General features: G+C 43.3%; 2 protein-coding genes across 4 annotated transcripts; one reads left to right on the top strand and one right to left on the bottom strand.

Moving 5' to 3' along the window:
- The first annotated feature begins 16,858 nt into the window (after window positions 1-16,858).
- ASB2 (ankyrin repeat and SOCS box containing 2) lies at window positions 16,859-49,736 on the top strand. The gene is made up of 10 exons (XM_048485673.1): window positions 16,859-17,056; window positions 22,307-22,590; window positions 26,380-26,484; window positions 28,524-28,690; window positions 30,091-30,246; window positions 32,003-32,248; window positions 35,787-35,958; window positions 39,405-39,966; window positions 41,902-42,055; window positions 45,263-49,736. The coding sequence occupies exons 2-10, from the start codon at window positions 22,361-22,363 to the stop codon at window positions 45,397-45,399; spliced, it is 1,929 nt and encodes a 642-aa protein (XP_048341630.1). The 5' UTR covers window positions 16,859-17,056; window positions 22,307-22,360; the 3' UTR covers window positions 45,400-49,736.
- A 1,678-nt stretch (window positions 49,737-51,414) lies between these two features.
- On the bottom strand, window positions 51,415-54,041 carry FAM181A (family with sequence similarity 181 member A). Of its 3 annotated transcripts, none has more exons than XM_048485572.1 (2): window positions 53,946-54,041; window positions 51,415-52,634 (listed from the first exon to the last, which is right to left on the bottom strand). In XM_048485572.1, the coding sequence occupies exon 2, from the start codon at window positions 52,557-52,559 to the stop codon at window positions 51,720-51,722; it is 840 nt and encodes a 279-aa protein (XP_048341529.1). In that variant the 5' UTR covers window positions 52,560-52,634; window positions 53,946-54,041; the 3' UTR covers window positions 51,415-51,719. The 3 variants fall into 3 exon arrangements, with proteins under 3 accessions (XP_048341529.1, XP_048341531.1, XP_048341530.1); XM_048485574.1 differs by having other exon boundaries at window positions 53,910-53,958; XM_048485573.1 differs by lacking the exon at window positions 53,946-54,041 and adding an exon at window positions 53,280-53,889.
- Window positions 54,042-63,106: the final 9,065 nt, after the last annotated feature.

The following is a 63,106-nucleotide window of genomic DNA, read 5'->3' as shown; positions in this document are numbered from 1 at the left end:
CCCCTTTCAAAAAATAAAACAAAAAGTTGTGGTGTGGACTGCCTCATTATTCTTGATTAGAAACACTGTGTTGTAAGTTTGCTTTTAAAAAAACATTTAAGCAGTTTAAGTATATTTGGGTGCTGTGTGGTTTCCGGGCTGTATGGCCATGTTCTAGCAGCATTCTCTCCTGACGTTTCGCCTGCATCTGTGGCTGGCATCTTCAGAGGCATTCTTCATTCCTCTGAGAAGATGCCAATACAATCTGTAACGTGAGAAAAAATACTAGAATGTTTCCTTCAACCAGCCAACACTAAATCCGACGTGAAAGCCAGTCGACAATACAGTTTAAGTATATTTTGGGGAAGTTATGTCACTTTTTTGTTTTTTTGTTTTTCAACATCGCTTCATAAAACCATTATGAGAGCCACTGTGATATACTAGTCATATTGTCATATAGGATCTGAGGAGCCCAGGCTCCTATGGAAATTTCTTGAGTAAATTTAGGATTGTAACATACTCTCAGCCTAGGATTACTAGACTAAGTGGGTCAAATGGTGGGAAGCCAGAGGGGATCATGGTGTGTGTGTGTGTGTGGGGGGGGTGTTGCCACCCACTCAATGATGTCCCTGTGTAGTGGTTAAGAATAGCGGACTCTAATCTGGTTTGATTTCCCACTCCTCCATATGAGTGGTGGACTAATCTGGAGAAGCAGATTTGTTTCTCCACTCCTACACATGAAGCCTGCTAGGTGATCTTGGGCTAGTCACAGTTCTCTCAAAACTCTCTCAGCCCTACCTACCTCACAAGGTGTCTGAGTGGAAGGGAGGGAGTTTGTAAGCCTCTTTGAGACTCCTATGAGAAAAGCAGGATATAAATCCAAACTACAATGGATTCCCGGGGGGGGGGGGGGATAATAAATAATAAAACATTTCAAGGAGGATATTACCTTGTTCCTGATCATTTATGTTTATTCCTTGACATAGGGTTGTCATAACTGAAGACTGAGAGTTGCCCCTGCATAAAGTATGCCATTTTCTCCTGAACAATTATTTTTATTCATTCCAAAAAAACGATGTATGCTCAATCAGTGAAAAACTCTTATGAGAATTCTTTAATTATTTGACAGTCCTACTGAAGAGGTCCTTGTGTGCTCTCTAGAGTGAATCCATGAGATATACCACACAATCCCTGACATCTGCAACAAGGCAAACATATTAAAGTAGCCAACCTATTGGCCCAATCAGACTTTGGGTAGGGTCAGAATTGCTATAGTGGTGAAATATTTGCAGAATAATCACATAAACACTGACACAACCTACTTTAAACACAACCCCTTCCTCCTGTTGTTTGCTGCTGTAACATCATGTGGCCCCTACTGCCCTTCTTTTCTGATGTATGTCTGAGAGGGAATTGATAGCAGGCACCATCTTGAGCTAACATTAATATTAATTTTATAAGCTGCATTTTAATGGGGTAGGGTTTATTTTTATTAGAGCCATTTTAATTCATATTTATTGTATTTTAAATTGATGGTGCTCTATCTGTATTGTACACCGCCCTGAGCCCTCCGGGGGAGGGCGGTCTATAAACCCAATAAATAATAATAATAATAATAATAATAATAATAATAATAATAATAATAATAATAATAATAATAATAATAATAATAATAATAATAATAATAATGCCATCCCAGCAACAGTCTGTGGTGACGTATGCCTTGGGCAGTTAAGAGACCCAGGAAAAGCAGCTGTAGCTGAATCCATACTGGAGGCTTCTGTGTGGTTGTTTATAGTTCTCACTGGTCTTATTGGTAGCTGTAAATAAACCTAATTTAAACCCACAAGGACCGTCCTGTCGTCCATCACAACATGGTGTCAGAAGTCTGAACGTCAGCCATCTCCACACAGCTGTTTGCAAAGGTCTGCAGTTTTTTTTTCTCTTTGAGGTTTGAGAGAGAGAGAGAGCGGGGAACTGACACAGCAGACAACAGGAAAGTTTTCCTCACCAGAAGCCTTTGACTTCAATCAGACTACTGGACAGTCTGCCTGGAAACATCACTTCTCCAGGTACAGAACTGTCACTCAACAACAACAATGACCTGTATTGGCATAGAGTATAAGAATGTGGTTAAACACTGTTGTTAAATTTGAAAAAAGATCATACATGCCATCTATGGGTTTTACATTCCAACGTGATAGTTCGTTTGTAAAAAATATAAAACAGATGAATAGGCTTTAACCGTTCAGTTATAAGATATTTTTATAAAACAACTATGATACAACCATGTTTAGAATCCAAAATCGGCTTATATCTAACTCTTCCCTGTTCGCTGCTGTTTAGTAAAAGATATACCCATTCCCCATGGTCTACAGAATGGTATTTACTAATAAAACTACAGGATAATTGAATTTCCATCATATTAGAATAGATAACAATAAGCATCTTACATACACATTTTATAATAAACACATTTTATAATAAACCAGGAGTGCCAATGATGAAAAATCTTACACCTTTGAATATAGTTCATATTGGCATATTAGCCCCCACGTTATTAGCATATTAACATATTATTAGCATATTAACATATGCACATTAGCATATATTAGCATAATAACTGGTTTCATTCAAATTTGCATTCAGTATCTTTTGGCAGGAATAGATTATAACATTATTTAATTTCAGCACAAAAAGTTTCATCAATAATGTTAGAGAACTGTCACTCAACTTCATGAGAAGGCAGGTGAAATCCAGGTGTGGCAGAGCAGGCCTGGTTTGACCTGCAGACCCTATTCCACCCAGCCCTTTCCCAGGGGTTCCCAACTTTCTCTCTCTCTAGCGTAACTGCTGCCACAACATGACCTTTGTAGGAATTTCCCACTGGGGAGGGTCAGGGCCCCCAGCTTCTTTTCCAACTCTGAGACCTAGCCTCTCGGTTTCCTGCTTCCCTTCTCCTGGGTACCACAGGGATTGGTGCACCCTTGGATAAGGTGACCAGATGGTCACCTTTCTAAACCAGGACGGGGGTAGGTGGCTGCACGCATGCAGCCGCAGGAGCGCACTGCCTTCTGGGGTGCTGCTGTTTCCTGCCCTGTGACAGGGCGGAAAACGGCAACCCCAGAAGGCTGTGCTCCTGCAGCCTCGCGCACGGGAGGCTGCCGCACTGCCTTGCGCCCCAGAAGGCAGTGTGGCAGCCTCCCAAAAATCGGGACAATTTCAATAACCTGCGGGACGCGGGACAAATTGTTAGAAGGCAGGACTGTCCCGCCAAAAGCGGGACACCTGGTCAGCCTGCCCTTGGAGGAATAGCTGCTTGCCAAATGCCAGCCTTCTCCCTGCGCCCTCTTTAAACTATGGCCCAAGACAGTGGAGGTCTATGTGGAACAGAGAACGTCTACCAGCAATCTCAGCTGAGCCTAACTCTAGGCCTGGGCCCTTTACCAGGCACATTCCACATTCTACTCAACTGGTAGGCCTTGTGCTAAAATGAGATTGCAAATTTTCCACCCCACCCCACACACAAACTATACACACTGCAGCTCACACTATGCCTGGAGATCCCCCAGCTTTTGGTATGTGGGAGTGTTGTCTGGCAAAACAAATGTATTTTGCAGGAGGAGACGGGAAAGATCCATTTTGTGACAGGAACACTGCTCATGATTCTTCAGATCCATCCCTTAAACTTTTTGCTTATATAATAATCAAATCAGGGCTTTATGGCAGCTTTTACAACAGTATGAGTTAGTTAAATTTTCTTTAACCAATTTTCTTTTTACTATTTTAACTGGTGCCCCTCTTTTCCCCTACTTCAACTAATACCAGCTTTGGCAGGTCTGTGTGATTTCTGTCAAGGAAACCGTTGCATGGGGAGGTTAGCATCCAAAGCATTATAGACTTGGTAGAAAGTGGTACCTTTCAATGGAAAACACACAGAGATTCAGTCACAGCCCTACAACATTTAAGCTTCTACTATAGCAATATGTGTGGTGATCTTTCGATCCTGTACTTGTTTACAATTATATACATTTATGTATTGCTACAATTATAAATAATTCTTAAAGAATAAAAAAGTGGCCAATAAAGAGGACTTTCCCTCCACTGATTCTGCCCTTCTCCACTTATATTTCTGTTATTTCTGTACAGTGTATTTATCCTGCTGATAGACAAAATCCAGGAACCTGCCACGTTTGTTAAGTAAATGGCTATTTTTAACTGAGTTAAATGCTACACGCTTCTGGGGCATGTTGTGCAAGAGATATCCTCTAGTGTCATCTGACATTTTGTCCAGACACTTGTGCTAAATTTAACTTCTCAAGTGAGAGATAGGGCAAATGACTCAATGTCAGTTTTTCAGAAAAGCTTACGGCAGGAACGTGCAACAAGAACTTTTAAAAAACTAGTCGTTCTTACAAAGCTGTCTTCTATCAAATCAGACTGCTCAGCTACATAGGTCTAAATTGTTTTGTGGTTCTCCAGAGGTCCAGGCAGAAAGGGCCATTTCCATCTGCTACTTGAGGTCCTATAACTGGAGAGGCCAGGGACTGAACTCACCAGGACATTCCAGGACCTGGGAACAAAAATTCATTTACCCCAGAAGCACTATCCCAACCTGCAGCTGAGGAGCTGCAACAGAGCCCTGGCTCCCACGTTCCCATTCATTCCACTCCCCAAAATGCTTCTCCTAGAGGATGGGAAACCCCTAGGAAGACCATTTCAGGGGCATCTTGGGTTGCAGATGAGGAGGAAGTGAAAATGCTCTGCCATGAAAAGTCCTTTCATCCATGAAAATGCTCTAAAATGGATCCAGAACCTAGGCTCATTCTGCACATGCAGAATAATGCACTTTCAAACTGCTTTCAGTGCTCTTTGAAGCTGTGCGGAATAGCAAAATCCACTTGCAAACAGTTGTGAAAGTGGTTTGACAACACATTATTTTGCGTGTGCGGAAGGGGCCCTAGTTCTGAAAGTGAGTTCAGTGGTGACGTTTTTGGATTCTCTTGGTTCTCTTCTGCACATGGTGGGACAGTTATATTTTTTATGCCTTTCCCCCTCTATCAGTCGTGCAAGCCTACAGTTAAGTAGAGGTGTGTTCACCATGTTTCTTAAATTCAAGAAGAAAATTTTCCATACAGTGAAACATGGTGTTTGCAAAGCAAAAAATAACTAGGGGATAGTTTTTGCTCGTCAAAGGAGTGTGTGTTTGTTTATATTCATTGTTTTAATTGAGGGTTCTTTATTAATTTCTCCCTGGCCGCTTTGTCTCCTCCTTCATTTTGAAATTGTGTACATGACCTTCTCGTGATATTTACATAGTGTGAGGCTGAGACTGTAATAACAGTGAGTTCCCTTAAGGTTTGACTCACCAGCCTGAGTCAGCAAGCGACTAAAATGGTGCTGAGAAGCTCAGATAACTTGGTTGTTTTGCTAGGGTTGGGGTGGGGTAGGGGGCAGATCTCTGACAATCATGCTGATTGCTCAAGCAAGAAATATTTTCAGACAGAAAATTTCCACTGATTGAAAGGCAGGGATTGCTAGTGATTTCTCCCTCCTGCTGCAGATCTCTGACTCCTCCCGTGCTGTTATCGGGGATCCCGAGAGAGGCATTTGGGGCTGCTGCAAGAAGAGGGAAGCAAGGAAGACCCACTCTGCTGACAGAGATTTCTTCCATCAGTGGTGATTTATCATAAGAAAGAGCCAGCTGGATCAGACCAGAGTCCATCTAGTCCAGCACTCTGCTACTCGCAGTGGCCCACCAGATGCCTTTGGGAGCTCACATGCAGAAGGTGAAAGCAATGGCCTTCTGCTGCTGCTGCTGCTCCCGAGCACCTGGTCTGCTAAGGCATTTGCAATCTCAGATCAAGGAGGATCAAGATGGGTCGCCATAGATTGACTTCTCCTCCATAAATCTGTCCAAGCCCTTTTTAAAACTATCCAGGTTAGTGGCCATCACCACCTCCTGTGGCAGCATATTCCAACCACCAATCATGCGTTGCGTGAAGAAATGTTTTCTTTTATTAGTCCTAATTCTTCCCCCCAGCATTTTCAATGGATGCCCCATGGTTTTAGTATTGTGAGAAAGAGAGAAAAGAGAGAAAATCATGGTATCCAAACTAGTAGCTCTGTGCAGAGTGGAAAAAAGGACAAATAGCAGACACTGATTTGTGAAGCGGTCTGTGTTTAAGTTGCCTTGTGTGATCTCCCCAAGAAGGAGATCTCAGAAGAACAAAAAGTGGTCCGGCTGCAGTGCATATAGCAAAAGAGTTTACCATCACTTAATTAAATTTAAATGACCCTTTTACATGATCTAACTACCCTGGCTGAAATTGAGTGATGGTATTTTTTTTTTATCCTGTTGACGCAGCAATTGCATAGTAATTATTTCTCTTCCTTTCATACTTAGTAGGGTTGCCAACCCCTTCTGCACATGCAGAATAATGCACTTTCAATCCACTTTCAATGCACTTTGCAGCTGAATTTCTTTGTGTGGAATAGCAAAATCCACTTTCAAACAGTTATGAAAGTGGGTGGAAAGTGCATTATTCTGCATGTGCGGAAGGTTCCCTAGTTGGAAGATTTCTGAGATTTAAGGGTGAAGCTTAGGGATGTTTTTGGAGAGGGGAGGAACCTCAGTTAGGTATAATGCCACAGGTTCCACCCTCCAAAGTAGCCATTTTCTCCAGGGAAATCGATCTCTGTAGTGTGGAGATCAGCTCTGGGAGATCTTCAGACACCAATGGAAGGTTGGCCGTTCTAACCAGAAGCGTACCAGGGGTAAATGGCACCCGGAGACAAATTGCCTCCAGGACGCCCCCCCAGGCTCTGCCGCTCGCCTCTGCCCCCACCACCCTAGCTCCGCCCCGATGCCCCAGGCTCCACCCCCACTGTCCTAGAACCCGCCCATGTCACCGGGGACCTGGGCAAGGGCTAGGTTGCCCACCTCCCCCCCCAACAGACTCCCTCTGCCAGCTGGGAGCCCAGCTGGTGGGGGGGAAGGGAGGGGGGAGTCTAGGGTGGGGTTGAGGGTGCCTGGAGGCAGCAGGAAGTCCTGCTGCCTCGTCATTTTTGCGTGCCTCAGATGGGGTCGAGGCACGCGAAAACGATGAGACAGCAGGACTTCCGATTTTGCGCCCCCCACGTGACAAGAACAGTGGCGCCCGGGGACAATATAGCAATGTGTGTGAGAGAAAAAAGGTTTTCTTCAGGGCAGTAATGGACTGTATAGATGCTGAAAAAGAATAGAGGAACATGATCCCCCTCCCCAGAAAAGCTCTCCTGGTTTAGGTTGTAATTTGTTACATTTCTTCTTCTTCTTCTTCTAAGGAGCTCCATGTGCATGGTCCTCCCACCTGCCATTTTATCTTTATGACATCTGTGAGGTACACTGAGAGAGAATAACTGGCTTACCCAATGAGTTTCATTTGAGCAGGGATTTGAGCCCGAGTCTCCTTAGCCTTTGTTCACCTGTGGGGCCAGGACCGCGTCTCTGGTCCTACACGAAGATAAGTTTACTGGACAGCATAAGTATCTGACCAGGGTGTCCCCTTATGTAAGAGGCACCCCTGCTTCATACAAAGGGACCAATTTTTATAGACACAGAATTTAGAAAGTTACAGAAGGTTAACCCTTCCGGGTGGCTCTCGAAAGAGACACGCCCAGCATAGGAAGAACCTTAGTTTTTATAGATACAAGAATACAGACGTCATACAGTTCATACCCTTAAGTTTCACGTACATAATCCATACCTCTTTCACGTGCTATAAGCATGAATCTTAAAATCCCATTGGATAGTTCTGTCTCCTTGTCACATGAAGACAGTTTCTATTCTACACATTCACATTCCTTCTGTTATTCAAATGCTGCATGCTGTTAGCTCATGTACCTCTACCCATATGCAAAGGGCTGCAATAAAACTAACTTCTGCCTTCAAGAATAACTTGTTTCCAAGAAAAACCTGTTTTCTAAGTTTGCTTCTGAAGAGAGAGATATTCCCTTAGGGTATGGGTTTGACATTCCGTTAAATCATAAAAGTTCCCTTCAATTCCATTTTAAAATGATTTTACCTTTTAAAAGATTATACAAACCATTCTAACACAATAGAATTATAGTGAAATACTAATACATGTGAATCTCTCATTATCATTTCTGTGTTCATTTAACTATATAGAAAAACACTTTTTAATTTAACTAATCACATTCATGTAGCTATTCTAACCCAAAGTTATAAAATGCATATGTCTGCTGTCACGTTGGCCTTTAGTGACAAGATCTTAAAGATGTTATCTTTGCTTGCCTGCATAATCACTGACAAACTTCTAACATTCCTTTTTGACCTGTTAAATATGCAGGCTTGCTAGTCACTATACAGAAGCACCCATTTTGATTCTTAGGATCTTTGGTTCATATGAATTTCCATATTCCTTGATCAAATACAAATTTATAGACATTCTGATCCATCTCCACACACCATTCTAATCAATATACCATACTGGTTCTCTAATGCAGAGATTCTGATGGTTTAGCTCATACTTGACTGCCACTCTTGCAGGGTAGGCCATCTTGGCTACATTCAGGATCAAACAAGACACCACTTTGGCTTCCATTTACAAGCTCTTTGCTTCTAGTCAGGCAGTTAAAACCACTGGTGCTCTATCGAGCCCATGCTCTACACATCACACCCTTCTCATCCTTGCTCTGCCTGCATATCAACAAAACTGGCATTTCCTGCCTGCCTCCCTTTTATCCCTCTCAACAGGGTACCATCCCACTGGGAGCTCCCAAGTCCCTGCTCCAGCTTACTAGTGACTGGTGGGCTGTCCGTCAAGCTCTGCCAGCCTGGGATTGGCCCTTCAGTTTTCCCTTGTTTGTACCCTGGTGAAGGCTGTGCCAGTTCTGCCCTTCTCCATGGGACTTCTGAGTCCTGCTCCTGCTGCTGAGGCTCTCCTACAGTTTCTCCTGGCTTCCGGCCCCCTGGAGGTCCCTCCTCTGGCTGGTAAGTGCAGGGGGGGGCTCTGGTTGTGGGATGTCCTGCAATCCCTGGGCAGGTATCTGCAACAGGAAGAAGACGAATTTGGATTTATATCCCCCTTTCCCTCCTGTAAGGAGACTCAAAGGGGCTTACAATCTCCTTTCCCTCTCCCCCACCACAACAAACACCCTGCGAGGTGGGTGGGGCTGAGAGAGCTCTGAAGAACTGTGACTAGCCCAAGGTCACCCAGCTGGAGTGCACAAGCTCCTCTGGTTCACCAGATAAGCCTGCATAGCTCAAGTGGCAGAGTGGGGAAACAAACCCAGTTCTCCAGATTAGAGTGCACCTGCTCTTACCCATTACACCACACTGGAGGGTGGACTGGGTTGGTGGGTGCTTGTGCTGGGAGGCATCCCCATCCCTGGACATTGACGTTTTCTTATAGTTGTGGATCTACATCTATCATATCATATAGTTCTTATATTTGTGGATCTGCATCTATCATATGTTCCACAATGTCTGTGGAACAGAGTAAATGAGCTGTTAAAGCAGGCACAGAAGACAAGGAATGTGAGAACAGATACAGGAAGATAGTGTAGAGAAGCCCATGCAGGAGGAGAGGCAGAAAGGTGGGGTGCTACTAGCAGATTTGTAAAAGCTTTTTATATTACTTTTGCTTGACTCTCAACTCCACATGAACAAAGTGTATATATTTGCTTTTTAAATCCAAGGAATTATTACGAATAATTAAAAGTTTGATAAGGACTGACAGAATGTTGAAAAGTAACAGCTATATTGTTATTACATAAAATCCCTGATTGAAATAGGAGTTCTAATATGGCTATTCCATTAGTTTTACAATTATTACAGAACAACTGCCGTTTCAGAAATGCTAAAGAGTTCTGGTAAAAAAAAAACACCAGGGTTCACAATATGAGGTCTTCAAAGTAATCCACAGCCCAAATTGTTAAAAATAAGTGGCTAGAGTTCAAGTGGACGGTAATGTGTCTTTTTCTAACCCTCATTGCATGAGAAAGCAGAAGCTGCGCTTGAGAACTTGGGGTTGTCTTTCATGTTCTCTATTATCTTCCCCTTTTGCTAGACTGGCTTCCCTTTTGTAGACCAAATTTGAAAGAACCTGGTTAGCTGTCTCCCCTAGCAACCCTTCTGCCTTGTGTGGCCAGACAGCTACAGGGAAGGCAGTAAAATGCAGCACCTGATTCCTCAGAAGTATCCCCGAGGTGACAAGACCTTGTGGATTTATTTTTGCAGATGACATTTGTAATCATCTGCTAATGCCTGGAAATTAAATTAAGAGCCGTGAGTAGATGTCATGGAGGAAATTATTCTCACCACCTTTGCAGTGTTAATAAATACTAATTAATTGTTACTGCGTATTCCCATCTATGTTTTGCTTAAAGATTTGAGCTCCCGTGGGGTAGCCATTCAAGCATGAAAACAGGCAGTGTGAATTTTCTTAGTGTTATTCTTTTCCAAAACATAAAATTGAAATGATACGGAGCCAGCAGGGTGTAGTGGTTAAGAACGATGGACTCCAATCTGGAGAACCAGGCTTGATTCCCCACTCCTCCACATGAGCGGTGGACTCTAATCCGGTCAACTAGGTTTGTTTCTCTGCTCCTACAAATGAAGCCTGTTGGGTGATCTTGGGCTCTCAGAACTCTCTCAGCTCCACCTACCTCAAAAGGTGTCTGTTGTGGGCAGAGGAAGGGAAGGGAGCTTTTAAGTCTCCTTACAGGAGAGAAAAGCTGGGTATAAATCCAAACTCCTCTTCTTCTCTTCTACTAGCAGTGGCGTAGAGCAGCAGTGATGTAGGAGGTTAAGAGCTCGTGAATCTAATCTGGAGGAACCGGGTTTGATTCCCAGCTCTGCCGCCTGAGCTGTGGAGGCTTATCTGGGGAATTCAGATTAGCCTGTACACTCCCACACACGCCAGCTGGGTGACCTTGGGCTAGTCACAGCTTCTCGGAGCTCTCTCAGCCCCACCTACCTCACAGGGTGTTTGTTGTGAGGGGGGAAGGGCAAGGAGATTGTAAGCCCCTTTGAGTCTCCTGTAGGAGAGAAAGGGGGGATATAAATCCAAACTCTCTTCTTCTACTATGAGAGATATATTTTGAAAAAAGAAGAAAAAAGATTCAGGAAAGGAATGTGCCTATATTGCATTCTCTAGAAAATAAAACTAAAATATTTCAGTGCGAGCCTAGGTACATTTGATTCAAACTACAGCAGACACCTGATAAAGAATTTGAGCTGATTAGTCATACGCCTATTAACTGAGGATATTTGTGGTTTTCTCTGTCAACAAGTTTGTTGTGCTCCCAGCATTTTACTTCCTACAGACTGATAAACGAGAATGTACAAGTATGTATTCAAATATATAGCTTCAGAAACAGAGTTCATCCACACTGCCAAATGCATACAAAATATTCATTAGTTCTGAGAGATATTTTAAGACTTATCCCTTCTAAAAACAGGAGGAGAAAACCAGAGGAACTGAATATCAGTGTGCATATCGATATCCAGGGAAATTATGGCAGAACAGAGCCAGTGGGACTTGCTCATCTCCATTCCATAAAATATTGGAATAATGAATTAATCAATCAAATGCCAAAACTACATAATGAGCTTTTGAAACTGCTATAAAATAATTCACAGTAAGCAAAAGTTACCACTGATTGGTAGATTGTCTTCAGTAGCGCTTTCCACACAAGCCTTTTAAAATGTTTTGATGGAGGAAACAAACATTTCCACTGTGGAGTTTTGTATTGTTTTTACCCTCAAAGGTTTTATTTCCAACCTCAAAACTTTTTAAATGAATCCCCTTTTTAAATGATTCTCTGGCTGAAACGTTTTGAAAACATGTTTAATTACTGTGCAATCTACCGTGTTTCCCTGAAAATAAGACAGTGTCTTATATTAATTTTTGCTCCCAAAGATGCGCTATGTCTTATTTTCAGGGGATGTCTTATTTTTCTGTGTTCCAAACAAAAACTTTGCTACGTCTTACTTTCTGGGGATGCCTTATATTTCAGCACTTCACCAAAACCTCTACTACGTCTTATTTTCAGGGGATGTCTTATATTCGGGGAAACAGGGTATTGACTACGTTTCCCATGCTTCTGTGCTTCCCTGAACTTCCTCCTTGGCAGTGGCATAGCGCAAAGGAGACAGGGGTGTGGGGGGGTGGGCGTCCCGAGCGTGGTGGGGGTATTCTGGGGGTGTGGCAGGGGCGCAGGCAGTGGTGGGATTCAGCAGGTTCGCACCACTTCAGCAGAACCAGTTGCTAAAATGCTGCTTGTAAACCAGTTGTTAAATTATTTGAATCCCACCACTTGACGCAGGGCGAACGCGTCCCCCAGGCGCAGTTCCTCCTCCCTACTGCTCTGCTCCTTGGCGCCATTTTCTGAACTGTCTCAGTTTACCCTCACCTATTTATTTGCAGCATTTCTGTGTTCTTTTATTGGGGGGTGGAGCAATCTTCCAAGCATCGAGTATACCAGGAGTAGAAAATGCAGTACGACTCTGTGAAGCATTGAAGCACTGATTCAACACAGAACCCCCCAAAAGGGGGGTCGGAACCACATAATGGCTGCCAGGAATCATATCATTGTAAAGGGGGGAGGGGGGTCAGAAAATGGTTTAGAAACACTTTAGGAGACTTGTGAAGAAAATGCCAATGTTTCTTTTCTCATCTCCTGATTTTTACTGTCACTAGGTACCAAATACTAGGGAGTTCAAGGTCAGGTAGAGGAATTTGAATCTCCTTTAAATTCAGCAATGGAATGGAAAGCAATTAAAAAAGTTGAGGAACAAAGCTGGAAAAGGAGCACTGGTCACAGGAGCCGCAAAGAACCATTTTAATATTTCGCTGAAGGCACCAATATATTTAAGACATAAGGAAAGGATGACGCAGCGGCACTGGGGAGCCAGAGACCAGATTGTTCAGATGTCAAGTGAAGTAGATCAACCCCAAGAATCTTCTTTATCATTCCCTAAAGGTCTTGTACTGGTGCAAGCAAATAGTTCCCATAGTCTGAAGTCTCACCAATGGCCATCTGCTGCATTTGATATTTCTGCACAAAGCGGTGCCTTTGCACTCTCGAGACAACCCGTGATCCCTTCACAGCCTGCAAAGTTCAAAGACCAGCTTTAAACATGTTGTCCTTGAGAGAGACATGCCTCGAATGCAGAAACAATGATCCGTATTTTGTTCTAGGCAATGTCATTTCTTATAAAATGCATTGCAATTAAACTGTTCAAGATTTTCAAAAAGACTAACAGGGCAACACATTAATGCACAGAAGTCTGTTAACTAATTCCTATTATTTCAGAATTATGTACTGATACAAATTGCTAGAATGTCTATAGCAATTTCATAAGGGTTTTTTTTTGTAGATATCATCTATGTCAAAGCAACATCTAGACTTTTGTCCCATTGCCCCCATCGTAGATCTGCAGTATGAATTACAGCTTTTAAAGAAAATGCTGAGTTTCCACTCATGAGACTAGCCTGTCTTCTGGTATGGTCATTATTTTGGGGTATAAGGTCCACCAAGGATACAGCAAGAGGTAATAAGCCAAGACAGAGAAAGAAAATCATATCCATGGAATTGAGGAGATAAAGGAACCAACATTTTCAGTGCATTCACAGAATTCTCTACCCAGGCTGGTCTGTCTCTTGAATCTGTACAAGCAGCACAGTGTGCAGAATACGCCAATAGAACTGCCATTGAATTGAATCTGGAAATGTAGGAGTCTGACACATTCCAAACTTATCTGTTGTTGTCGGCCATGTCATAAATGCTCACACTGAGGAAATCTCCTTTGACAAGAGACCACAATATCGCTGCTCCACTAAACCATGATAATATGTACTGTCAAGTCACAGCCAGCTTATAGCACCCTATAGGATTTTTAAGGCAAGAGACAAGCAGAAGTGGTTTGCGGCGGCCTGCCTCAATAGCAACCCTGGATTTCCTTGGTGGTCTCCCACCCAACTATTGAACAGAGTCAGCCTTGCTTAGTCTTCAAGATCTGAGGAGATGAGGTTGGGGCCATCCAGGTCAGGGAGGGCTTGCTAACTATGGATTGGTCCTTCCCGAATTGGTAGAAAGAACTAAGAGTTTTGTGCTGGATCATGCCAGAAAAATAGACATTCCTAGCACAATTTGTAGGAAAGAACACAAAACCTCCTCAACTTAGCATGAAACAGTAGATTGAAGGAAAGTGTTAAAACTCTGTTGTGTTAAAATTCTTCAAGGCAGAGTTTGCCAAGAGAGCAGGTGACTTGCTGGCATCTGTAAAGTCCTTTACCACGCTTCTGTTATGAGTAATGCTCAAAGTGATCAGACCTCCATTTGGATGGTGTGAGGGTGTTTATTCTGCTTTTAGCCATAGGTTGCTGGTGATGATGAGGTAAACATGACACCATAAGAGTGGTTAATTTTAAAAAAAGTTTACCAACTGTACCATTAAAATCTTCTAGTCACTATTCCTCACCAAAATGTTCAGAAAAAAAGCAGCAAATCTGAAAAATAATAGGATTTCACTTGGATTTTATTTATTTATTTATTCGATTTAGGAGTCACCCTCCCCCAAAGGGCTCAAGGCGACGTACAACAAGGAATGATACACAAAACTTAAAACCCTCGTTATTAATTAAAATAAATACAGATCCAATAAAATCACATACAATATTAACAGAATACAGATAGTGATAACCCCCCCCCCCCCCGAGTCCACTAGAGGCTGGGGTGATGGAATCAGCCCGGCTGGCTAAAAGTCTGGCAGAACAGGTCCGTTTTGCAGGCCCTGTGGAAACTTAATAAGTCCCGCAGGGCCCTGGTCTCCTTAGGGAGTCTGTTCCACCAGAGGGGGGCCAGGGCTGTAAAAGCCCTGGCCCTAGTAGAGGCCAGCCGGACGTGTTTCGGGCCAGGGACCTCCAACAGGAACTCCTCCAAAGACCGGAGGGCCCTTGCATAGAAATGGGGGAGCCTGGCATTACAGAATAGGGCAATTTCAGAGTAGGGTCCATTTCTACAACACTTTAGAGCTGGCTTGCTGTGACTGGGCCAATTTGTACAGTTGTGGTTTCTTTATATTATCTTGTAAGAAGACATATTCCTACCACGTGAGCTGATGTAACTTAAGTTCTCTTCAGACTGTGCAAATCAGGAGCTCTGTGGGTAGTACGTGTGCCCATTGGTGGACTCCCATTATGCATGGTTATAACATCTGAAAAGGACTAGATATCTACAAATCAGGAAGATCTCCGTTTAAATCTTGCATCTGCCATAGACTGGCTGGCTCAGTAGGTATTCTTCAACAAAAATCACTTCAGACCCTCATCCGCAACATGGGAATAATAAGAATGAGTCACATGACAGTGTCATAAGGATTTCAACAGGAATATCTGTTAAGCATTTTAGAAATGCTAAGTATAGCATTTAAATGTTTTATCAACCCTAAGTATAGTTATTAAAGTATTATTAATGCCCTTCTTTGAGAAGAGCTCAAAATGGAACCTCAGCAAAAGCAACTTTGACTAGAGGAAAAGTCTCATCATTTTTTATGTATGATCCACTCTAAGGAATAAAACTGGGCATGTACCAGTTTCATATCATATAATTCTCCCCTCTTGTGGCAGCTTCTGAAGGAACTCTGTCTTTAAGAACTGATGTAACTCCCCTTTCCTTTTGTGGATCTTATTTCTGGGAAAGTGATTTTAGGATTGCAGTCTGTGGCTCCCCATTAACTGTCTGGCTTAAATACTGGAATTGCAATTCTAGTTCCTTGGGTAAGCCAGATAAGGTATTCGTTGCAGTGTTTCTTAAATAGGGAAGATATTTATCATAACTTAGTGTTTTAAATACTTGCTTGGACATTACACTTGGGTAGGGTTGCCAACTTTGATTTGGAAAATTCCTTAAGATTTGAGGGCAGTGCCTATGGAGGGCTGAGTTTGTGGAGGGAAAAGAGAGCTTAACAGAGTTAGGGTAGGGGTGTTGTGTGGTTTCCAGGCTGTGTAGGGTAAAGTTAGGGTAGCTTAACAGAGTTAGGGTAGCTGCATGTGTCTGGCAACTGATGGAAGAACATTGGGGGTGGGGGCAGAGACATGTCTTCAGTGTTGGGACAATACCACGACATCACTTTCAGCATGATCCAGAACTGATATCAGAAATCTATGGTTTAGCCATAGAGCTTTGGGGAAATGCTAGAGTGTTGCCTGATAACAATGGCATTACTTTTGGATTGTGCTTGAAGGGATATCATGCCACTGATGTGCCACTGATCCCACTCCCCATTTTCGCAGCATTACTGCTCCCTCACCAAGCTGAGGGGCTAAAGGGCAAGTGGTCTCCCTACCTGGATCCCACCCTCCAAATGTTGCCGTTTTCTGCAAGAAAATTGATCTCTGTCACCTGGAAAACTTCAGATCCCACCAGGACGCTGCTAGCCCCGAGTGAGACTGACCTTGAGCTAGTTGCAACCTACCAGCTTGATGTACCTCACAGAACCGCTGCAGTGATAAAATGGGAACAAAGCATGAGCAGGCTCGCTGACCTCCTCGAAGGAAACATGGGATAAAAATAAAGTTGATGTTCTAAAACCCTTGAAATCTTTCAAATCATCTGTTTCAGGTCAATAGAGTTTTGTCCCCTCTCCTGTGCCTTTAAATTTCAACACTATGGCCATATATGGTTTACTTGCCCAGGACAATAAATAAATAATGATGTAACCCCAAAAAAGGTCAGTTTTGTGTAATGTTGCAAAGTGATTTTGAATACAGTGAAGTTCTACAGATCATGCAGCAGAGTGAAACGTCCAGACCAGTAAAAGTCTCTTTGCCGCAAACTTCACACAGGAAATATGAGATCCAGAGCAACTTATATTTTGGCTTGTAATCGGTGATCATGGGGTGATCCAGAAATAAACTCCACACTTCAAAGAGCAAGAGTGTTCAGAGCAGCTCTGCAGTTTATCAACACACACAGACAAGAGAGAAATGCATCCAAGGGGATTCTCTGAATTAAGATTTCACCAAGCAAAATAACTCTGGGTAAACTTTCCTACAGAGACAATAAGGTAATGCATTTATGCTTGCTTTATATGTGTTGATTTGGTCCAGACTTTGAAGTGTGTTTAAAATATACATAGCTGTTCCTTTCTTTATAAATGTTGCACTGTGTTGAATTAGGCACAGAGAGAGATGACACAAAACAGTATCTTGGAACACAGAGGACTTTGCCAGCAGAATTTATTTTGATTGTTGAAATATAAACATTTAATTTATGGTTCTCCGCTCCCTATTCACGTATTCAGGTTTACAGCTGAAATGTTTTATGCCTTTTCTTTCAAAATATGCTGAATTGATAGATGTTAACATGGGAAGCTTAACAGCGCGACCTGATGAACGCTTTCTTCGGAGTAAGCCCCCTGAATAGACCTAAGAAGGAGTCTGAGCAAGGTTTGCTCTCATTTAATGCTACCCTAAGCAAAGTTATATCCAATGGGCTCAGAATGATGTAATGCTGTTTAGAGCAACTACAGTTTTGGCACTGAGTAGATCATTATGAGGAAATGGTCAAGAAATGTTAAAGCACAATTTCCTTTATTCAGTTTGTTTCAGCAACTGTATCAACAGGCTACCACTGGCATAGATGGAAGCAATACAGTAAGGTGTTGTACAGTGCAAGCACGAAAACCGACTGCAGCATAAGCGTTTGAGCAGAATCAGGAACCGATGAGGGTGCAAATGGTGTGCCAAACTCATTTCATAAGCGATCTGATGTATCTAGGCAGCTGTAGACTGATGGGGTTTGTTTACTCAGAAATGTTTCATCATCTGGAAATTTCATTTGCTATCTTTACCAGTTTGCAACAACCGCAGTGGGGAAAACATATTTGTCCGCTCCTGATCTATGTTACGCGAGGTTGAACTAAAAATATTCTCTTGGAAAGTATGCATGTTCAACGGTGTGTTTTGAAGTCAGATGCCTGGAATTATCCAGGTCTTCAGTGTCCAGTCCTGGTCAATAAACAGCTGTAACAAACTGAGACTTGACCCGGGAAAAGGATTAAATTCACAACTTACACAGAAGATGATTTTACTTCCTTCGGAATCACTTCCGCTGAATCCAGAAATCGTTGCACCCCTATATTGCCAGTCTGCACTCCCAAAGGAACATGTGTGCATTTTGTGGCTGTGTGTGCTTTTAATTATTCTGATGTACTGTTTCAGGTGGGAGCAGGTGGAGTTCCTATGCCCTGAATACAACTGCTGGATCAAAGGGCCAAGTCTCTGTCCTGTATTCTGGTAAAGAGATGCAAGTTCCAGGGGTATCAGTGCGACTTGCATATGCCCTATAGCAAACAGTAATGTAGTCAAAGCAATTGCACATTGAAGGCTGGAAGCAAACTATGGCTGATTCTGCACAGCACAAATAAGACATCCTGAGGATGGAGGGAAAAGGCATCTGGGGGAGGATCGCCACACAGCCTTTTCCCCAAGACTCCCTCAGGCGCCTTATTTCAGCTCAAGCCTTTTCTTTTTGAAGTTTAAAATGTAGACTTTTCCCCCTGAAGTCATCTGCAAGTCATCTCCTGCCAGCTGTGCAGAACTCAGGAGCTGAAGAGCATCTTATTTTCCCACGCGACCATTACACTCTTTTGTCCATTTCCTCTGCCCCTCATATGCATGTGTTCGTGTCTTTGAAAATTTAAAAAAAAAGGGGGAAAGCTATATATTGCAGGAAGTGGCAGGACCAGCTGAGTATAACAATGTACTTTTGGGGCTGATAAGGCACCCAGGATTGCAGCCTGCAGAGCAAACATCCTGGGGAAACCTTCAGCAAAGAGGCTGCAGGCAGGAGAATCACTTCAGCACCACAAAATGTCAGGTGAAACTAACAAGAGAGTTGTAATGGCTAGGTGCGGGGGGGGGGGGGAGAGCCTCTTTCCCTCTGACTCCTTTTTTGTCTGTACTGTCCAAACAAAAAAATTAGGAGCCGTGCATAATCGGCCAACATGCAAAAAATTAGGAGCTGTGCATAACTGGCCTGTATTTGTGTTGTGCATACTTGGCCTGTATGCGTTATAAAACTACAACTTTGTGGCATAGCAAGCACATGGTTCTGTTGCTTCAAGGCTAATTCCCAGAAGACCTTTTGCAAAAGAGACACATCACATTGCTGGAAACTAACTGGAAGGGAACTCAGTACAGGCTGACCTTAGCTGAGACTTGATATACTTGCCAGTAAGTTATACTCTGCTCTGACTCAGATGGCCCAGTAGGACTGTCAATATTCAGGTGATGGCTAGAGGCCTCTTGGGATTACAACTTATCTGCAGATGACAAAGATCAGTTCACCTGGAGAAAATGGCCGCTTTGGAAGGTGGACTCTCTGGCATTGTATCCCACTGAAGTCCCTACTCTCCCCAAACCTCACCCCCAAAACCTCCAAGTATTTCCCAACCCGGAACTGGCAACCCTACGGCCTAGGCTAGCCTGATATCATCAGATCTCAGAAGCTAAGCAGGGTCAGCCCCTGGTTAGGGAGATCCTGAAGGAAGTCCATGGTTGCTGTGCAGAAATAAGAGTGGCAAACCACCTCTGTACCTCGTCTTGAAAATCTGGCAGGGTTGCCATAAGTTGGCTGTGACTCGGCGGCACTTTCTACCACCACTAGTTGTACTCTACATTCAGAGGTGGGATCCAGCAGGTTCTCACAGGTTCCCGAGAGTAGGTTACTAATTATTTGTGTGTGCTGAGAGGGGGTTACTAATTGGTGATTTTGCCACGTGATTTTTGCCTTAGTTACGCCGCTCCTCCGCTCCTCAGCAGTAGCCCGCAGAACTTGAAGCAGTCTAGCAGGTGGTGCACCGGTGTGCGTGGCAGCCTGCACCTGCACCAGAGTGGTTCCCTTAGGGACCCGGTATGGTGGCTGCATCAACACAGCCCTGCAATGCCCCGCCCCCGGAATGCCCTGCCATGCCCCCATCGTGCCCCGCCCAGCCCCATTGGCGCTACGCCACTGTTTGAATCCCACCATCATGGGAACCTGCTACTAAAATTTTTGGATCCCACCACTATCTACATTGCCAACCTGTCTTTTGGTTGCTGACCTACAAAGAAATATTATAGGACCTGTTGGAAACTTGAAGCAAGGGATAGTCTTTAAGTTAGAAGGCAATTCTTAGTACCCTGCACCAAAGAAACTTTCAGTCATGCCGCATTTATATATGTTTCCCAATTCCAGCTTGAGAAATGCCTGAATGTTTAGAAGCAGTGCCCGGGGGAGGAACAATTTGGTGAGCTCACTGGAGGGTTGTGGTGCCACACAGTCCACCTTCTGAAGCTGCCATTTCCCTCCAGCGGAACTGCTCTTTGTCTCTGGAATTTCAAGAGAGCTCCAAGAGACTGGCAGTCTTAGTTGCATGTGACCTCAACTGTGCTGCCTCCACAATTATTTGGGAAGTTGGGTTTGTGTAGTGTCTTATGGGAGAAGGTCATTCCGTCCTGGTACAGCCAGACAATTATTTCAGGACTGATCCACAAACCCATCACAGGTCACCCTGTGCCCCACTGAAGAGACAAGTCCTGCTTTGCTATGCTCCTTCTCACACAGTGACCTCCTCCTCCTGTAAACTGTTTGTTTTTCTTAAATGTGTCATCCCAAATACTTGGCAAATATCAGCTGCAACCTGATCCAAGCAGAGTATTTTTAAAAAGTGATACACTGAGAAAGAGGGAGAGTTAACAGCTGAAATGTGACAGCTCTAACAAAAGGCCCCCTTTGTTAAATTTTGCAGAAAGCACAGCAACCTGAAACTTAAAACAAACTATTGAAAATAATCTGCTCCAGCAATTGTTGATAAAAATGTGTTGTAATGCTTCCCAAATAAAATTGCATTTATTATCAGCAACTCCATTTGCATGTCAGGCTGCTTCTGCACAGACACAATTCTCTGGTTAGTTCTGCTGAGAAGGCAGGTGCAACAGATGGCCCACACAGCGATTTACCTCATACTTTCCTTGTCTCTGCCCCTTGTGGCCATAATTGCTCCTTCTCACCCACTAGGAATTGATAGATTGCTATGGTGTTATAATAATCCAGTGGTCCCCAACATTTTTGAGCCTGTGGGCACTTAGGGCATTTCAAATCAGCATGACATGTGCAGGAGCTGGAGCCAGCCACAAAATGGTTGCTGTCAAAACAACCTTTTAAAAATCTGCAGAGCCAATCAGAAGCTTTGATGGGTCTGAGCCCCACCGGCCCTGCTCATTTTCTAAAAACACTTGATGGGTCCCGGGCAAAGTATTAGCAGTCATCATGATGTTAGGGACCCCTGTATTAATCTATTGGCATGATTTACTAGTTTTTAAAAAGCCATTTGGGGGCTAGAAACTTGCTACAGAAACACATTCACATAGACGTAGAAAGAAATGTTTTGGCCTGCAGTCCATAGAACAGGGAGATTCTGTCTCAAACAGGACCTAAGAATCATTTATCTGGGTCTAATACCAATTGTTATATTTGGCTCTAACACTATTCAGTCCTGCATATATCATCTCATTGATCATAAAAGAAAAACCTATTTTATTTTTGAAAAAAAACCCCACAAAATAGATCTACATGGATTGTCTGGAGAGGATAGTGCTGTTGTTTTTCCAGATTTCTCATGGACCAGAAACTGCAGAGTTCAGATCCCATTTTGGGAGCTATATTGTATAGTGGTTAAGAGTGGTGAACTCTAATCTGCAGAACCAGGTTTTATTCCCCACTCCTCCTCGTGAGCAGAGGTGAACCAGGTTTGTTTCCCCGGCCCTTTCCCCGCTTACCTTAAGCCCCGCACTACTCTCCTCAAGTAGTGCGGGGTCCCAGGGCACTCCCCACTACAGGGGCGGCGACAACGCAGCCACCCCGACACTGCCGTTCTTGCGCCCCCTCAGCTCACGGCATCCCTGGCACTCCTCAAAACGGTGCCTTCTGATGACCCCACGCGGTCATGGGGACGCCCGGGCGCGCGCCAGAGATGCCGCGTGCTGAAAGTAGCGCGCAGCAAAGGTAAGTGGGGAAACGCCCCCCAACTGTTCCACATGAAGCCTGCTGGGTGACCTTGGGCTAGTCACAATTTTCTCAGAACTCACTCAACCCCACCTGTCTGTTGTGGACAGAGGAAGGGAAGGAGTTTATACGTCCCTTTCAGATTTTTTATGATTGAGAAAGTGGCATGTAACTCCAAACTTCTTCTTCTTGGTAGGAAGCATAATACCAATGGAACCATACAGATATGTGTAACAAAACGTTTAAACTTCATTTGCATGTGTTCTAGGTTTTCCTTTTCTGCCGTCTTCTCTGACTGCTCTTGCGAACGGGACAGCAGAAGATGACGACGCAGGTCACGGTGGCGAGAAATTCACAAACAGGGGCAATAAACCATGAGGACTACAGTCTCTACAGTAGTATGACCGAAGAGGAGCTTATTGACATGGCCATAGAGCAGAGCCTAATGGACGGATCACCAGAACAAACAGCAGCAAAGACGACAGCCAGAGAGCAGACTGTGCCCAGTCAACCTTATTCCAGCCAGAATTTTTACCTTTATCCTTGGCAAAGGTAAGTAATAAGCATGTGAAGCCAGTGTGGTGTAGTGGTGTCAGGATGCAACCTGACATCAGTCTGACACACGGACTCACACCGGCCTGGAGGTGGGGAAAGACATCTCACTCCTTTAGAACGTTAATAGATCTTTCCTGTGCTTTCATTTTCCTTTGATACTTATAACCGTAGAAAACATGTAAAAGCAGAAAACCCTGCCTCCTCCTCTGCAGGGGGAGGCAGCAGATGACTAACTACTATCACTGCACTCTTCTTGAGATATTAGATTTATAAAACATCCTTTCTGTCCATTGAACTGTTCTTACATTTCATGGGAAACTGGGAGGGAGTTTTATGATGGGAATGTGGGGGGAATAAAAAGAACAATTTAACAAGAGCCCAGCAAAACTGGCTTTGCAAAAGCCAAATACTAACTGGGTCCAATAAAGACTTCTGAGTACAGAACCAGAGTCCGTTTATTGACCTCAGACTTCAGACCTGACAAGTGGTTAGAGTGTGGGACTAGGAGACCAATCACGCATGGAAGTTTCCTAGGCCTTAGGCCAATAACTCTCTTTCAGCCTAATCCGCTTTACAGGGGTGTTATTGTGAGGATAACATGGATTAGGGGGGAAAATTTGTTGTATGCTTCTTGGGTCCCCATTGAGGAGAAAAGCAAGGTATAAATAGCTAAATACATGAAGAAAAATTGAAATAACCCCTGGCAAAATTGTGGATTTTCAGTTTACTTCTCTTTCATCTTGGAATAAAGTGGGGAAGCTGCAAGGTTATTTTTTGAGGAGAGTAAGGTTCTTCCCTAGAGAAACCAAGTAATTTAGCAAGGAGGTGTGGCTGGAAGTTGGGTTTTTGAAGATTTAAAGTAGCAACAGTGCTATAATCTCCAGATCATAGGGATGTTCCACTGGAGGAAATGGCTGGTTTGGAGGACAATGACATTACATCCTTGCTGTGCTCCCTCCTTTCAAAGCCTAAAAGGTATGTTCTACACAGCTTTGGAAACAAGTTCTTGAAACATATCTTGTGCCAATTGGTCAGATACAAAAAGAGAATATTCTTCTATTGGAAGCTTTATCAATGTTCTTGCCCATTACGGAGTGCTAGGTTTATGCAACCCTCCACTATCCTGTTATTCATGGGTGGATCTGCCAGAGAGACATGGAGAGTCACGTGTACCTGGGCACACATCATCTGATCATGTGGCGGGTGGCGGGCCCTGGTGGCTGGCTCCAAGTGGTAGACCAGGCTGGCGGCTCCAGGCAGTAGACCTGGACGCCTCACCAGCTTCAGGCAGTACACTTGGGCGGTAGACCTGGGTGCCTCACTGGCTTCAGGTAGTAGACCTGCGCGCCATTGCCAACCTGGTGCTGAGATCGGCAAATGGCTCGATCTCCCCCAGCCCTGCCCTGCCCCATCCTGCATAAAGGGAAAATGTGTGGAAAACTCAGATTTTGCCCTGCGCTCCATTTTTCCTAGATACACCTACTCTGATATCCATGTTAAGTTACAAACAGTATCCCCACACTCCGGATCATTGGTAATGGTGTTGTGGATGTCTGAAACCTCATGGCCTGGGGAAACTTGATCATGTTGAAATGCGTTGTTATGACTTTACCATTGCACGTGTGGGAGTGGCATGTAAAAAAGACATATGGCATCAAGACATTGCATTTCCCTTTTTGTAATTGTGGGGAGTCAACAGAGTTGCAAAATTCATGGCAATGCTTCCCATGTAATCCTGATCAGAGTGTCACACCCTTCTAAATCCATTGCCTTCAATGAATTTAGAAGATGTAACTCTATTTAGGATTGTATTATCAGTAAAACAAATAACCTGGCCCTGGAGCAGAACTATATGCAATGGCAGCATCCTCTAGTATTGCTGTTATCAAGGCCAAGGGGAAATTCCTGCCTCATGTAGGACTAAGTCCTGAAGAAACATCCAGCCATATAGCTGTACTGAGCTTTTGTGCTTTTATGCAAGACTTCAAATACTGTCATAAATAAATAAAGGATTCCCAATGAACATTTTGTATCAGCTATAGTTTCCATTTTTGGTTTGGGAAATTCTGGGAGGATTGGAAATGACGCCTGGGAAGGTTGGCATTTGGGGACAGCAGGGACCTCTGTGGGATATAATCAGTGGTGGGATCCAAAAATTTTGGTAACAGGTTCCCTTGCCAGCCCCCCCTCAGCAAAGGGGGCAGAGGCATACCTAGGCAAACCTGAGCCCTGGACAAAACCTGAGTTGGATGCCCCCCCCATGGGCAGCCACCCCACAACAACCCCCCCAAATTTTTTTGCACCAGGTCATTTCTAAATCATCATCACATTATAGAAAATGCCCCAACTCACAAACCTGAACACAGCAATGGTGAAACACACAGGTTCTTTGATAGAGACTGGTGAGATAAAAGGTACGAAAGGCTGAGAATCAATGAATTGCAGTACCTGAAAGGGATTAACCCAGTTCAGGGAGTTACATTATTAGTCGCAATTGCTATATGGAACCTTCACGTTCAAAGGCAGTATGCCTCTCGGGGAGGCGAGGGCGTGAAGACAGAAAAGCGGACCCAATTAGTAACCCCCTCTCGGCACACGCAAATAATTAGTAACCCACTCTCGGGAACTGGTGAGAACCTGCTGGATCCCACCTCTGGATATAATACGAAAGACTCCACCCCGCAAAGCAGAGATTTTCTCCAGGGGAACTGATCTCTTTAGATTGGAGATCAATTGTAATTCTGGGAGATTTCCAGGTACCACCTGGAGGTTGGTAACTCTGTACATCATTTTTTTTCTCCCTGTCTTGATTGTTGCTCTAAAACAAACCCTAACAGGTACCCTCCTGTCTGTGTATTTCCTTGGGAAATTAATGTGTTGCCTCTCCAGAGACTTTCTTAAAATTGCTCATAAAGGGGAAACAAGGATAATAAAATAATAAAAATTCCCCCTCCTCGCCCTCCACCCAACATGACTGATAGAGATATTGGGTTGCTAATATTAGTGTGATTTCATTTACCCTTGTTTTAAATGACGCTAAGGATAGTATTTGTCTTGGAATGTTATAAATTTTATGGATTTTATTTTTTATATCATTATGTTATGAATTCGTTGCTGTAAACTGCCCTGAACCCATCTAGAAGATAAATAATAAATAAATATTTAAATTATCAGTATTTAAATGAGCCATATAAACAAAAACTATAAAAGGGCACTCAGGCTAGAGGCAGGCCATAAAAACAATTAAAAGCTTGGGGGTGGGAGGGAATTAGTAGGTTTTTTTCCCCAGTTGCACAAAAAAGGAGAATTCCATTAAGTACAGCTTCTCCCATCATTGCAAAATTGTGATGGAAATGGTATATCTGATGAAAGTCTAACTTCAAAGCAAGCCTGAAAAATTACTCCAGTTTAGAGTGGGTGCCTCTACTGATCTCCTTATTCATACTGGTCCTCTGGAGACTTTACGTCCCCTCAGCTGTTTCAAAATAATATTCTTAAGCGTTTCTTCTCTCTGAGATGAAGAATGCCTTAAAAAAACCCTTTCCGCATTCGATGTGGTGATGGTGGGATTACTGTTGTCTTATTTGGTCATTTGAATCCTGTAACACTTCCTCAGAGGGCCAAAAATAATCCAGAGAGCAGCTGAGACCAGGTTTTTGCTTTTGTTTCAAGCCTCAGAGGCTCGCTGTGTCTCTCCCTCAGGGTCTCCTGGACCTCCTGTACTATGACTTGCTTTTTTTATTCAGAATATTTCTCTCTGTTTCATTCGTGCTGTCATCATGTCAGGCATGCTGCACAATCCGGAAGCCAGGCTCAGACTCCCGGTTCAGGGTCACTTGGCGGGGTCTGGCAGAGATATGATGGCACCCTCTTCAAAAGACCCCAGCCAGAGTAAGTTTTGCTCCGTGTTATTCTCTTCACATCTATTGAAAATAAGTTTTGTTGTCTGCTTGGCCTGACTAGGCAGCTGGTTGCCCTTATGTGTGCTGTGAGTGGAAGTACTGTGTACTTCACGAGGAATTCATATAACTATATATAAACTACTTCCTCCCTTCCCTTTGTCATATTAACTTCCCATTCTCACTACTTCCTTTTGTCCTAAAGACTCTTGACTCTTAAGGCAACTTCACTAATCTCATGAAAAATAGTTGTGCTCACTTCAAATTTCAGATTGGGCTGAAATTACTTTAGGAGGCTGAAGAAACAGGATGCTTGTCTAATTACGTATTTATTCCTGTTTCTGGACAGCATACAGACTTGACCTGATTAATGTTATTTTGAAGCATGGGCATTTGTTGTTGTTTTTAAATCTCACATATTTCCCAAATTCAAAGTGTAATTAAATTAGCTCTTTGATCTTGGCCTCTGTCCCATGATGGGTATGTCTCCTTCAGAGTAAATGAATAGGACAGTTGCATTATTTTAAGTATTTCTGAGATGGCTCACTTTTTGTTTAATTTATTTTTATTATAATATTTTAATGTTGGATTCAGTCAAGGTATTTTAAGTCCCAATTTCACCCCTTGTTTCTTATTAAGTTAACCAACTGCAATAAAAAGTTTCCATGTGAAATTTCTGTCATTTCCTGCTTTCCCTATCATTTGGCAAGGAATTCTGCTTGCACTTCCTATGTGTAAGTTTGGGAGGCAGCTGTTAAATCCCTCCAGAAATGAATGGCAGTTGTAGCCCAAAAGAGCAGCCGTGAATCACCGTGGCCGCAGTTGTTGCCCAGGAAGGGCAGGAGGAGGTCCTTGGCATCCGCCCTAGTAAGAGTGGATGGAGGCATGTCCCATGTGGCCAGGGCAACGTTACCAGGGGAGGACAGCCAGTGTGTGTGATTATTGGGTCAAAGGGCTCTGAGAAGGGGTGGTCCCATCCTCGGGCAGCAATAGGTTGAACTCCTATGCTGCACTCCACTACCAGATTCAATGAATACATGGGTTTGCAAGCTATGATGGCTTTATCCAAATATGGCTCAGTATGGAAATAAGTATGGCTCTTTAAAAAAAAAAGTTGTTATAATGAAGCAGTGGACTGGATGCTAGAATAACCAGTATGTGAAGGGAATGGTATGAGGTTGGCAACCATTGGGACACCATTGGCTAGGAGTGGGGTTTCACAGGTGATGCTATTGCATTGCTGGCAATGTGCTGACATCACTTCCAGCACAACCAGAAGTGACATCCCTGCTTTGCTGGCAACATTCTAGCATTTGGCTAGAATTAACTGGTTTAACCATAGAGTTTTGACTGAATGACAGAACTTCTCCAGTGACATGCTGACATCACTTTTGGTTGCACTGGAAGTCACATCAACATGTCTGAATGCTGGCTGTTACCCCTCTCCCGCATTTCTCTCTCGTTTGTCTCCCACCGCCCAGCTGAGTGGTGGCATGAAGGGCCCACTGGGACAGGAGATCTCCTCCACGAGAGGAAACGTGGCATCTCCCAAATGGCAAAGATTGTGGGATTACAGGGCTTTTTATAGATCCTTTTCAGAAAGGGAAATGATAGTGGTGAACAGTTCCTAGTTAGCCAAGATGCAAACCATGTGCAGTTTTGTACCAGTGCCCTAAAACCAGTGCCATTGTTCCAAGTATATTTATCATTTATTGGGAGAACTTGTGTGCCAATTCCTGATAAAATACTTGCAGCTACCATTGTTTGGGCTGCATAAATTTAATCAGCCTGACAATTATCAGTAGGTGGTATGTTTTCAGTTATGCAAATGAATTTTCTTATACCAGCTTATTGCTGACCTTTTGCTCTGATTGTTAACACTGGTTGACTCTTTAATGGTCAAAGGTTGCTGATCCCTGATTTAATGTGATTGCCTCCTCTCCTGATCATTTCTGGAGAAATGTTATGGTATTATTGCAAGTGTAAAGGCAATTCTGTAAAAAGTAACCCATCTGCAATTTCGCTTTAAAGAGTGCTGGATCCTGTTATATCTGCAATTAGGGGAGGAGATGAAGATGCCCTGCTTGCGATGATAAAATCAGGAAAAAACCTTGCACAACCTAACAAAGATGGATGGTTGCCGCTCCACGAAGCTGCTTATTATGGACAAGAAGGCTGCATGAAACTGCTCCAGAAATGCAAGTATAAGAAAAGGAACTAATTTTGCATAGGGTAAAAAAAATACCATCCTCTCTGGATACAGATCAACGTATGAGGTCCTCTTACATTGTTAAACATTCATTTATTTATTAAATCTCATTTTTGCAACTAAAAATTTCAGCTAGAGTGCCTAGAAATAACTTTTTCAAGGACAGGTTGGAATATTCCTCACGTGTAATATTGCCAGTGGTTCTTTTTTTCTTCTTCTGGGAAATCACACATTGTAAACCGGAGAAAAGCAAAGGTAGACCAAACATTTCAGGATTAAAAAGTCTGAGATGCTTTATGTGGAAGTTTAGAAAACCTCATAGACTTTTTAAAAAAATCCTGGGCTGCTTCCACCATTGGACACTTCAGTTATAACTTTTCTGCAATTAGCGGCAAGCATATCTGAGACTCTGGCACTTAATTTAATCCTGTGTTCCCCATATGTCCTGACCAGGATAGTCCAGGATAGCCCAATCTTGTCAGACCTCAGAAGCTAAACAGGGTTGACCTTGTTTTGTATTCAGATGGGAGGCCACCAAGGAAGTGCAGGGTTGCTACACAGAGTCAGGCAATGACAAACCACCTCTGAACGTCTCTTGCCTTGAAGACTCTTATCAGGTCACCATAAACCAGCTGCAGCTTGATGAAAAAAAAAGTTCCCATAAAACAAAATCCAGCAATGGCTATCCCCATGTATAAGATCTTATGAGTGTATTAAGTGCCATCAGGTTGCTTCAGGCTCATGGTGACCCTCATGAATCAGTGTTCTCCCAAATGGCCCATCATTCACAACCTTGCTCAGGTCTTGCAAACTGAGGATCCAGACTTTCTTTACAGATACTCTCCATCTCATATCGGGTCTTCCTTAGATATGATCATCTTACTATATATTCATTTGGAAGTAAACCCTATTTAGCAAAAGTTTAGCTGCTTCTAGCAATGTTCTTTTGGCTTCTTTGTCTTAAAGCCTAATCAGTGGATTCCAGGGAAGTAGGGCAGCCAGGACTCCAGCTGTGACAGGTGACTTCCCATCTTGACCTACAGCCAAGAAAAAAACTCACGTCAGCTGTGTTGCTACATCACTTCCAGGGAAGACGTGGAAGCAACATAGAATTAAAAAAATTGACATTGTGCCCCGCCAAGTCCCCATCCCCAACCCTTTCCCTTGCATGTGTCTAGGGTTGATCTATCAAACCTACTAGGAATTAGCCCCACTGAATAAGCCTGAATAGGATTCTGACTAAACCTTTGTCTGTTAGATGCCCTTGCATATCAGGACCTATTGTGTAAGGATTTGAGTTTGTAACAATATTTATCACAGATAACTGGCAAATATATACCCCTAGAGCTGTCTGTGTGTTTGGCTAATGTGGTCCAATCCTCTCTCCAGCATACCCTGGGACGATTGACCAGCGTACACTGCAGGAGGAAACACCACTCTACCTTGCAACAAACAAAGGGCACTTGCAGTGTGTGATTTCTTTGCTTCAGGCTGGAGCAGAACCTGATATTGCAAACAAGTCTAGAGAGACCCCACTCTATAAAGGTAAGTATTTTTTAAATTTTACTTTATTCCTATCCGACCCTTTTCTGGCCGAAGCCAAGCTCAGGTTGGCTAGCAACAATGTAAGACCATAAGAACATAAATCAGTGGATTTAAAATGGTCCAACTTGGTTTAAGATTGATTAGAGTAGATGATAATATAGGCTGTCCTTTCCCATCAAGACAAGCCCAGGGCTTCTCACACCATTCAGTATACAATGATGAAATGATCAAACCAAATATATACAGTTCCTACAATTTGAAATCAAATTTCACCTGACACCATAGACCAACAACATAAAAACGGGGGTGGGGGGAAGCCAGTAAAGGTGGATAACATCGCTGTCCTCAACCATAGGCCTGGTGGAACAACTCCAACTTATAGGCCCTGCCAAATTGATGTCAGTCCCTCAGGACCTAGGTCTCATTTGTAAGAACGTTCCACCAGGCCTTAGCCAGAGCTGAGAAAGCTCTTCCTCTGGTTGAGGACCACCACGCATTGCATTGCCAAGTTCCACTCATCTGTCCTAAAAGAGAATAAGCCTCAGAAATCTTTAGGTTTCTGCATTCTTTCTTCATTTGTTCCCTCCTGTACAGAGATTAAATACTTCCTGTTTTTCTTTTCTTTTTTAAACCCCATAATTTGTGTAGCATCCAAAGTGGATGGAAGAAGGAAGTTTGTTTCTTGCTTGCAAACCACAATACTTGTTCAAAATTCTGTTTTTTAAGCAAGAAACAAACTAAAAGTAGTTGTTTCCTCGTTAAATGCATGAAAAATCAGCTGCCGTTTCTAAACAGTCTTCATAGGCAGCCCTGCAAAATGCATTACGGTAATCTAGCCTGTATATGACCAAAGTGTGGGGAACTAGGGTTGGCTTACATTATTCTAGGAAGGGCAGCAGCTGGCAAAACCTGTCAAAGTTTGTTTCTACTATATTATGTTGTACAATGCTATGGTATTATATTCTTCAATATGTGAAGTCACTCCATATGTTTGTGCATTTGTTTTGCATGACTTGCCATCTGTGTGACGAAAATACAGAGGAAATTATTTTACACACAATGAAATCCATGGATTTTGTGTTATTTGCTGCATTTTTATCCCACTCTTTTGGCCGCACTAGACGAGAAAACACCCCCGAATTCACCTCTCAGAATACGCCTTTATTTTATAGAGTGAGTTCCAATTAGGACCACCATGGCGCAGGGGAGGAGTGGTCCCTATCCCCCCCCATGCATTTTTTGACCCAAAATGGCACCGGGATGCATTATTTGCGCACTGAAGGAGGCAGGAGACTCTTTTGTCTCTATGCTGTGATAGTCCCAAACGGAGTAGGGGCTCCCCAGCACTGTTCAAAGGAGTACCCCTGCAGGAACTTCCTCTGCAAAATAGAGGTGTGTCCCTGGGTGATATTGAGCCTCTGTATCATCCAGTATGGACCTTTCTCTTATAGGCTAAGAGTTCTCATTTCATCCTCACAACCACCTAGCCTAGGGAGGCTAGGCTAAGAAAACTTGATTGACCCATGGTTCTCCAGTAATCTTCATAGCGGAGTGGGGTTTGGAACCCCAGCTGCCCCAGCATTCTGACCCCTGTACTGCACTGTCTATCAGCCCTTTGAAAGCAGTACCCTAAGGTAAGACCTGTCTGGTTACATGGTCCATACTGTACCCAATAGGCCTCTTCTCAGAGCTATGATCTCACCTGAAATGTTTTCAAGATGCATCCTAACCTCCACCCCCTTTTTTGTCATTAAAGCCTGTGAACGCAAAAATATTGAAGCTGTGCGAATATTAATGCAACATAACGCTGATGCGAATCATCGATGCAATCGAGGATGGACTGCTCTTCACGAAGCAGTTGGCCGGAACGATTTGGAAATAATGGATCTTTTGGTCAAAGGAGGTGCCAAAGTTGAATCGGCAAATTGCTATGGGATCACGTCTCTATTTGTGGCAGCTGAGAGTGGTCACTTGGAAGCTTTGAGATACCTGGCCAAGTGTGGTAGGTAGAAGAATAGCTTAAAGGTATACTTCATGTGCATGGCTTTAATGGGCAAAAAAGCGCGCGGTTTATTTAGAGTAAACTAAGTTTTCTAGTCATCTTTCTGTTTGCTTTTTCTCCATGGGAAGGGACCTCTGTTAATCTGGAGATCCGCTGTGATGTCACCAGATCTCCAGACTCCACCTGGAGATTGGTGACTCTACAAGCACCACAAGGTTGTGATTCAGATCAAAGCTTCTGTGTGGGGGTTGGGGGTTCAGTCTTCCCCCTGTGTCATATTCTTGAGCAGAACAACCTGGGAGGGGGCTATTATTTTGCCCTTCAGTGAAGAACTATTCAGGCAGGTGTTTTGAGGCTGGCTGTGGTTCTGCCATGGTAAGACTGTGGCTGCAGAGTCTTTTTCACATGCCTAGGAACAAAACAGGATGGGAAGGGGCCCTCTGATAGCCAGCTGCATGATGACATATAAAAACTTGAGTTCTCCCTGACTGCTTGTGCAAAAGTGACAAATAAGCCTACAGTTTGATTGATTTGTATTCTGGAGCAGCAGTGGCATAGGAGGATAAGAGCTCATGTATCTAATGTGGAGGAACCTGGTTTGATTCCCAGTTCTGCCACCTGTGTTGTGGAGGCTTATCTGGGGAATTCAGATTAGCCTGTACATTCCCACACACGCCAGCTGGGTGACCTTGGGCTAGTTACAGCTTCTCGGAGCTCTCTCAGCCCCACCCACCTCACAGGGTGTTTGTTGTGAGGGGGGAAGGGCAAGGAGATTGTCAGCCCCTTTGAGTCTCCTGCAGGAGAGAAAGGGGGGATATAAATCCAAACTCTTCTTCTTCTTTCCTTATTATAGAATAGTGGGCAGTAAGAAGTAAATAGTGGGCAGTAGGAGGTAATGTTGAACACTCCATGTTGAGGAATTCCTGGGGATTTATGTGTGGGGTCTTGGGAGGTAGAGTTTGGGGACTGGTGGGAGATCAGTAGGTACACGATTTATTTATTAAAACATTGATACCCTGCCTTTCGTTGTGATTCAAGATGGCTTCCATTTAAAGCTTATAATGCCATAGAGACTGCCCTCCAAAATGGCCATTTTCTCTAGGGAGATGTATACAGTCTGTAGATCATTCAGTTGTCATTCTGTAAGAACTCCAGGCCCCACCTGAAGGCTGGCAACCTTATTTTAAAAACATGTTTGATTCTTCTTTTCTCCCCATGTTCAAGCTATAATGAGGGTGGAGGAATATGCACATGACTGTCTAATATGACAAGTTTTGTTTTAGGAAATGTTGAGGAATAACCACTTCCATCCAATTATTTAACTGTATCATGCTATACATTGCATTTTGTGGTTTGGTTTAATTATCGTCAAGCTCTGTATCTAAACACTAAAGGTAAATTGAAACAGTAACTGGAATTGGGTTTTAATTTCCAAGGTCCAATTATGAACAACAACAACAAAAAACACCAGAGGAAAATCCAATAAAACTTTCCAATCATTCCAAGCTTTAAAAGCTCCTGAGAGAACCTCTATAACTTTATTGCATAAATATAATGCACCAGGTTTTGCCATAAAATAAAGATTCCATTTGTTTCTCGTTAAGAAGAACCTCAGCGTTATTCCTTTGTAATTGTGTTTCTAGTTATAGCTTCATTAAAACTGCCACAATAAAGAGATTTCAGCTGTGTGCAAAGGGAGCGTATTCTCTTTGGCATGGAAGAGGACATCCCACTCGTATGAATATTTGCTAGAAAGTAAATCCCAGTCTGTTTAATGGGAGTTGTTTACAAATTAGCACAGCCTTTGTGATCAGGAGAAGTTAACTGGTTTGTTAGAATTGGATAAGGCAAAATTTAATGAATTATGTGCCTTTTGGGTATTTTTCCAGCTGGCAAGAAGAGTATATTGGTATATAGCTTCTGCACATTTGAGAGAACGTGCAGGGGCCCAGTGCAGGGGCCAGTCTTGTGTAGGTCTTCATCATGAACCAGCACCCATTACATTAGTTCTCTGACACAATCTACTCATGTGAGGAGGACATTTAAATGTTATCTTTAAAGGGAATCTAAAAGGGAGTTGTTCTGTTACCCAAAGTGGTGGGAACTCTCTCCCTTCTAAAGTGGGGAATTAGCAGGAGCAGACTCTTGGCTAGCAAAAGGCTGGGCAAGCTCAGAATCTTGGCTGCCTTTGTATACAAGAGTCAGCTTTTGCAAGAAACTCGCAGGAGAGCGAATAAAGTTTAACAGTTTTTGTTGAGGGATAGTAGGGGAACCCAAGCACACAGTAAAAGCAGCAGAACACACACACAGTTCTAGGATATCAACTGTTTTGAGGGGATAGATAAGGATATATGGGGAGGGGCAATGAAAGTTATAGGCACCTGATTTTGGAGTGGAATGGTCCGATGAACAAAAATGAGCATCCCTTGCTTAGCTCTGGAGGAACAGCACTATGGAACAGTATCGCAGACAGAGAGATGTCCAGAGATATTGAACACTGGCTACTCGGAGAGGGGAAAAACGAACCCTCGGGATAATGCAGAGTGATCCTTAATCTCCCAAGACAAAGAGATTTCCTGCCTTTCCCGGGAAAGACAAGATAAAGTCATCAACCTTAATGGTTGGGTTGTTGGTCTAATGGTTTGAGACATCAGCTTGATGTTGCAAGTTCAGGAGTGTCTCCATGGGGGAAGTTAGTTGATGAAATTAAAGCTGTCAAACAATGACAATGCAAATAAGATGATTTTTAAAGGGTATTGGTCAGAGGAAGAAACATTAGTTAGTACAACACTGGGCAGGTAAGCACATTAGCGCATGCATTCTCTTCACCGGGGTGTAAGGGCCAGGGCTGGAGATGGAATCTCTCTCCAGGGCAAGGGTCTTTTGTGTTGACTTAATCCTGTCAGGAAGGGTGTAATAGAAGCATTGTGCAAGTAGATTTGGAAGGGGACAAGTCCTTACAGGTACACCGAGCCAAAGCCCAAAATATGTTCCCCCATTTTGGCACTGCACTGCTAGCACCCCAAGGGTTGGCTGAGGTGAGTAGAAATGCCACTGTCTTTCACCATAAGTCAGTCTGGCAACAGTTCCATACTCATTTTATCTGATCTGATCCAGTGATTTGTTGAAGCAGAAATATTCTTATGAGCACGTGAAGCCCTGCCCACAAGGACCACTTTGTTAAATTGGCTGTTGTGGGTTTTCCAGGCTGAGTGCCAGTGGTCTGGTAGGTTTTGCTCCTAACATTATCCTGCATCTATGGCTGGCATCTTCAGAGGCATGTCACGGTGAAATGTGTTTCTCTCCATGGCACAGTGTGGAGCTTTGTTCACCCAAGCAAAAGGGTATGGTGGTGCCCCTCCTTTTAAGGTATGTTCTGATTCATTCAACAGCCAGTGTATGCCAGAATTCTGTATATACATTGGAACTCATGTGGAGTTATGGTGAATACTAATTTATGAGCAGCATATGTCAGTTGTCCCTTTGTTACTCAAAGGTCTGGGAGGTTGACCCATGCATATCCTTTCTTATTTCCCAGGGGCTGAAATCAATACCCAAGCCAGTGACAAGGCCTCCGCGCTCTACGAAGCTTCTAAAAATGGGCATGAGAAGATTGTAGAGTTTCTCTTGTCCCAAGGTGCAGATGCAAACAAAACAAACAAGGATGGACTGCTACCCATTCATGCAGCCTCCAAAAAAGGCTATTTGGGGTAAGTTGCTTTATTCTTCAATCCTACATGTATTGCTGGGAATCAATCTGAACCAGTTTGTGCAAAAGTGAAAATCTGGGTTGTTGGATGTCTTTTAACCTGATGGTAAATGTTAAAAAATGTTGGACCCAACTCTTCTTTGAGCTCACTCCAATACTTCTTAATATTTCATTATCAAGGCTTTAATAAGTTGCAAGGTGAAAGTGTTAAAAAGCTCCCCTTCTTTAGCAAGTTAGAACAGAATATTTATCCAAAGTACAGACTTTGCTCCCCTATGGCTATTCATTTCTAATCCCCTTGGTATTCTGCATAACAATATTCTTCATGGTGACCTCTCTCAGTAAGCTTGTGAATTTAATATGTAATTCTGCAGGAATTCCACACTCAGACTCTCTGCCAGGACATGGTGACTCCACAACACCAAGAAAGGCCAAGAAGAAAGTTTCTGTTTTTTTCCCCACTTTTGTTACTTGGGTCTGTTGGTTTTATAAGGTGTTCTTTTCCTTTTGGGGAAGATTTGTGTCGATACTGTGTCCTGTCAGTTCCATGATCCTTGTGAGATATTCTTTAACTCCCACAGTCCTGAATATCTCTAGCTGTGGCTATTTCGTGTTGTGCATTAATCTGAGAATACATTCAATATGAACTTAAAGCAGCGGAAGCTGCTTTTATATTGGGAGCAATGTTGATATGAGGGCTGGCAGATTGGGAGCCAGGATATGATGAAGGAAGATAGTGATAACAGTGATGAAAGGCACTGTACAGTAGAGTCATGGTTTAAAAAAAGACTACTAGGCAGTCTTATTCAGCCATTCATTAGGCTAATTCACAAGGTCACTGTATATCTACAGAGTGCTGTGGATGGGGTAGATGTTTTGTTGCTTGATGTTATGATTACTGATGTTTGTTATTATGCAGTTGTTGTTCACTGCCCTGAGCCCTTCAGGGGAGGGCAGTATATAAATTGAATAATACAATACAATGCAATAGTCATTATTCCTTAATATTTTTACTAGGACTGTTAGTTGTTATTCATCCCTCACTTGGATGTTATTCATCCCTCACTATTCTAGGAGTTGCCCGAACAGGAGTTTAGCAATGCAGTGGTGTAGTGGTTAAGAGCAGGTGCACTCTAATCTGGAGAACAGGGTTTGATTCCCTGCTCTGCCACTTGAGCTGTGAAGGCTTATCTGGTGAACCAGATTAGCTTGTGTACGCCAACACATGCCAGCTGGGTGACCTTGGGCTAGTCACAGTTCTTTGGAGCTCTCTCAGTCCCACCTACCTCACAAGGTGTCTGCTGTGGGGAGAGGAAGGGGAAGGAGTTTGTAAATCCCTTATAGGAGAGAAAGGCAGGGTATAACTCCAAAATCTTCTTCTTCTTCAAAATAATGGCAGGCAGGATGGTAGCTGTTCTTTTCCATTTGCAGTCATGCTTCAGCTGCTTAGCCCTTTCCCTTATTCAAATTGTTTCTGGCTGAACTAATATACGGTACAGGCCCGACTAGAGCCAAACTCTTCAAAAGTATGCCCTCTTAAGTGCTTTTCTATATATAAGATGCACTTGGCCAGCAAATCCAAGCTGTTCATTCCACAACCAGTTCACTAAGCTCAATCACAGAAAAATAGGACAGGAAGAACAAGGAAGCTTGGATGGGTAAATATCTAGTTTTTGTCAATAAGGTGATGTTATTGTTTGAAGCGACTTGAGGCTTGAGCAGCGTTCATGAGCCAGCCATGGTTTGCATTCTACAACATAGGTTTTGGAGGGTTTTGCACAGCAGAGATATCTTCTGAATTTCTCTTTGGTGCTAAGGCACATTACCATTACTGTAAGCAAGAGATGCTACCTTCTTTATGATTTGGTGGTGGAAAGGGCAGTCAAGTTGTAGCTGACATAGGGACTGCGTAGGATTTTCAAGGCAAGAGTCAAATAGAAGTGGTTTGCTTTTGGCTGCCTCTGCATAGCCACTCTGGGCTTCCTTGGTGGTCTCCCAACCAAATACTTACCAAAGCCAACCCTGCTTAGCTTCCAAAATCAGGCTAGCCTGGGCCATCCGGGTTAAGGCTGTTATTATTTACTTGGTATTGAATTATTTGCTGTTGATCCAAATCTATTGAAATTATGAATTATGTTGGATTGTACATCAGTGGAAAGTAGACTTATCTTTTATATATCCTGATCGCTTGCTAAGGAACACTGAGGGAGATGTCTTACACCTAGAGCTAGATAAAGGTCGATTCCCCACTTCAAAAGTGGAACCCGATTCAAACCTGTTTGAAAAGAATCAGGAGCTTTGGAGCATGGATTCATGCTCCCCATGGCAGCTTCTACTCCTCTGCTCCTGGAAGCGCGGCATCCACGCAGGATTATCCACCGTCGGCAGATCAAAATGCACGATCTGCTCAGTGGCTATCCTGATTTGCTGCCGCGTTGTGCTGGGGCGGGAATTTTTTTAATCTTCAAATGGACAGATCCACATCTCCGCGAGCATGCGCAGAAGTACTGCATAGGGACGGGCGATTAGAACAAAGCCCCGTTTCCATGTGCCTTCATCTGTAATTATTTAAGACAGTGAATTCAAGGTAGACACAAGTATACACTTCCCCATTTCATTAAAACAAGTTGTCCCCAGCTAGAGTTGAACCAGCAACCTTTTGGACAGCAGGTGGATACTCAACCAACTGAGCCATACAGGCCCTGCTGACTTAAGGCTGGGGAAATTGCCACCTAAGTCTCTTAAGTAAACTGCTGCCTTGAGGAAATTGGCTCCATGTCGCTTCAAAGCAACGTGGATCTTTGTTCCAAGATTTTTTTTTAAAAGGGGCTGCGCACGCATCCCGCACAGCCCACAGCGTCCTGATTGGATGGGAGGCTCCACATCACTCGCAAGGGTGGGTCGTTTGAACCCGGATTCACACACACCCTTTCCCCCACTGCTCCACATTCGCTGCGTGTCTATTCAAAAGCTCTACATACAACCAGGTCTGGAAAAAGCGCGCGCTAAGGGGGAGAAACAGCGGTGAAACCATGGGTAAGTCTTCCCCAAACCGGGTTTGTTCGCTTCCTTAACACGTGCTTTTTGGCTGGTGGGGAATCGACCAAAGACGTCCAAAAGCTTTTGATGAGAGGAATCTATTCTTGAATCAGCATTGATGCTAGGGGTCTTAGGGCCAACTCATGCCTTATGAAATTCTCCTAGCTCTTAGATGCTGTGAGGACAGGATTGGCCCCTCCCCCACATGCAGATTAATACACTTTCAATCCACTTTCACAATTGTTGTAAGTGTATTTTGCTCTTCTGCACAATAAAATCCAGCTTCAAAGTGCATTGAAAGTGGATTGAAAGTGCATTATTCTGCATGTGTGGAAGGGGCCCCTAATAATAATTCTGCTAAGAAAGGAAACTAAAAGTGATGCCTGGGCTTTGGTTCCTTTCTGCTAGGATTGTCACAATGCTGCTCCCGGTAACCAGCCGCATTCGGATCAAGCGCAGCGGCATCAGCCCTTTGCATATGGCCGCTGAACACAACCGTGATGATGTCTTGGAAGAGCTGATGGAGGCCGGCTTTGATGTGAACGCCACACTGTCTGATGAGCGCGCTCGCCTCTATGAGGACCGGCGCACCACTGTTCTTTATTTTGCCGTTGCTAACAACAACTTCTATGCTACCGAGCTGCTGCTGGAGGCTGGGGCGAATCCCAACGTTGACCTTATCAACCCGCTGCTCATTTCCATCCGCCAAGGCAACGTGAAGTTAATGAAGCTGCTTCTGGAGTATGGCGCCAATATTAATGCTTACATTTCTTCGCACCCGACCACTTTCCCTGCTACTGTCATGTTCTCCATGAAGTACTTGGTTCTGCTGAAATTCCTCATGGATATGGGCTGTGACGCCGACGCCTGTTTTCAGTGTCACTATGGGTGTGGCCCCCATCCTGCCACAGATGCTAGGAAGGACAGATTTAATGATCCCGTGATGAAGAAACAGTTTAATCCAGTTCAGGTATGTCTATTTCTTGAATAAGCGCAGGGTCATAACTTAGCGGTTATCAGCAGAGTTTAAAGCGGAGCTACTCTGGTAAGATGAGAAGGTCTATAGTCTCCTTGCACTCACTGCAGTCTTCTACCACTCTGGAAAAGAATACTCTTCATGCAAGATGTTCTTTCCATAGGAAGGTTTTTACTTTGGCAGTTGCAAGGTTATACAAGGCTATGCTATACAAGACTATAAGACTATACAGAACTCTTCAGCAAGAACAAAGTTGAGCACACACAGAACTAGACACTCTCAAGTTAGACTCTATCTGAACTTAGCATATACAATGCAATGGTTCTTATACATCCAACCAGATACTTTTCACCCGCCCTGGCAACAGCCTCTCATTGGTCTAGAGTCACAGTTGAACTCACCAATCATGTTAAAGGTCAACTGTTGTTACTTCGCCCTAGACTTACTGTCTCCGTCCTTGCTGTGCTGGCAAACCTCTGCTAATTAGAAGATTACCCTTTTGTGAACCTTTCTTTTTTATATATCATGATAGCAGTAACATGGCTTTTTCTTACAAAAATTTCCAGATCCAGTATTTGACTCCTGTAGTTTAACATATGTCAAGTGACAGGGCTGGGAAAGGTCTCAACTCAGTCTCCCAGAGAACCACTACCAGTCAGGGTGATAGTAGATGAAACATTTGGGCTTATGGGAAGAGGGATGCAAGTTGTCAAGCACTTGTCAAGCACTCCAGTGGTGTCCAGAGTTTTATTAATATTTAAAATTAAATCACTTCTTGCTGCAGTTTCTTACATGTATTGCTAGCATCCCATACTTTCTCTTGGGGGGCGGGGGGGTAGGGGAATCCTTCTCAGTCATGAAACTCACTGTGTGGTCTTGGGCAACCCACAATTGTCATTCCATCATAAGACAGTCATGAAGATAAGTGAAGAACTAAGCAGTGTAAAGAACTTTGTACATTGATAAGTACGAAAGGAATTATCAGTACTGATTCAGTCCTCTGGACTAGTGAAAGGGTTGGGCAAATGTTTCACAAAATGCTTAATGAATTGGAACTAGGCATACATAAGAAATGTAACTTCAATAGGAATTTATCCACATGCCACTAGGGGGCATTTAAACTATTCCGCAGAGCAAAAGGGAGAGCTATTCCGTGCAGTTTTTTGACACGCTTTCTTCAAACATCTTGTTTGATCTCGTTTAGTACATTGGGAATGAAGCACAGGTTTCTGAAATACAAATGCAATACAAAATTAGCCTGTTTTGAGTTTTCCAAAGGTCTGCCAGCTCCCAAGAGGAGGATTTCTGAGTGCAGAAGACTGTGGCAACAGAGGGAAGGAGGGGGGAGTTCCATTCTGCAAGCGCTGCTGAGTTTATAGTGCATATAGGATCTAGAGTGGTGGAGAGGTTAAGAGTGGTGGACTCTAATCTTGAGAACCCGGTTTGGTTCCCCACTCCTCCACAAGAGCAGCAGACTCTTATCTGGTGAACTAGATTTGTTTCCCCACTGCTACACATGAAGCCTACTGGCTGACCTTGGGCTAGTTGCAGTTCTCTGAGAACTCTCTCAACCTCACCTACATCACAAGGTTTCTGTTGTGGGGAGAAGAGGGGAAAGAGTTTGTTAGCTGCTTTGAGACTCTTTACAGGAGAAAAAGGTGGGGTCTAAATCCAAACTCCTCCTCCTCCTCCTCCTCCTCCTCCAATCTGGTATATCATCAACTGGTACATACATGGTAAAATAAATAGTATCTAGGATATAGATTCAGTTGAAAAATATGCTTATACCGTGCGTGATATTTTCCCTTCATATGCGTACAAAGCCAGTAATCATTCTTCAAGAATTAGATTTGACTCGTATATCTGACTCGTATATCTGAATTAGATTTGACTCGTATATCTGACATGCATCTCATTTTCCTGTTATAGTTTTGCGAAATGGTTTCTACCCCTGAGATGAGTCGCTGGGCAGGGCCAATCATTGACGTCCTTCTGGATTACGTGGGCAATGTGCAACTCTGTTCCCAGTTGAAGGAGCATATTGACAGCTATGAGGGCTGGGCTAATATTAAAAAGAAAGCAGGTAGGTTACTATGATTAGTTGCTTAACACACACGTCGAAGAGGCAGTTATTAATCTACTGCTTTAAAAACCATCCCTACAGAAGAAAACGATATGGACAACTATTTCCTAGTCTCTCATTTGCCCTTTCTGCTTAAAGTAATTGAGAGAGCAGTAGTGATCCATCTTCAGGAGCGTATCTATGGAAAATAGCACCAATGGCAAGTACAGACATTTCGCCTCTCAAGGCACATCACAGTCGCAGTCGAAACAGCCCCACATCATCCAGGCTATATCCCTCTGCTGGGAGGTGGGTAAAAAGCCGGGGTGGGGGCACAGTTTCCCAGAGCAGGAAGGCAGTGAGGAAGGGAAGGTGTTCTTACTTGAGCACAGATTGCTCCTTCTCGTCTTACTTTATCTGGAGATCCATGACAGCCTGGATGATTTTCCTCTTCTTCTGTGAGGTGGCTGAGGTCAGGCATCTCAGCCACGGGTGGAGGAGGTCGAGGAGGAGCAGGGCCCAGGTGGAGCTGACACATTTGGTGGCAGGAGCTTCAGCAACACACCCCATATGTCCCTGGTAGGCCTCTGCGTTCTGCTGAGGCCAACTTGCTGATGACCCCTGGCCCCTCTGTGATGCGGCTGGCCTCTACCCGGGCCAGGGCTTTTACGGCCCTGGCCCCTGCCTGGTGGAACACACTTCCATCAGTGGTGCAGGCCCTGCGGGATCTTAGTGAGTTCCGCAGGGCCTGCAAGACCGAATTGTTCTACCGGGCTTTTGGGGAGGCCAGCCGCAGATTGGATGTCCCTGTGTTGCGTGCTGTACCATCATTGGCACTACCGGTATGACATCTTTTGGTATTGTCTGTCCCCTCCCGGCCTTGGGACCGGGAGCCGTCATTAGTATTATTAATATTGTCTTTACTGGGTTTTAGAATGCTGCTTATTCTGAGTTATGTATTTTAACTATTTATCACTTATTTATTGTGCACATTGTTTTAGTTGTGGTTTTGTTGTAAACCGCCCAGAGCCCTTCGGGGGTGGACAGTTTATCAAATTCAATTACTACTACTACTAATAATAATAATAATAATCATCATCATCATCATTATCATCATCATCATCATCATCACCACACTGGGCGCCATCCCAAAAACACTAGGGCAGCACTTGAAACATCTTCGAATTGACAAAATTAACATCTGTCAGATTCAGAAGGCAGCCCTGCTGGGATCCGCACAAATATTACACCGATACATTACAACTTCCTAGGCTTCTGGGTGAGGCTCGAATTGTAATGAAGGCCAACAACCAGCTAAAGATCTGGCAGCTGTGAAATCTACAATGATGATGATGATGATGATGATGATGATGATGATGATGATGATGATGATGATGATGATGATGATGATGATGATGATGATGATGATGATGATGATGATGATGATGATGATGATGATGATGATGATGATATGGGGAACCACTGAGTGAACTCAGGTGGTGGGAGGAGGAGCACAAGCAGCTGCAGTAGTTGCCACAGCAAATCAATTCACTTTGTTTTTTAATCCATCAGCATCCTAATAAATACCTTGGGCTGGGGGAGGGAACATCCTTGGGAGGGTGAAGTGAGGGGAGTAACCACACACCTGTCACCTTCTTGCTGGTGAGGGGAAGGGTTTGAGGAGGGGCTTGGGGAGAGAAATGAACTGGACGGGAAAAGCGCACTAAAATTGGGTGGGAGACAGAAACCAAGTAGGGTCCAGAACGCTACAACAGCACCAGGAGATTTGAATAGAGAGATGTATCAGCACATGATCAGCACATGCATTCAGTTCTAAAGTGATAAATGACTTCTTCTAAAGGCTTTACATAGAGATTGAGTATCAAGGGGAATAAGACTGTGCCCTGTGGAACCCTACAAGACAGTTCCCGACACCAAAGATAGCTAGTCTCTGATGACAACTCCTTTGAGCCTGATCTGTGAGGAATGATTTAAACCAGCTGAAGGAAAACCCCTTGAGACCTACTTCTGCCTCCAAATGCCACAACCAAATAGCATGATCTGATGCATCAGAGGCTGCAGATAGATCAAGTGGGAGCAACAAAGAAACCTAACCCTTGTCTTCAGGTGCAGGTCATCCACTAAAGCCACCAGAGCTGTCTCTGAACCCAGACTGGAAAGGGCAGATGAGTTATCATCTGGTACCCCCACCTAAAAGCCTTTCTAGGTCATCTGCAAGATGTGCAAAATTATACTCTAATAAATTTATTCAGCTCTGAGCAGAATCTAATGCAGTTCTTTGCTCCCACAGAGATGCCAAAAATACTGTAGTGAAATGTTAGAATTCTGATAATCAGAGATAAAACTAAACTGTCAGCACATCAGAGTGCATCTGTTGATGAACTGTGCCATGTCAGACTGTGGCCTGAAATCTCATGTTTGAATACTCACGCCGTGAACGTTTGAATGATCCATATGTTAAAATTTCCTGCAAACAGAACTACAGTGGAACCTCGGTTTTTGTTGGTAATCCGTCCGAAAAGAATTGATGAAAACCGAAACCGATGAAAACCGAGGCAAACTTTTCCATAGGAATCAATGTAAGTCCAATTAATCCGTTCTAGGCACTCCAAAAAACATACCAAAAACACATTTTTGGGTGAATAAACATAGTGTTTAATGGTGAAAACAGTAACAAACAATAACACTAGGTCCAGCTTCAGAGCCAGTGGACCAATGTCGCACCAGAAAGCTGTCCAAAGAGGTCTGTTTCTGACGCCTATTTGAGATTTGTCTGAAATGGGGCAAGACATTGTCATTAAACAAGTTGCAGACACGGCCTGCAACAGCTTTGTCCGGGTGATTTTTCTCCACAAACCCCTGCACCTTACTGCCAATCAATGAAAACCGAGGCAAATCGATGAAAACCGAGACAAATTTTTCACTGAAAAAATCGATGAAAACTGAAATTGATGAAAACCGAAGGAAATGAAAATTGAGGTTCCACTGTATAGCATATTAGAGAAACATGTTCTAGCAATGAGGAATTGCTGATAGTGTAGTTCAGTTATCAATAGTACCCAGGAATCAGGGGAAAGCCCTGTGCTGTTGCCAGCACAAGGTGTGAAATGGTTCATTCTCAGAATAGGTGCTTCTAGGAAAAGTCTTCTAAAGTGCTGTGATGAGCCACATATATATTAGCGTTGTTGTTGTTGTTGTTTTTCCCAGAGCTTCCAAGGCCCCTGGCACACCTTTGCCGCATCAAAGTCCGAACTGTGATTGGAAAGGACCGTTTGCCTCTTATTGATAGTTTGCCTCTGCCAGGGAGACTGATACGCTTTTTACAATATGACTTTACTCACTGACCTGAGATGAATCTGGCAATCAAAAATATCTGGGAAGGACATAAGGACATCCCTGTTTATGACGGAACAGATGGAAACGGACTCACAGGAGACAAGGAAAGATGGGCTTTGGTATATAAGAAGAAAAAAGATGCCAACTAATCAGATTCACAGAAAGGGCTTATCTAACTGTGTTTGGAGCATAGGAAACAAGAAAGGGAATTAGGGTAAAACACGCTGACATTAACAGCAGAAAAATGGCTACACTTTTTTTTTACAACCACACACACACAAATGAGTACTAAGTAAGGAGATGGTGAAAGAGAGAACAGACCAATTCAGGAAATATTTTTTGGTACAATATGGCTATCTCTGGGCACACTTGTATGGACAAATGAAGATCATGCTATTTGGGGAGATCATGCTAATTGCATTAGTGTAATGGCACTTTCCCCGGCTTTATGGTTATGAAAATTGCTGCCAACTGTACTAATCCAGTTTGCCCATAATTTGTGTGCTTGACTGAGTGTCCAGGGACAATCAGGATAGCTCCTGTGGACAACTTATGTACTTGGGAACTTGTTCCATAGGCCGTTTCCGCATGGGTGGAAGAAGTGGCTGGCCACCGGCATGATTTATACTGGTGGAGCCTCGGGACTGATTGCACGGTCCCGTGCAGGCGGTCCCAAAGCTGCTGCGGGCCACAGGGGCGGCTCCACACAGAGCCGCCTCCGGTTTGTTTTTGTTTACCTACCTTTTCTCCCTGTGAAGGTCTGGACGAAGGAAGGGACACACCCACGCTGTCCTCCGACCCCTGCCCTCTGGAGCTTTGCAGGGAGAAAAGGTAGGTAAACAAAACAAACCGGAAGTGCCTACAAGCGGCGCCCTCATGTCGGTGCGCTTCGCATGGCACCAGCAGGAAGATGCCACGGTCCAAAAGACTCGTTCAGTGAACGTGTCAAGAAAGCAGCGTTTTCTGGCCGTTGGGGGTGGGGGAAGCACGACACTGCTGCAGCGTCGTGCGAACAGCACCGCAGGGACAGTGTTTTTACCGCCCTGAGCTGATGTTGTTGGCCCATGCGGAAACGGCCATAGCGAAAAGCATCTAGATTCCATGAAAAGATCTTTAAAAGTCTCAGTTGCATTTAAAACTCACCATCATGCTTCAGTTTCGTTTGCTAGACTGACAGTTTTCGGGCTGCTAATTCTAACTCATTTGATACCATCTCATTCATATTTTTTTTCAAATGCATTTGGCCTTTCTTTGTGAATATGAAATGACGTAACTTTCAAATAATAAAAGGCCCCAAGTCTTTAAAAATATTTTCTTCCAATACAAGAGAGATGGTTAACAATGGATCTAATGAAGAATTAATGACTCCAATAAGCATTAAATAACGACCTTACCCAGGATTTAATTAGGCTTGCCAACTTCCAAGGGTTGGCAGGAGATCACTTCCTCTGGAGAAAATGGCTGTTTTGGAAGGTGGACTTAGTAGCATTATACCCGACTAAAGTCCATTCCCTCCCCAAACCTCACCCACTTCAGGCCCCACTCCCAAAATCTCCAACCCGGTGTTTCCCAACCTGGAGCTGGCAAGTCTAGATTTAATCCATAAGAAATGAATCTACATTGATTAAATAAGCATACGAAACAGGGCTAGTAACATACTGTAATTCATTTGCTTGAAGTTCTGATGTCACCAAGGCCAATCTCTGGTGTAGCTCATGGCTAGATGCTTGAGAATATGGATTTTATTTTCAGGGTTTTTTTTCTTAAAGATTGTTGATGTTACCAATAAGCCCAGTGATGCTAAAGGAAGACTAACAAGAAGGTGTAATAATAATTATTAAGTAAAACAAAATTCCTTTGTACAGTAATGTTAAGGTTGCGGTTTTGTTTGATGCCTTTTTACATGGAAATGTTTTAACGGGTTGTGTGTGGAGCAAATGAGGTACTAATTCTTGAACTTAAGAGTCCAATGTTCATATGATACAGGCACTGAAGAAACAAGTCAGCTTGTGCACATTTAGGGAAGACTTGTATATTTAGGGTAATGGAGTAAAACAAGCTAAGAAAGGCCCTGCTGGTTCTCCCATGCACTGGTAACCTGTAGATTTGTTCATAAACCAGGGAAAATCCCAGTGACTCAGACAGGCTCGTTCCGCACAGAATAATGCACTTTCAATCCACTTTCACAATTGTCTGTAAGTGGATTTTGCTATTCCGCACAGTAAATCCAGCTGCAAAGTGCATTGAAAGTACATTGAAAGTGCACTATTTTGCATGTACGGAAGGGGCAACAGACCTGCAGTGCTGAAAAAGTTTGTGCAAACCTCAGGAGATTCAAGTGCAGCCGCTCACATAAAGTAGAGGGGGGATAATTCCCTGGAAAGCTCCACTGATAACTGTGCTGTCATTTGATCCTTTTTTTTTTTACAAAATTGGTTTACATTTATTTTCACGTGATGCTTTCTACCTCTCTGCTTCATTTACCCTGACCCAGCAATAGCGATCTATGTAAATAAGAACATTTTCATGCACAGGTCTTTGGGACTGCATTTGGAGTAGGAGACTGCATGAACAACGCGTTGATGTGAATCAAACGGCATGTACCAGTTTACTAAAATTCCCCTACAACAGCAGGGTTTTGGGAAACCTCAAGCATGTTAGAAGCGATGCAGCTCTCCGCTGGCCCAGTGATTTCTGGGATCCCAAAAACTCAGTTTTTCCAAGTATTTAAGCAGTCATATCTGTAAAATTGCTACTTTTTAATATAAAACTGTGATTGTAAATTTGAAAAACACACACCAGACTTATACACGTCTTGCTGTTTCAGTGCATATAACGTTGGCTTGTATTGTGATGACAGAAAACTTTTTGTTATCATATTAGATATACTGGGGATGTTCTAGAGATAGTAGTATCTCATTAATGTATTATTTCTATAGGCGTGTGTGCAATTCATTTTGTGTTATGCACTTTTAATTTTTTGGTTTTGTTACCATGACTTTTTTAAAAATTGGGGGCATGGGCATGTGAAGTATTTATCAAAGTTTTGTTCTTAGGTTCCACTGTTTCCATTAAATGTGAGTTAAAATTACCTTTCAGATACTATGTAGATATTTTGTAAGATAATGATTTATCATCACTGAAGCAGTTTTATGAAGTTGGTTTGTGCAGATGTACATGGTGACCTATGTTAAGCTGGGAAAGTTTAAACCTGTGATAACTACCACAGAACATTTCATTTTCAAAGGCAGGGTTTTTTCCACACATATAACACTGTGTATGAATTTGGAGTTCTGCATGCACCTTATGTGTTGTGTATGCAAGGACTGGATCTAGCACAAAATTTTTGCTTCTGCTTCAACTCTTGCCCAAGTGGAAATGAAAGAAAAAGGCTGAGGTAATATCTTATGCTAAATCAGATATTATGTACTCAATTGCATTTCCACTTGCACATGATGTGCAAACAAAAATGCATACAAACTGCTCCTTTCTTCCAAATTAGCAGGGGATGCTTCTGAGGATAGAGCAAGTCTAGGCATGCACTGGAGACCTTGTGCTCATATATAATTGGGGATCAAAATATTACCAGAGGGCTCAGACTAAACCTAGTGCATTTGGTTATGGGAACCTGAACCACAGTGATTACAGGATACATAAGCCAGCTTGTGGTCTTTGGAACTTCTCATGTGACCTCTACCTACATATCAATTCCATGCTCGGTAAATCCTTGTCATATAAAGCACTGGAAAACCAGCATAAAATGACACTGACATGTAGTTCTCCATTCCCTTTGGGACAACTTTGTAAGTAAATTCACAAAAGTTACTATTTGCTCACAAATATTCCTGTTTGCCATTCGTGGCACCTTGACAGCTTGAAAGAAAAGAGAGCCAACTACCTTTCCATTTGGAAAAGATTCCTTGTATAGTTGGTTTAAGTTTACTCTTCCTTGCCACAGGTAACCAGGGCTGGCTATTTATAAGCCTGATCTGGGCTACTGTTTTATTTATGTTTTGGCTAAGTCTACAGCATCACAAAGGGGTTAAGCAGCATAAAAAGGAAAAGGTGTTTCTGTACCTACTGCAGTTGAAGGGTACTATTTAACATCTGTGAGGTCAAGGAAACAGAGCATTAAACAAACTCTCTGGATGAAGAATGGCTGGATGCATTGACAAGATGAGCTGTCCAGTTCCATAAATTCGAGTTGCTGAAACAAAGTTCTAAATTCACCGTATTTGTAAAAATCTCCATCTTTCCTTCTGTGGGGCAGATATTATACAGCTTGATTCTTAATATATTTTCCCATAATCAATGGGAGGGGGGGATAACAATGTATTATTTAAAATAAACAAAAACCAAAGACATGAATCCCCCTCCCAGACTCTTGTATCCTAAACCAGTGAACCAGAAGAGTTTTCAAAAATCACCATTTCAGGACGGGGTGGGGCGGGGAGCGGGTCACAAGGTTCAAAAGATATTTTCTTGGATATATTAAATATTAAACTACAACTTCAGTGCATTTTATGAATATTTGTTGTGGTTACTTTTTATATCGTTTAGCCTGGCTGCCACCAACCACCCTAAATAGCCATCATGCTTCTATTGTTAATCCCATTCTATGTTAGTACAATGAAAGAATCCATAGCATGTGCAGCATTTTCAGTATGCTCCTGAGCCCCAGAGCCCTTTAACTCCTGCAAAACACCTGCAGATTCTTTCCAGGTCACCCACACCTCATCTGTTTCAAAACTCCAGCAATCTCTGCTCAAGCCTGTCTATTTTTGATAAACTCTTGTTCATATTACCAAGTACCAAGGCCAAAACCCTAGCCAGGATGTATGTACTCAGAGGTCTCTTTTGCTAGAGGTTTGCTTCACTATTTTACAAGCGCATATACAGCCTGTTTTCAGAAGGCATCTGAAAGATCCGCAAAATAACCAAAGACTTGTACTTGTGATACCTTTCCTGATAACAGAGATAGCTTCTTCTACGGAACACTGGGTAATCACTGCCACTCTCCCAGCCACACCCATCTATGCATGCACATGGTCTATGCATGCACATTGTATGCTGTTTTATACCGCTGGAACTGAGGGGGGTTATCAGGCTTGCTTATTTATCCGCTGAGGCACACACCCCTCCACTCCGGATCTGGCCTGGTGAGCATGCTGTGGGTTTGCCAACTGTGGCAGCCAACTCTGCCCCCCCAGTGCCAACCACCTCCCAGTTTGACCTGGTGAGCCATACCCACACACACCCTGTAACAAGTTGAGGCAGCCCCCCACCCCCCAAGTGTCGACCACTTCCCCCAGTGCTGATCTGGGCTGGTGAGCCTGCTGAGAGTTCACCAGCAAAGGCAGCCACCCCTGACTAGTGCCTGGCCTGACTAAATCATATTTATGTCATATCCAGTCCTCCTAGATGAGTTTGACACTCCTCCGACCTCTACAGTCTTGAGTTGAGGGTTTTTGCCAGCCCTGCCACCTGAGAAGAGCTGGGGGCTGAACTTTAGATGCAAGAAAACATGGGAAGTATTAGCTGTCTATCCCAACAGAAAATATTTTACTACAATACATCCAATGTATCTCCTGTGCCATTACAGGCATATACCAAACAAATGTGAAATAAGAGCTACGTGCTTCTAAAAGGAAAAAAATGTTTTAAAAAGCACCAAGGGCATCCATGTGCCTGACCCCTTTGATCAACTACTCTGAGACCCCTTCCGCACATGCAGAATAATGCACTATCAATGCACTCTGCAGCTGGATTTTACTGTGCGGAATAGCAAAATCCACCGGCAAACGATTGTGAAAGTGGACTGAAAGTGCATTATTCTGCATGTGTGGAAGGAGGGGAAATTCTACCCCTGTTGGTCCCTTGCAGCAAGATTAAACAGGAGCCTAGAAGCTGAACTTCACTGTTATTTTCAGGGAAGGGATATTTCATTTGGCTGAACAGAAGTCACATTCCCAACTGAAGGCAATCAGAGCCGTTGAAACTTCAAAAAAAAAACCCTCTTTTTATTTATTTTGTTGCTTTTAACCTTTAATATTTACATCCCAGAAAGAACTGGATTCTTGTTGACGTCTCTTACACTTTCTTTCCAACGCTGTGCAAGCCAAAAGAAGCATTATTCGTTGTTGCTTCCTTGGTCTGCTTCTGCTGCCAACCTGTCCAGCAGATCTCTTTATTCCAGGGCCAGAGTCTTGAATGCTCCTTATGGAGGGGTCTGGATTCCAGGGCTCTCTTTTCCGTGCGCCTCGAAGAAGAGCCATCACAAGTCCTATAAGGAGGCAGATCCCAGCAGGACAATGGCCACGATCCCCCCCTAAATATACCCGAAGACACTGAAGATGGGCGGCAGCGGGGCGGGGGGCTTGGTGGGGATGGGTTTCCACACCACCGGCCGGTGCACCTTCTGGCTGCCCGGCTTGCAGAAAGCCACCCCTTCTGTGCAGGAGGCCGCGCTTTTCCTCCACAGCCCCAAGGCCGGGAAAGGGGCTGCAGGCGGGAGGGCGGCTGTGAGGGCCGGAGGGTAGACGCCGGGGGAGGCTTGCGGTCCATGGTACTGCAAAGGACAGCAGCTCCAGGCGCTCAGCACCGCCACGGCCTCCCCGTCAGGCCTACTCGAGGGGCTGTCAGGGGCCGCGGCCCGGCCGCCGTCGAGCGCTTCTTTGCTTTTCTTTCCCTCAAAAAGGGGCCGGTCCTTTGAGGAGGCGGCGCCCGTCGGAAAGGCCGCCGCGAGCGGGCCCGGAGCCGGCCGGGGCTCTTCCCAGAAGGAGGCGGGCAGCTGCCTTTTCCTCATGGGTACCTGGTCGGGCCTGGCGGTGGCCGCCTCAGAGGCGCCCTGCCGCCGCTCGGGCTCCGCGGCCTTGTTCTCGGCGGCGCCGCTCTGGCCCGCAGGGCCCTCTGCGCTGTGGACGCCCAGGCCTGGCGCTGACTCCTCGGCCGCCCGCCGTTCCCTGCCGTGCGACGGCTGCTGCGGGAGGTGGCCTCGGGGCAGGCGGGCGTATTTCTGCGAGAAGCGCTTGAGCTGCTTCTGCAGGTACTTTCGGTGGTCCACGGAGCGGCGGCAGGGCGCCGACTTGTCCAGGGCGGCCTTGATGTCGCTGGAGGCCAAGTTGACGAAGTGGAGGAGGGTTTTCACCTCGCTGTCCGCCGAGGCCATCCTCGCTCACCAGGGGAGCCGCCGCGCAGGAAGGGCGCTGTCCATGAAGAAGAGCTGTCTCGCTGGGCAGAGAGCCTGGAAGGAGCACACGCACAAACCACACGTTTTTATTTTCTAAGTTAAGCACAGGGAAGGATGAGAAAAATGATCATTCTTCATACGCCTATCTTCTTCCCCTAAGGGAAAGCAATCGGGGAATCTTTCTTTCTTTCTTTCTTTCTTTCTTTCTTTCTTTCTTTCTTTCTTTCTTTCTTTCTTTCTTTCTTTCTTTCTTTCTTTCTTTCTTTCTTTCTTTCTTTCTTTCTTTCTTTCTTTCTTTCTTTCTTTCTTTCTTTCTTTCTCAAAAGTGCATAACATGAGAAAAGCATCCAATGAAACCACCTTGACCTCACCACTCTCCATTCCACAAACGTATTTGCTTTTCTTAGTGTAACGCCACTAAACTAATATTTGGAGAATCCTTATGCCTTCTAAAAGGGCTGCATTGACTTGCTTTGTGTGTTACTGTTTTAATAGTGGGATTATACTGCAGCTCTGTAACTCATACCTGATAATAATGTGAGTGAGACATATCTAAGAGGGTGTTTTGCATTGCCACATCTGAACATCACACCATTTAGTTAAATCATTGTAAAAATGACCCTTTTCTGCATTCTTATTCCTGTCACCTGCATGTGCACATAAATTGGGTAGCAGCAACTCAAAGATTTTTCAACTCACCTGTGAAACTTTGCAAAGAAACAAACCATCACTTCTTACATATCTGCTGTCACGTTATCAAACACATTTTGTATGTGTATACGAACATGCATTCTTAACATTATTGAGAACTTCCATGTAATCATCCATCACTCTTACAGCTTCAGGAAGGTGCTCACATACTTGCACAGTTACATCATACCCACAGTCTTTTGTGCTTACATATTATGCACAAAGAAAATATTCCAGTGAGACGACTTTAGTTCAGTGAACAAGCTCTGGTATAGATGACCAGCAGATCCAGACAAGATCACATGCTGTTGTTTCTGCTGCAAAGTTTCTACTTATTATACACATACCTCCTTACAACTGTCTACAAATTACAAACCAGACAGCGCACGCTGCACCATGCGTTTGCTCTCATATCCACGTTCATCCCCCCCCAAATCCCTTCCCCCAAGTCATACAAGCATCACTTACTACCACTGTGGCCCTACTAGTTAATCTTGTTAGACAGATAGCATTTAACCCTTGAGTAGAAATCTATGCATTGCTTTCTTGACATAAAGTTTGACACGTACACCCCTCCCAGCTAGATTGTCTGTCAAATATTGAGTGTTACTGTAACTCTGGGGTAGAGAAGAAGCTCACCAGCTAATCTTGTTACATAGGTTAGACTCTACCAACCTTTAGAGAAGCAGCCGGACCCTGTGAGTGTTTTGCAGCACTTGAACAAGCTGAATGAATATCAAGTCCTTCTAGTTAGAAGGCTTTCTCAGGCCAATCAGAAGCCACTTTGCCAAATACAAAGCATCCCAATCAGGCATTAGGCTCCCCATTCTCACATTCTTTGCCATCACAAATTGTCACCATGGGGACAGCCACAGAAAGACAGCTAATAAATACGATCATTTTCCTGTGATTCCTGTCATTCTTCCCCTTCCAGCCTCCTCCTCCCTTTTTCTTAAATACAATCAAACATGATATGCTGAGGATGAGTAAAGAAAATTTAGAGGCCCTTTTCTCTAAACTACTCCAAAGCTGTCTGAAGGCTGGCAGTAACCATGCTTGAGTAACACTGGACAATGCTAGTTTGGAAGACCAGGCTAGCCTGCTTTTTAAAAACTGTTCTTGATCAGGGCATTTTTTCCCCCTCCTTAAAGGGAGGGTGATGTCAGAAAAAGGTAGGAAAGGAACAAATCTGTAAAGAGATGTGCAGATATCCATGGAAAAGAAGCTTGAGCGCTCAAGAATCTTGTCTTTATGTTTGCCCCCTCAATTGAGCCACACAAAAGCTGAATTACCCATTCAAACCACCCAGACAAAGGAATGGAGTTGGATAGTACTCTTGCATCTGTAGTCAAACAGTTAGAGACTTAAATCGAGTCGTCATGATGGAGAAAGAGTTAGACAAAGCCCATAGAATTGCCATCAGCAAACATTTTCCTGTGTCATATTAGTGGGTCTCCATGACTCCCCCTGGCCTGGGGACAATAGCACAAGTTTGCACACTCGACTACTGTCACCCTGCCAACGCTGGCGAGGAGCAGAAACAGGACAATCCTTTAAGGGGAAAGCATGCCCACTGCAGGGAAGGTAAGAAGAGAGGGAAGAAAAGCATGTGAAATGCTAATTGAGCTGCTTCCTTTATTGATCCAGAGTTATGTGAGTCCTCATCTTCCTTGCAGGGTTGCCCTGAGGGGTGGCAATCTCTTAACAGCATGCTAAAGCCGGGAGTTCCACACTGCTGTGTTATCCATGCAGAGATCTTTCAGAACAAGAAAGGAGGGGAAAGTTGCTTTGAGTGAATTTGAGAAATGTTAGACGTTCAGGATTAAAGACAGTTTGTGAAGAAGCTACCTCTGGTCAAAACGTGGCTGGAGCAGGCAGAATTATAACTGTTTCCTCTTAAACACTATCCAGCATCTTCAAGGTGCAAAAAGCACAGTGTAAGGATTCCCAAACAGCGATCAAATCAATGAGAGTACACAACAGGAGATGGTCAAAAGTGGAAGAAACAATATTAAGAACCTTGCCCTGTCCAAGTAAGTGTGCACGGGATTGCACAACCACTTAAAATATATATGTAACCTTATGCCAGTTGATGGGAACCTTGAGATATGCATTTTGGATGTTTAAAATCTACCATATACTGTTAATTTTCTCATTCAATATTGGTCCTATTAGAAGACAATGGAACAAAATTTGAGTTCAGTAGCATTTTGGGACCAACACAACCTTGCAGGGTATATGCTTTCATATATGTTCACTTCAAAAGATACAAAAAAAGGATTGACATTTTGGGTATGATATTACTGTTATTTCAGCACTTCAATTGTGGCTAAGGACTGACAACACTTTACACATACACACAAGGATTAATTGATGCAGCGCACTTGAGATGTGAGAAAGTAATTGTGCTGTGGAATACTCACCCAGCTTGGTGACCATGACAAAACATTTAGTTCCTTGCCCTGCCACGAGAGAAAAGATAATGGATCCCTTCATACTTCTTCCACTGTAATTCAAATGTTTTGGATTTTATTTCTAAGCCCTGATCTTTGGAAATTGTTCAGAAAGTTTAAACACAGACACACAATTGGCTTTTCAAATTATTTCTGCCTCGTACCCCTCCAAGCTGTTTGTCTTGAGATTATGTGTAAGCACTTGTAAATATGATCTAGTGAAAATTAAAGAATGAGAAACAAAATGTTCCAAAAATAGATTAGTTTGGTTTAAGTCAGGTGCTTTTGTGAGATCACTTCGGATTATCACTAGTCTCAGCATGATTCAGATGCCTTCACAGAAACTGTCTTCAGAAATGTTATGATCTGGCTCATACAAAAGACCTAGAAACACATTAGATGTAAATTACAGGTGTCCCCCCCACCCCACCCCATACTCTCCTTTCAGTTCCCACTGTAGTTAATGTACATTGTATGAAAGGGGAATGCCTGGAGCATTCCTTGTGAATCTGGCAGCTGCCAACATAGCAGCTGGTGGAGGATACTGGAAGTCATAGTAACTTGAGTGAATTGAAAGACTGTACTAAATTGTGCTGGCAACAAGTTTAACTGCGGGGATGTGTAGTTGCCAATAGGTTCATTTTGCTTTATAAAGCTTCTCAACTTTGTCCTATGACTTGAATGTGCCTTTTTCACCTGAATTGGATGGAGAAGAGCTAACATGCTATAAAAGATGCTTTAAATAAAGAATCTATCACGTTGTCCAAAATCTGACTTACTGTAGTCTTTCCACAGCATTTCTTTCAACAGCAGTGACCCTTCACAGAAAGATGTGCAGACAAGAGATTATTATTTTTGCTGACGGTTCCAGCCTGTCTTATCACCTCAAAGATACTTGCAACATGTATACAACATGTAATTTTGGACAATCATTCTGACACACCACAGCCCCATAGAACAATTGCTTGTAACCACAAGGTCAACCTTTCTGTGTAGGAAAATCCAGCCTGTTCTGGAGTGGATAATTATACTGTCTTTGGGAGTTTGTCTTTCTCCGTGGCACCATCTCTGACTCTATATCAGGTATAGTGTGTCAGAAAACTTCATCAAGTCCATTTGAAGTCCAAATTCCTTGCTTGGGCTGGGTTGTGGCATTGATTGTGAACATCTCTGTTGCTTTTTAAAAACCAAGTATCAAATTTGTCCCAGAACTGGCCCCTCTATTATTGCATGTGGCGATCGAAAAACAGCTGTACCACTGCAAAGCATCAGCCAACCATTCCCCACATCATTCTTAACACACTAAATATCTTGCATTTGTTTGATTACTTTTGGCACTATTTTGTCTTATCACTCTTTAAATAGATGGAGCTGGAATATATCACGATTTTGGTAGTCCCTTTAGAAATATTCCTTTTTTTTTCATGCACAAAGTGCAAAAGTGTATTCCTAGCAACTTTTTCCACATTTCATTTAATGCATTTTGTCTCAGTATTGATTTTTGCATCACTTTTCTTTTTTCTTCCCAGAATTGTGATCAGATACTCATTTTAAAAAATTTATTCCCATAAAGTAACATCTGTGCAATTAAACCCACATATACACCCAGGTTACCATGATGTATGATGAAAACAGAACTAGCTTAGCAAAAATGGCAAAAATATTTGTTTTCCAGGAATACGAAGGCACGTGTAACAAAAGCTATGGGAAGGGATGATTTGGGAAAGGGAGATAACTTTCCCTAGCAAATCCCCTGAGAAATTGCCTTTTCTGAAGCTAGAAGCACTGGGGCAAGGCGGGGAGAGAGAGATCAGGAGGATTTTCTCAGGGAAATTGGAGGTAGATAATTGCGGTGTGGAAGACCAAGGTCTGAATTCCCATTCTGCCATAGAAGCTCACTGAGACCTTGGGTCAGACACACATTCCCAGCCTAACCTACCTCACACATTTATGGGGATGGAATGGGGTAGAGGAGAAATGTTGTAGGCCTCTTTGGGTCCCTAATGGGAAGAAAGGTGAAGTTAATTAATGACCCAATCCAGATGGAAGGACAGATTGTCCTGTGGAGGCAGCGCAGGGTTGCACTGGCAGATTTACCCTCCCTGGGGGCACTTACCCTGGTGGAGGGGCATGCTAGTGAGCCACTGCTGCACCCCTCCATTTGGAGAGGAGGCTTGTGGTCAAACATCATGGAAAACATTGGGACTGAGACCACCAAAAATATGAGTTAAACAACTTGTATGGAAGGAGCCTAAATGTGTTTATACCCTGCTGAGAGAAATTACAGAAAGCAGTAAATTAACAAAAAGTATCTTCTTTTTTTTAAGGATGGAAGAAGGAACTGCAGGGGAATGGCTGGGAAGAGGCACAGTGTAGAGCTTTTGTCCAGCCTAGGTCTGCACAATATGTTCCCCCGTTTTTATTTTGGGTCAAAAATAGTGCTTTTTGGTCAGGGTCCTGAAAATTCTCTTAAGTGTTCAGTCCAATCCATTGTGATGATACCAGTTCTTTCCCTAATTATGCTGCATTCTTCACATGCGTATTTCCAGGTAGTTAGGTTTAACCTGGCCCATGACGTTGAGGTGCTCTCTGGCCAATCTGATTTTGTTCTGTGTCGTGGTTACTGAGGGCAGAGTCAGTTCAGAACAAGGGCTACACTTTCTGAACAGCTGAATACTTATTCAATTACTGAAAACTCACTTAAGGTGAGGGCCTCTGTCACCCGGGCGAAAACTTCAAAAAAGCAGCAACTAGTAATTTTGGTTCAGCCCCAGTCCAAAGCAATTAGAGGAAAGTTTAATGAGGTACAAGCTTTTGTACCACCCACCTTCTGAAAGTGCGTAGCTAAAGAGGAACGCTGAATGACAGACTCTGAGTGGCTTGCCTGCGCCAACTCCTTGAGTGTTTATTGGAAGTGGATAATGTGAAAAAGCCATCAAAAGAGACGCCTCCCAAATGACATTTTTTTCATCCTGTGTTCCTACTTATATTTTTGTATTATTCCTGTTTATATATATATATTTATTTAGGCTGCAGTAGATTTGCTTGGATACTTTAAAACCACCATCAAAATGTTCCGTGCTGCTGCAGAAAGTAGTGTTGGATGTTGCCCTGACATTCCGTCCTGTCCCCCTGCCATTAAATGACAATGGGGCAACCGAGAGAGGAGCCCAGTTCCCTGAATAAAGTGAACCCTTTCAAGGTCAGACTCAGGTTGTGCTGCATGAGGGTTTCCCCACAGAGGCCACCGGAACCCCTTTTGTCCCTCTCCACTTCCGCTTTTGTTTCTCTCAATGTACATCTGAAAGGAACAATTAACAATAGGGCAGTTTCTAATGCACTTTGAAGCGTCCACCGGGGGACGGCATAAGAATGATACATCATTTTAACTGTGAGACTGTCAAAGTCATACAGCAATGGGGGGAAAATGTCTCCACATGCCTTCCCAGCATGCAGACAGGGACCAGCTGTAGGGCCACTTCATATCTGACATGTCACTCCTCTGACGGCGGGCTTCCTAAGAGTTTTGGTATGCAAAGGTTTGAAGGGAGGCAACTGTAACACGAGAGCATATGCATTTAAGGCTTTAAAAACGCCGCAGTCCTTTCTTTCAAAACTCCATACTGGGCAGGGGAGAAAGTGATGTGGATGGAGAGCAGTCGTTTTAAGTTATCTTTACACAAAATACAGACACTGTCGGCACACACGTAGTTTTAGGAATAAGGAGAAAGCCATAGTATGTTATTTACTAAAAGGTGAACCGCAGGGGACATTTTCACACCTAATTTTACCTTTGAGGACTGTTCCTGAAAGATTATCAAATGTTTCTGCCAGGGAATTAAGATCACAAGAAGATGCTCGTTTGGTGCATACATGAGACAGGGGCTTTTCTGTGGCAGCCCCATAATTATGAAAAAAATCTTCCCAGAGAGGCACACCTGGCCCCCTTTATAAGCTGAAGAAAGTTTTATTTAGGATTGCACTTTGATTGATTTAGCCTTTATTACTGGCAGCCGTAACTGCAGTTTTTAAATGGTGACTTTTTTGGGTTTTCTAATAGTTTTTGTTGTGTTTTTACAATGTTATGTTAATATTGTGAATCTTCTTGAGTTCTGCAAGTTGGAAAGGCAAATCATAAATGCTTAATATAAATAAATACTAACATGCCTGCAATCATAATGTAGGAAGGATTTATAAACGTCTCTGCTTGTACAAGACAAAGTGACTGGCTGGTAAAGAGGACAGGCTTTCTTGCAAATAAAGAAGTAAAAAGAAGAATTTTAGAACCTTTTCACACATTATGTAGACTGTGTGTAGAATATGGTAGATCAGAATGGTAGACCTGTTCTATTTTAGACTGCCAATAAAAGCTTTTCAGAGGGGACAGAATGAATATACCAAGTGGTGAGATCTGCAAACTTGCTGACCTATATCATGACTATGAATATGAACATGTGCAGGCTTTTTCTATGTAATTGGGAACCCTAAAAATTAAGGCTTCTGATTTTATGGAGAGAGTTGCACATTCAGACATCTGTGTGTGGACATAGGCTGTTGATTTATTTATTTGATTTATAGCCCGCTCTTCCCAACAAGTCAGTCTCAGAGTGGCTTGCATCATAAAAAACACAATTAAAACTTACTTCACAATTCAAAACCATACAGAATATACAATAGCACCATAAAATACCAGTTGGGAGCCCCTCAGAGGCGAAGAGATGGGACAAGGGATAATTGAAAATTTAACTACAAGGGAACAAACAAACCTGAATAACTAAAGGAGAAGAAGGGAAAGAAGGGGAGGGGAGGGATGCCAGCTAGAATGACAACCATTGCTGTCCTCAGTCATAGACCTAGTGGAACATCTTCATCTTACAGAATCTGCAGAGCTGCAATAAGTCCTACCAGGCCTGAGTCTCATTCGGAAGAAAATTCTGTCATTGCCAGAGCCGAGAAGCCCCTGGATCTGGTTGAGGACAGCTGGATAGATTTCAGGCCAGGGACCACGAGCAGGTTTTTCCCGGCTGAATGCAACACAATCAGAAGTGGGAGAGGTATATTGGGAGAGTTGGTCCCACGCATGCATCTGTTCCAATGACTGTCCATAGGTCAGGCACAGAATGTGACTCCACTCCCCTATGCATGTTTATTGTAGCATTTGCAAATGTTTGATGCGGGCTACGGAGCCACATTTGTAGTGGTTATCCAAATTAAAGCTCTTTGCATATGATAAATTGGCACATTAGAGAGAGGGTGACCCTAAAGTCCCCCCCCCCCCGAAAATTCACTTCATACAAAGGGCTTTTAAAGTGGGGAAACATTCATAAATATAACTCTCTGGCAGTGGTCTGGAGAAGTACAGTCCAGAGTGTGAACAAAAAGGGGGGGACTGAAAAGGTTTTACAAAGTTTTACAAATGTTTTAGGAGATTTATGTGGAAAGACCTGACCCAATCTTTGGGTGGTAGTAATGCTGAGCTCTGGACCCTGGACCCTGGGCCAGTACTCAAAACTCAAAATATTTTTTTTAGACTTTTTAATTCTTCTTGCAACAAGCTCACTCTTCCCACCCACTACCCAAACTCCGAAACCTATTCAATTAAGAAACCAGTTGCATCTGAAAGAAAATAATTAGGATGATCTCAAACCTGCTTATTGGACTGATGATCTTAGAGTAAGGCACATTGGTCTCCAAACACCAACACCTGCAGTTTGAGCTACATAGAATGGTAAGAAAGGAAAAAAATTATTTTTCTTAGGTCTTTCAACATTCAAGATGGAGTCTCTCTGGATATACAATAATCATTCAAAAGATGTAATTTTGTGGCCATTGTCAAAAAAAATTACAGTTTAAAGCAAAAGATACCAGCATCAAGCATTACCTACACTCATACAATTAAATTTTCCTATGCTCTTATACAAGCACTAAAGCACCAATACAAACATGAGGAAATAATAGCTTATCAAATCACATGCAGTTTCCAGTGAATCAACTTCAGCCATTCTAATCCATAAATCTGTTGTTCTGTGAACTCTGGACATAAGTGCTGTCATGGTCTCTTTCGGATTGGAGGAGGCTCAAACAGTTCCTGCCTCCACTCAAGTGGTGCTCCCAAGTGCATTTCTGTACTTTATTATTTCTATAAGGGGTCACCATAAGTTGACTGTAGAGTGCGCTGTGAAAGAACAAAAACTATTCTTCCCCTAGAGACTCTGCCATGTCATGAAAACTCATTCTACATGGCTGTGGGTTGGAAAAGGGAATAATTGGGGAATGGCTGGATTTTGACTAGAAAAACTTGGTTTCAAATCCCTTTACTTCCTGAAGTTACAGTGAATCTCATTTGCGGTAAGATTCTGTAAGGTCAGTTACTGTTCGAAATGTCAGCCTTGCCCGCTATTTCGAGTGGACTTTTCCATTATACTTTTTGGTAAAATGAAGGGAAGGAGCTCTTTGTACCCCATGCTATGTTCTTTGGAGAAAAGGACTGATAAAAAAATAGATGAACATGTATACTTCAGGGGTTGGATTGCCATCCAGTCTATTTATATACAGATGCTGTAAGACTGAGAATTAATATGTTGTCTTTTTTTAAAAAAATCCCATTTCTACACTGGGAAACATGGAATTCTGAAATTCTGAAATGTGCACGAACTCTTCAAATTATGCCAATATGCATATATTTTGCTGAACTGACTTGTCCTAGCTCTGCAAACAGAAATGCACAATAATGAAGCCACGTAGCTGCACTGAAAATGCTGTTTAAATATGTCCCTGCCCTCCTGCATTTTTTCTGAGATAATACCAGAAATCATCTACATATCTCCAGCCCATCTGTATAGTCATAAGGGTTAAAATGTATAGTCATAAGGGTTAAACATGAGCTCCACTGAATTCAGTGTCTCATGTAGAATTCTGTGCTTTCCTCCTGGACTTACATGGAACATAGTGCCATTGATGTTTTGTTTCCCAGGTATCGGGGATTCTTGCGCCAGCAATTCATGCACCTTTCAAATTGTCCTGTTTCCCTTTCTTTAGGTATGAAGGAAAGGGGGGAAAATTGGCACTTGTTTTAAATAATGCCTGATTTCATATGCTAAGAGGTGTTGGGTGGGGAGGGGGGGTTGTCACATTACTGAATAGAAGCTCTTATTTTCCCAGAAAATTCTTACTTTGGAAAATATGAAATGGATACTGAAATTTCAATAAAGCAGCATGCAGAGTTGATTTGGGTGGGTAGGGGTCCATCTTAGGCAAACCTCTGAGTTACTCAGATGACAGTATGTGTGTGAAGGGACTTCCAGTCTCTGAGTTGACACTGGATTTTTTTAAAAGTGAAAAGTGACTACAGAGGCATCTTTTCCGCTGAAGTTGAGAATTTTG

This window comes from Sphaerodactylus townsendi, linkage group LG02 (genome assembly GCF_021028975.2).
Source record: "Sphaerodactylus townsendi isolate TG3544 linkage group LG02, MPM_Stown_v2.3, whole genome shotgun sequence".
NCBI lineage: Eukaryota > Metazoa > Chordata > Lepidosauria > Squamata > Sphaerodactylidae > Sphaerodactylus > Sphaerodactylus townsendi.
Note: the sequence above shows the minus strand (reverse complement) of the source record. Positions and strands in the feature narration are given on the sequence as shown.

Excerpts from the sequence above, each read along its gene's own strand:
- ASB2 (XM_048485673.1), top strand. The coding sequence starts at position 22,361 with ATGACGACGCAGGTCACGGTGGCGAGAAATTCACAAACAGGGGCAATA. Across the intron at positions 26,485-28,523 it reads TTCAAAAGACCCCAGCCAGA|AGTGCTGGATCCTGTTATAT; the intron begins GTAAGTTTTGCT and ends TTCGCTTTAAAG. Across the intron at positions 39,967-41,901 it reads AACAGTTTAATCCAGTTCAG|TTTTGCGAAATGGTTTCTAC; the intron begins GTATGTCTATTT and ends TTCCTGTTATAG.
- FAM181A (XM_048485572.1), bottom strand. The coding sequence starts at position 52,559 with ATGGCCTCGGCGGACAGCGAGGTGAAAACCCTCCTCCACTTCGTCAAC.